This window comes from Hevea brasiliensis, chromosome 12 (assembly GCF_030052815.1).
Source record: "Hevea brasiliensis isolate MT/VB/25A 57/8 chromosome 12, ASM3005281v1, whole genome shotgun sequence".
NCBI lineage: Eukaryota > Viridiplantae > Streptophyta > Magnoliopsida > Malpighiales > Euphorbiaceae > Hevea > Hevea brasiliensis.
Genome location: NC_079504.1, coordinates 46141874 through 46213962, shown reverse-complemented (window position 1 = coordinate 46213962; position 72089 = coordinate 46141874). Strand labels below are relative to the sequence as shown.

The following is a 72089-nucleotide window of genomic DNA, read 5'->3' as shown; positions in this document are numbered from 1 at the left end:
ACAGGTGCTTTTGTGTAAATTATTGGAAACACTAACCTTGTGACTCATCTGAGCAGTTATGATACAGAGACTATTATAGGTCCTTAGACCGCTCCAGTACCTCAGCAGGTGCTCACACTGTAGGTAACCTTTGGCCCAGGGGACAATAGTCATAGAGGAACCAACATCCCCATGGTGCAGATGTTGCAATCCACCGCACCAAGACCCTAGGTGCTGGCATCCATAGTTCAAGTTCTAACAGTCCTAGTTGCACCATAGGTGAACATCGACGTAGTTAGGGATGCCGTTTAGGAACTGTATGGGCTAGGCCTTAGGCAAATTGGTTGCCCAGAATTCCATGAGCCATATCTTGACACCATTGACAAGGAAAACCCATATCCAAGAGGCTATTATATCCTTGAATTTAGTGTCTTTTTAAGGGAAGATGGGCAGTTAACTTTGGAACACGTAGCAAAGTTCACGATATAATATGGAGAATTGGCGAATTATGAAAACTTCACCAGTTACAAACTGAAACTATTCCCAAAATCACTCACTGGAACAACCTTCATTTGGTATTCAACTCTCCCGAGAAACTCTATTTTTTTCTTGGCAGGAAATGGAGAGGCTATTACATACTCTATTCTTTCGGGCCAAACCCAAAGTATGCGTAACCGAGCTTTCTAGAATGACCTAGAGGAAAGGAGAGTCAGCAAATGCTTTCATTGCACGTTTCAAGAAGATGAGTAATAGGTGCAAGGTGTTTTTACCTAAAATTAAATATGTTAAAATGGCCCAGAGGGGATTAGACATCAGGCTTCGAAAGAAGTTCCAAGGGATGGAGTTCAAAGACTTCAATGAGTTAGCTGCTAAATTTACTAAATACGAAGAGTTGTTAATGGAGGAATCGAGATTTGAAGAGGACAACTATGGGTATATATTACTAAGAGGTAAGCAATCATGAACTTATTGTGGCTAATTTGGTTACTATTGGTACCTGTGTATGTCCTGCTCTAGGTACACTAATTAAAGTGGTTAACCAAAGGAAGACTCAGATGACTTCAGTCGCATCTCCTCAGTATGCTTTCGATACTAGTAAGACTGAGGAGATATTTGATTTTTTGCTAAAAGAAAGGTTCGTTAATCTCCCTCCTAACCACAAGCTTCTAACCAAGGAGAAAATGAGAGGGAGAGACTACTGTAAGTATCATGATTCCTACAATTATAACATGAATAATTGTTGGGTCCTCAGGGGAGTCATCTAGGATTGCATTAATAAGGGGGTCCTAAAATTCCCTAGGAAGAAGGACTCTATATTGATTGACGAGGACCCATCTCCTCTGATGGCATTTATCAGCATGCCCACAGTGGATCTTCGAGGATTCATCAATGAGTTAAGAAAGTTATAGGTCCAAACTAAGGAGATTAGGAAATCTAGACGCCCGCGTTGAGGGTTTTCAACTTATAGAGCCCTCCCTAAAATCCTTAAGAGGTCACCCGGGAGGCAGGAACAATATCCCACGCCACCTGAAAGAAGCCCTAGGGAGACATACAAAAGATCCTATAGCAAACCCAACTGAGGAATTGGCCATTATCCAGGCTGTTTCCTAAGGAAGGCTAAACCTGCTGCACCTATGGAACTGGTAGTGAAGTTTTAGAGGTGCCAACCTCTTTTTGCGACACCACCCTTGGTTGAGTTGAACAAACAATGGCGACTAGTGCACCATCCTAAATTTCCACAACCATTGACTAGACACAGAAGAGAAGGCTCAAGAGACAAAGGGTTGTGGAAATAAGAAAAAAAAAAGAATAAAAAGTTCAGCCTCTACAAAAAAGCAAGTTTAATAGGAAAAAGACTGAAGACTCAGAATCAGTGGGGAGTTCAGAAGAAATACCTGCTCAAAACAAAGAAGGTAAAGTTTTACTTACTGGTTGTGATTTTGCTTGCTTAATTTTGCCCGCTGCTTTTGAGAAGCTAGTGGCAGAGGTATCTGAGGAAACATAGGGAATAGTAGACCCTTTCGATGTTGAGGTATTTAGTGGGGTTACCATCTAATGCACTAATCCAAGGGAGCCGAAGAAAGTTATGATTGATAAACCATTGGAGCAAATGACTAAACATTTGCAGCCCCTATATATCACGGCCCATCTCAATGGCCTACCTACCTCCAGGGTACTCATTGATAATAGGTCGATAGTAAACATAATGCTGCTCAGAATGTTGTTGACGCTAGAGAAGTCAGAGGAGGACCTCATTACCACTGATGTCTTGTTGTCTGCATTCAGTAGAAAGGTATCCAAGACTCTTAAAGTCCTTCCAATGCAGGTAACTATGGGTAGTTCCACCACAGCTTTCTTTGTGGTTCATTCTACTATAAATTACTGAGTACTTTTAGAAAGAGACTAGATACACGTAAATTGGTGTCTTTTGTTCACTTCACTAGTTTCTGTTGCTTTGGAAAAGGAATGATGTGGAAGTCATATAGGCAAATACTAAGCCATTTAGAGCCCACTCTGATGTAGTGGAGGCCCAATACTATGATGTTGACATAAGCCCTATCCAATTTTTGAAGAAAAAACCTCACTAGAAGGCTTAAGGGGTAGCAGCCTGCAACTCCCTTGACAGTAATCATGTCCTCTTACAAAGTTTGCCATGAAAACCAGACTTGCTGTTCTTACAAAAGGGACATAAAAAGCAAAAATGGGAGATCCAATCAAAGAAACTGACACTGCACTTGCAATTGTGCTGTGCAAATGGCAGAGGGTGGTGCCCATGATAAAGGAGCTCCATAATGAGTGATAAATATACATAAAGGGAAATAGTAGTGGCTATAGCTTCCTTAACCAAAACTCAGATGTAGCAACTCCTTAACAAGATAGAAGCAAAAGGAACTCTAGAGACAGAATGTGCTGGGGGTCATTTACAAAAAGGAACTAGAGGAGGATGACCTATAGGAGATACAATTTTAGGACTGGAACTTGCACCTGTAAAACTGGATAACGTATTAACCAGAGTTCAGGACCTTACGGAGGAGGTTAGTCTTAGCTTTCTTGAGGAGCCTCGGGTAACTTATATTAGTACTTTGTTAAGGAGTGATTTGAAATAAAAAAAAAAATCTCAATTTTGCATGAGTATAAGGATTGTTTCGTATGGAATTATGATAAGATGCCATACTTATAAAGGAGCTTGGTCGAGTAGAAATTGCCTATTAAGCTAGATTATATGCTATACTAACAGACGCCCAGAAGGATGTTAGAGGTGGTCCTGAAGGTGAAGGAAGAAATTGAAAAAATGTTAAAAGTAGGATTTATCAGACTAACTAGGTACAGTCAATGGCTTTCTAATATTGTATCAGTTGTTAAGAAAAATGGGAAGTTGTGTGTGCGTTTTGATTTCAGGGATCTGTATGTCACAACTCTAATGGACATGTACGTTATGCCAATAGCAAACATGTTAGTTGATGCTACTACTAAAAAAGAACTATTGTTCTTCCTTGATAGTTTCTCTGGCTACAATTATATCTTCATTATTCCAAAGGATGTGTCCAAAACTGCCTTTAAATGTCCCGATTCTATCCAAACATTTGAATAGCTGGTCATGCCCTTCGGGATGAAAAATGCCGTGCTACATACTAGAGAGCTACGAATGCCATTTTTCACAACATGCTTGGACACTTCATGGAGGTGTACATCGATGACATAGTGATAAAATCCAAAAAAGCATATTACCACTTGGAGCACCCGAGGAAGAGTTTTTAGAGGATAAGACAACATCAGTTAAAAATCAATCCCTTCGAATGTGCATTCAGAATGAAAGCCAGGAACTTCTTAGGATTCTTGGTACATTAGAGAGGGATTGAGATTGATCAAAACGAAGGTGATTCAAGAAGCTAAGCCACCTCAGACTAAGAAATAGTTGTAGAGGTTCTTGGGGCTGATAAATTATTTAAGGAGGTTCATCTCTAACCTTGTAAGAAAGGCAAAAGAGTTTTCCAATCTTCTGAAACTCAGGCAAGAGAATGAGTTCAAGTGGGGGGAGAAGCACCAATAGTCCTTCGATAAAATCAAAGACTATCTCACCAGGCCGCTAGTTTTGGTTCTGTCCAGGAGGTGTTCCATTGAAACTCTGTTTGTCCATTGCATTTGACTTTATCGGTTATATGCTATCACATGATAACCAAGCGGGTCATGAGCAGACAGTGTACTATCTCAGTTGGAATCTTACAGATCCAGAAACCAAGTACTCTCATATTGAGAAGCTTTACTTAGCTCTGTATGTCTCTTGTATGAAATTAAGACATTATTTAATTGGGTCTAGAGTGTATGTTGTTTCTCAAACAGACTTAATAAAATATATATTGTCTAAACTTTTAATTACTAGATGGATTGGAAAATGGTTAGTGGCACTGTCTGAATTTACTTTAATCTGTTATCCTTAAAAAGTTGTGAAAGGATAGGTGTTGGCCGACTTTTTGGTAAGCCATCCTTATTTAGATGTGGTAGAACTAGTGGGATAAAACTTGAATATTTTCAGTGCTGAGAAGGTTCCATGGACTCTGTGGTTCGATGGTTCTAGTATGGAAACTTCAATAGGTGCTGGAGTTGTAATCACTTCCACTGCAGGAACCAAGACGACAATATCTTTCAACCTAAAGTTCCAATATGCCAACAATCAAGCCGAATATAAGGCACTGATAATTGGTCTGGAGATTTTCAAAGAGTTAGGAGATGAGGAGGTACATATCATAGGATATTCACAACTGGTCAGCAAGTAGCTAATAGGGGAGAATAAGTCCGATAGCTTCTCCCTGGCTTCGCACTTCACCTCAGCAGTACAATTTCTAAATAGCTTCAAAGAAGTAGCTTTCACACACATGCCCAGAGAAGTCAACTGGGAAGCTAATGAGTTGGCCCAATTAGCCATGGGCTTGAAGATGTCTTGGGAACTAACCCATAGGATGATTTTGGTCCAAAAAAGGAAACACCCATCTATCGAGGAAAGTGGCATTCCAGTTGATTCATTTACCATTGACCTTACTATTGTAGATGACTGGAGGACCTTACTGACAAGGTGCCTGGAAAATCCTATGGCTAAAGTATCTCACCACATCAAAATGCAAGCCTTGAACTATTTGTTACTGGAAGGAGAATTGTTTCGAAAAGACTTCAACGGCTTATTACTTCAGTGCCTTGGCCCTTCTAAGGCTTAGAGGGTGATGCAACAGGTGCACAAAGTTATCTGTGAGGTACACTAGACAATGTGAAAATGAGATGGCTGATTAGGAGACACAGCTATTATTGGCTAAAAATCCTAAAAGATTGTATAACCTATGCTAAGAGATGGCAACAGTGCTAAAAGTATGGTGCAATTAGAAGAAGGCCAGCAGAGGAAATGTACCCCATCTTAAAGCCTTGGCCGTTTAGAGGCTATAAACCTTATTGGAATGATCCACCCTACATTTTCAATGGGAAATAACTTTATTATTATTGCAACAGAATATTTCACCAAGTGGGTAGAAGTGGTACCTGCAAAGAACGTTGAACAAAGGGATGTAATTGTCTTCATTAAAGAACATATCATACACAAGTTTGGAATTCCTCAGACTATCACAACTAATCAAGGGACTATATTTACTTGGTAAGACATGAGAGACTTTGTAGAAGATTATGGTATAAAACTACTCACTTCAACTCTATATTATGCTTAAGCCAATAGACAAGCAAAAGCATGCAACAAAACATTGATATGTATCCTACAAAAGATGATCAAGGAGAACCCAAAGGAGTGGCATCGGATATTGTCAGAGACACTATGGGCATACAAAACCTCCTAGAGAGATGCAATAAAACTGAGCCCTTTTGACATAACGTATGGGCATGATGTTGTCCTTCCTATTGAGGTAGTAGTTCCCTCACTTGGGGTGGCAAGACAAAATAACTTGAGTTTACGAGAATACACAAAGTCAATGGCTATGGAGTTAGAAGAATTAGATAAAATCTACATGTTGGCCTTTAACCATATGGTCGTACAAAAGAAAAAGGTGTGAAGGATTTACAACAAAAGGATCCAAAGACAGAACTTATAGGAAGGTAACTTGGTTTGGAAAACTATATTGCTAGTAGGTGCTAAGGACAGAAAATTTTGCAAATGGTCTCTGACTTAGAAAAGACCCTTCTTAGTGAACTGGGTACTTAGAGGAAATGCATATTGGTTGGCTAGCCTTGCAGGGGAGACACATAAAAAAACAATTAATAGCAAGTAGCTAAACAAATATTTTCCCACTATGTGGGAAATATAGAAGCAGCCAGAGGAGGAAAGCTAAGGCCAAACCTACAGCCCCACCTGGGCAAACCTACCACCCTACCTGGCCGACCCCACGGCTTTCTTGAAGATTCTTGCAAGCACTAAAATAGATAAAATCTAACATACAACAATGTTTTCAATGTATTTGCACATGTAAAGTTAAAATAGTTGTGTAAAAGTAGGTCTGTCAGCTACTAATATAAATGAAAGAGTCAATCCATGGCTAAATGTTCATCAAAAGCTGTCAAACAACTATCATATAATATACTATACTTCATCCCATAAAAGTACAAATATCAAATCAAATCTAAAACAGGGACAAAAGAGCTGCTCGGATTGATGACCAATAGCTGCTGCTAGAAGAAAGGAAGTTAAGGCAGTTACAACGGCTCTGAATCTGAAACTCCATCTGAGAAAGTGCCACCTTCAGAAGCTTGCCTTTAGCATCTATCTTCCTGACACTCTAGGTGTAGTCTACCCACATCTCTACAACTCGATCTAGCAATGAGGCCCTGTAGGCCTTTACCTGGGCAATTTCGGCCTCTAGCTTAAGTACCCGCTAATCCAGTGCAGTAATCTCCTCTTTTTTCTCCAGATCTAAGCTCACCTGAGAAGCAAAGACTAGTCTTCCAAGACATAAACTCTTGAATCTCCTTAGTCAGAGATTTGGCTATCCTCATCCTATCCAAGTGCTCGGGGAACAAATTAGACAGCTAAGCTCAGAAGTCACCAAACTGCCCAGTTGGCTTAGAAGATGCCAAAGTAGAAAGAAAAGATAGTATCATGCCCTATTGATCCTCTGAAAGGTCACTAATCTCTAGAGTAAGCAGAAGCTCAGTCTTTCTTTGGTTGCACTAATAGCAGATGCCAAGGGTTTAAAGGGAGAACTAGTATAATCAATGTCGAGGTCAGTGAATAATGAGAGATTTAGGGAAGAAAAGGGATTATCTGCAATTTGAAAGCTAATCAGTGGAGATGCAGTAATAGCTAATGCAGCAACAACATTAAGCTCTTTAATCGATGCTACAATGGAAGTGGTAGTAGGGTTAATAAAAGTCATTATGACCTAAGGATCTAGTACCTTCATAAAAAAAGGAGTTAATATAGAGAGAGGGAATAGAAATGTACAAAGGGTGAAGTAACAAACCTTGAGAAGAGAAGTTAACTGCACATCGTTTAGAGAATCGACCTCCTCTACTACCTCAGTGTCATCTCTTTGATCCAGGCAAGTGTAGTAGTTCTTCCACCATCACTAAAAATAGCATCCTGGGAAGAAGAGATATCTGTGGTGGAAGTACCCTTAGAGGAGTCAGCACAATCAGAGTTCAAGGTAGCAGGGATCACAACAGGACTCATGGCAGAGGTCTTAAGACCTTTAGTCCTGAGAGTTATACGGCTTGAACGCTTGGGAACAATGGAGATAGGAGGGTTTTTCTCCAGTTTAGTAGTAGAAGGTGAAGCGCTATGAACCTTAGGCCTGAAACATGGTGCGAAGAACTTTACATTTTTGGCAAGAAGAGAAAGCTAAGATTAGGCCACCTTTTATTTCTGGACATACCAAGAAATAAGCGAAGCGCTTGTAAAAACTTACAGACTCTTAGAATCTACAAGTCCACTAACTATGGAAGGTAAGAGCAGTAGAGGTAGGGGAAGACAATGAACACAACTAAGCTATCTCGTAGAGCCTGGAGTCCCTGTAAGAATGGAGAATGATATAATACTGATGAAAAGAAGCTTTAGTCCCATCAATTGGGTTATAGGAAGGTGCTAGGGATGGGATGCTTTGAATCAAACCAAACTATCGAGACTAGAGAAAAGCCATATACAGCTCCAATCTCGGGTGAGCCACTCCTAGCAAGGTACCAAAGTTAGCGCTAGTATGTAAAGGCCTCACAGCAATAAAAGAGGCCTAGGTGCAAATAGCGCTCTCACTAGAAGGTGCATCACTCTGGTTCAACCACTAGGGTAGCTAAAGTAGAGTAAGATCCTCTGAAGAGTCAAAAAGTGTAAAGTCATCATAGCCTTTGGGAGATAGGCTGAGGAAAAATTGCAACACTTGATCTGTACTCCAGTCATAAGCAAAGGATACAACCCTAAAGCCAAAGACCTTAATCAAAAGAGCTAGAGCAGAACTTGACAATTGCGGGAAATACGAGAAAAGCCATAACTGGACCACCCAAAAACTCTCATTCACCTTACTCAGGGGAGCATCGAGTTATTTGAGCCAGTGTCTAATAAATGGAGCCAAGAAGCATATTCCCCAAAGCACACTCACCTCCTATGTCTATGAAATGAGCAAAAGGAAGAAGCCCAATAGAAGGCACCAAATAAAAATGATGCAGTCAATAGTGGTGGTGCCTATCCTAGCATAGATCATAGTAGCATAAGAAGTAAACTTCCCATTGTGTTGATATTTCAGTTCAGGCTCTATAATCAAACTAGGCGGGTCATCACGGGTCATTGGTAGGTCCATCAGCATGTAGATGTCCTCCAGGGTAATGGAATGGGTCCCATAGGAAAGATGAAGGAGTTACAGTTGTAGGACCAAAGCCGAAGAGAACCCGAGATAAGTCCAAGGTAGAATGAAGGAGCAAAGCGAGTCAAGTAGATGAATTTTTCAATGCCAACCTTCTACCAAAGTCTCGAGTATTTAGGAGAAAGTCTGTCAATCCACTTGACCCACCTAGGTATATATCTTGGCCAAGATTTTATTTCCCCTAATTTCAGGATGGCCTTAAGGGTCTTTCAGGCCTATAGCTCATCCACCTTACTAAGAGGGAAAGGAGGAACTGAAAGGTCAGTAGAGGTATGCAGCAGTTAAATACTAGCATTAGCCACACCCAGGTTTTATAGAAACAAAGAAAGGGAAGTTAAAGAAACACCAGGGGAATTGGCTAGGGAAATTATAAATAAAAAGAACACTTACTGTCATGGATGAACTAGTGGAGGAAAACCCAACACTTGAAGAACTACCAAACAATGAGAATCCTGAGGCAGCACTACAGAAATAATGACAACACCTAGTCAAAAAATTTTTTGGCAAAGTTTCCCCTATATCGAAAAGGAATAAAAAATTGGCCTATTAAAATAAAGGGCAATCTTTGAGAGAAAAGCAACAAACACAACCTGCAAGGAAACATAGAAGTACAACAACAATAACAATTGACACAGAAATGAGTAGGTGCAAAAAAAAATTTTCTTAGCTCTAGCTACTATGGAAAAAGGGTTAATATTGAACAATAGGAAGCTAGGAGGAGAGAAAACCCTCAAGGTAAAAGAAGCACTAGGTCTTGGAACAGAAGAACTCAGGGGAGATACCACCAGAGGAGATACCACACCAGTACTGGTACCAAGTGAGACACTAGGTGTTGTACCAAATAGAGTACTAGGTGTTATACCAAATAGAGTGCTAGGTGCAGTGGCAGATGCAGTAGCAGGTGCTATACCAAATGTGATAGGTGTAGTGCCAGGTGCGGTAATAGGTGATATAGTAGGTGCATTGGATGACATATTGACAGTAAAAAAATCTAAAGATAAGCATAATGCAACTAAGTTATCCAACATACCCCAAGTGCACAAAAAGAGTTAAGATAGCATAAAGGTACTAATTTCATCTATGAAGAAACAAAATTCAAAGTACCTGCAGTTCTTTTCAAGTCCTTCTCAAATTTCTCAAATTTCATGTAAATCAACAATACCCAGATAACACCCTATACTCATATTACCAAGAAATGGCTATCATAGCCAATAATGGTTCAAAAGAAACCTTAAAATTGAAATAGGGGAGAAGAAGTACCATATATGCAATGGGTATAGTCCAAGCAATGTGAAATGCACCAAGGGATGCCACGAAGTGACGGTGAGGATGCTTGTCGATGATATGCCATGAAGAAGGTGACCGACGGATGATTGTAGAATCCACGAAGCTACGATGTGGATGATACACTACAAAGACGATGGCCAGTGAGTGGTTATCGAATAGTAAGGTTGAGAATGCAAGAATGAGGTAGCACACTGAAGAGAAAGAAAAAGAGAGAGAAAAGAGGAAAAGATGAGACTTGGTTTCTCTTTATAAGATTATGGTCTTGGTAAGGGAAAACTTAAAAGATTAATGGGTTTTCTTTGAAGATTTAAGAGAAAGTAAGAAGAAAAAGAAAGAGATGAAGTAATTTAAGTGGTAGTAATAATTACATTAGGAAGATAAAAAGATTGATTAGACTTTTGATAGAAGTCTATTGGGATTAGGAGATTTCATAAAGATTGAATTTTAATATAAATTCTCAACAAATGAAGTGGTGGCTCATAGGTGAATTTACGGTGATTTATCTACTTAACAGAGGAGCAAGTGGCATTTGAGGATAATTAATTTACCACATTAAAATGGCTTCATCGACCAATCAATGTGCAAGGGGCAATTGTTTGCACCAAAAATAATTTAATTAGCTCATTAAATATTTTAGGCCCATGATTAATTTAATTAATTTAATTAATTTTTTGTAAAATTAATTTAATTAATTTTTTGTAAAATTAATTTAATTATGAGGCCTGAATTAAATAATTAGATATTATTTTTTGTGGTTATCAGAAGGAAGTTATAAGGAGTTAATCAAACTATAAGAGGTTACCAGATCATGGGTAAGTTATCAGCGGTTAAGAAACTAGTGCTGGGGAGTTACAGGAACAGACTGGACGTGCAACGTGAAGCAAGTGCTAGTTTCGAAATCTTCATAGGATCAGTCAGGTGCTACTATAAATATGCTTTGCTGTGCAATATTGGAAGCCCTAACCACTCAATCAATCAACAATAATAAACTCCAGCAGTTTATTTATCTTTAATTTTATTTATCTTTTATTTTTCAAAACTTTGCATTTATTTTCCAAGCCATTTACTCAAATTTTCAGCAATCAATACAATTTTCTGTTACTTTAATTGTTCATTTGAAGTGAGATTTTGACAAAACTGCATTCAGTCTGCTTAGGTTCCCACAACCATTTGAGAGAAGTCAGAAGAGCGCATAGCTGATACACTTAGTATCTAGTACGCCCGCATTCCTAAGCTATTAGCTAGCCAAAATAGTTTTCTAAGGAAACTTATATAAATTAATTTTTAGCTTATTTTATTATTAAGAAAGAATATATGGAACAGTGTAGGCAAGGAAAGTTGGCAAAATGGATATGTAACCTAAGGAAAAGGATTGGCTCTGAGGGTTAGGCCTTGGGGGTCTCAGTCTTGAACCCGTCGATTGTCGATAGACATGTCAACCTACTCCCATTGTGAGAATGGGTCACCATGTGCTGATCAGAGGATGGACTAAGAACGGCCCCTCTAGGGGCCTTTTGAAGGCATCAAACAGTCAACTAAGAACTAGTATGAACAAGGAAAATTCAACTGTTTAATTAAAAAAACAAAAAAAGAATATATGAAGGATGACTTCATAGACAAAACAAGATTGGCAAAAGAAAACCCATCTCCTTGAACATTGCAAGAAGAAAGTTAAGGTCATTGGGGAAACAAAAAATGGGAGAATCGGCTCTAGATTGCAATATAGGTGTTATGCCTAATATCGGAGAATTCTTTGATAAGGAGGTAAATGATGAAGAAGATGAGGATGGCAAGTTTAGTGATTTTCCTATTACAAGAGTAAGAAAACAGAAAAAAGCCCATCTTAGGAGGCCTTGGAAGTAAACTTTCATAGTCAAAATTCTAATGAGGTCGATAGGGTACAACTATTACATGTGCCACGTATTAAAATAATTGTGGAGGCCTATCTCACCAATTTCAACCATTACCATGGATAATGATTTTTTTTTCTTATCAAGTTCAATTCAGAAGATGATTATGATCTTTTCCAATGAATTACCCTCAACCTCATCCCCTATCTCTACCTCACCCTCAGCTTATGGTGCTGTGATTGAAAGTTTACTGAAAGGAAGAATTTGGACAGTAGCAAATTAAGAACAAAGGTTTGGAATTTTCTAATCATTTTATTGCTCATGATATGCAAAATTTATATTTTACAGACCTAATAACTTTTTAGATAAAATAGTAATAATGACAATGAAATAGCAATTGAATATTAATCCCATTATCGCTAATAAAGCCCATTACTCTAACAATTTTGACTGACTCAAACAAACATTAATAAAGCAAAATGATGTTAAGACGTGACATTCCTTCCTTATTGGAAAGGTCCTTGTCCTCAAGGACCAATAAAATCTAGAAATTTCTCTTTGAAAGAGTACTCTTCCTCCCATGTTGCATCTATTGTAGGAAGTCCTTGCCACTGGATAAGTAGTTCATGCTTCCAATAGAAAACCTCCCTTACTCTATATAGCATTTTGTAAAATCCTTCACACCCACCACCATGGATTTCTTAAAGGATGATAGGGATTAGTTAAGAGTTTGAAAGGAGACAGATTTGTTCCTTAAAGAACATCGTACAATCACAATTCTCTTGTAATCCTATGGCCTCACCTTGCTCAAGTAACTAATAGACTTGTTATAGCTCTAGATGTGTTGGTTTTCAACTTTGATGGCTTCCAACCATTGTGACAAGGGGCTTGATGGCATGAATTCCCTTAGTGTGTCCTGCTTTTATAAAGCATCTACTACCACATTGTTATTTCCCTTCTTGTATTTGATAGAGAAGTCATAAACCATCAATGTACGTAGCCATTTTTGTTGCAATTAGGTGATTATTCATTGCTCCCAATGGAATTTGAGGCTTTTATAATCATTTTTCACCATAAAATGACACCCAATAAGTATAGCCACCATTTTTTACTACTAGAAGAAGGCCATAAGCTCCTTTTCATAGGTGGACAACAATAGCTTCTTCCCCTTTAAGGCAGTATTGAAATATGTAATTGGTCTCTTCTCTTGCATTAAGATAGCTCCCAACCCATTTCCAAATGCATCCCACTACAAATAAAAGATGGAAGTTTGGTAATGCTAAAATTGGTGTGTAACACACCTAATCTACGATGACTAGCATCGATCGTTGATGTAGATTCTAGGTAGGTCTTAGAAACCCTAACAAGGATCCAAATGGAGTTAGGGTTAGGAAAACTCCCTTTTTTTTACTGCCAAAGTTTTGAAGGTGTTTTAAGTGTAAAGTTATCTTCGCATGATGTGTTTTGGGTGAGGATAGTTTGACATAAGAAAAGGGAGTGAAGCTTGTTGTAAATAAGACTTTTGACAGTCGAAAAAATGACCTTCGGCAGCCAAAAGTCGCCTAGATAGCAAGGAGTATTAAAGGCCTTTGTAGATGAAATTTTAAAGCAATGCTCTAAACGTTTTGCTCTCAAGGTATCCCTAAACTCCCAACCTTCTTCTTGTTTCCTTTTAGTTTGAAAAAATGGAATTTTGATTAAGTTTTAATGTTTGCATGTTAGTTTTAAAGGTAAATAAGATTTTAAATCTTCTCAAGGTGCCTAGTAGTTGGGTCTTATGAGAGGAAAAGATTTTGCTTTCAAAATTTTATTTTAAAGGTAAGTATACACACTTCCTCCTTTTGAAAATTTTATCTTGATTCTCTTAATAGTTCTTGGATAGATTGCATGCAAGAAGAATTTCAATGTGTCTCTTTGAGTGGTTGATACTCTTATGGTTAGGGCAAAGCAATTGAAGTGTAGAGAGGGATAGTCAAGATGCATGTGATCTTTAGCATGAAATCTTCAATGTTGTCTTGAAATATTGTTTTGCAACTTAAAGATTTTGATTTGGAATTGGGCATGCAATAGATGTCTAAATATGTTCTCTTAGAATGAGAGATGTTTGAAAGTCATTTTTTTTTCCAAAATTAGGTATGCATGTGTAAATAGTATCCTTCTTTGGGTTAGTAACCTTATATTAATGGTTCACAAGTGTTGGATAAAATGTTCTATGCATTTGAAATGATTTTCTTTTGTTTTCGACTTTGAAGGAATAGAGAATTCTTATAGGTTTAATGAAATTGTGAATGCATATTGGGATTTTGGGTTTCTTGAAATTGTTGTTTGTAATCTATATGCATGGTTGGAATTGAGTTTTTCAGCTTAGGAGATAAAAGGATTAAGTTTTAGCTAAATTGGGTTATTGTAAAATCAAATTTGGGGTTCGGGATTTTCCCAAGTTCGGTTGCCTAAAGTCCCCACTTCAGTAGCCAAAGTCACTTCTGTTTCTCTAGGGCATTTTATATTATGGACTTTGGCAACTGAACTTTCCCACTTTGGCATCGGAAGTTGCTTCTACCTACCCTATTTCCCTTTTTGGTTTAAGGCTCCAAAACTGTATCTATGTATAAAAATGACCTAAAATTGATAGTAGGATGTACATAGACTTATAAAGGTCCGAGTAACTGATTAAGATCCATTTTTTTGTAGGATCAAACTTGAAGGATTCAGAGAGCTACAGTTAAGAGGAAAACCTACAGCACGTGTTTTAGTGTTAATAGGCTACAAGAGTTGAGTAAAACTAACCCTACTAAACCAAAATGACTTTAATTTATTTATAGATGAAATTTATGAGCATTTTCATACATCATTCCATATTATTTTAGGGTATATGTATCTAGAACATGAAGATGTTGTATTAATGCATAAATTCTTGTTATGCATAAATTCTTGTTAATGCATCAATAAATATTGAATGACTCACTGATTTCCCACACTATTTATACGAAAATGATATATTCATACATGACATGATATTATTAAGTCCATGTGAGGTTTAGTATGCCCCTAGCACACTGTTATGTAAAAAGAAAGTCCCAAGGAGCTTCTTTATGAGTCAAGCATATTGGTAACTGATATGTGATAAGAGGAAGTCCCAATGAGCTATAGGAGCAGAAGCATGAAAATTGGTGAATTAGAGCATTGAATTTAAAAATTTTCTTCTAGGGTTTCATGCATCATGCATCATGCCACATCTCTTATGTGCCTAATTAATTTCAATGCTCAATAGCATATTAAAATACTTTTAATATGTATTAGAATCTTCATTTTCCATTCAAGATTGTGAATTAACAAATTAATTCAATTAAACCCTAGTTTAAAAATAAGTTTGGGCACTAACCTCTTTGATGCACTATGGATGCAATTGGCATCTTTAGGAAGCACCTTCCTTCTAGCTTGTCCACACCAAGATCACCAATGGTAGCCCCCAATTTTGCTTCTCAAGCCTTGCCAACCAATTATAATTTGGGGTTTTGCTTCTAGAGAGGTTTTATGGGTATATAAGACACTAGAAACAATTTCTAGCAATTTTAATTCAAAGGGAATGGAGTGATTCTCTTTGAATTGTTGAGAAATTGAGAGGAGAGGAAGAGAGCAATGTGTCGCCACACTTGAGAGGCTAGAGAGAGTTATGTGTTTCTTCTTTTCTTTTCCCTTTTATAATTAGGTCAAGTAATCACTTAAACCCTTTGCCACATGTCACCACCATATTGTATCTTATTTTTAATTAACTTAATCACATTAAGCCAAGTGCCAAAGCTAGACTTAATCTTGACTTTGATTACTGATGGGTGTCAAATCCACCAGAAATTAAATTAACTGAAATTACCAATTATATGAAATATTTTCTGTAGCAAATGGTAGATCCAAGTCAAACCCTAGAGACTAAATTATTGGATTTTCATGCACTTGTGTAATGGGAAATGGAATAGACAATGATTGGGGGGTTTTGTAACACAAAATCAGAAGAAAGCAGAAATTCGAGAACTAAATATGAAAATCTCAATTTAAACAAACTTCAGTCCAAGGTAATTCTCATTCTAATGCATTGATTTGATCATAGACAAAAGAATTATGATTATCTCTTATTGAATACTTAACGTAGATTTACCAAACAGTGAGGTAAACCCCTGACTCCCCTATACTCATCAATTCGAGCCTAGCACTCTTATTGACTCTAATTATTAACTGAGTTGGTATTAAGTAATCCTCATCAAATTAATAACTGTTTTAAGAAAAGGAAGTAGTTAAGCTGAACAACAATTTATGAAGCATAAATCATTTAATCCATCCTATTGTTTCCTTAGGTTATTATCGAAAACTGGGATCATAATCAATAAAACCTAATTGCTACTTATGTTCAATCTTACACAACAATTACGGATTATGAAGATGAACTAGCAATTGATCTCATCAAACAATCAACTAATAGGCCTTTTTAGCAAATCATTCAATAGATCAAAGACAAATAAATCAGAAAATAATAGATATTCAAAAAGACATAAATTAAATTAAGAACCTGGTCTCACAAATCAAGCAAAAGAACTTGAATCCCTTGAACTGAATGAAAAACTTAGCCACTCATGGCTTACAGAAAAATAAAAGAAAAACTAAAGAAGAATTCTAAAAGATGAATGGAGAGGCTGTTGAATCCTTTTGGGGCGTCTCTGCCTCCCTTAGTCGGCTGCTAACTCTTCTATTTATAATAAATGGTCTAGGGTTAGGTTCTCTGTCAAAAACTACAACTGGAGCAAAATTAGGAATTTGACTGTCGACGGATACACGGCCCGTGTATCACTACACGGCCCAAGGCCCAGGGCCGTGTAACTTACTGGAGCTGAATGGGCATGTTTCGCATGGGCACAGAAAGTTACACGGGTCTCCAAGATTTACACGGGCCAAGTTACACGGCCCGTGTACTTTGTTTCGTCCTCGGTTCTCTGGATTCCTTCTGGCAGAATGTTACACAGGTCTCTAGTTATGCTTACACGACCCGTGTACTTTGTATCAATAATGCTTCTCAATCCTTCGACCTTTCCAAGTTTCCTTCCACACTATATTGCTTCGGAACTTCACCAAAACCCTAAAAAATACAGCAAGAGTCAAATTTCTCCATTTAACATAATTATTTCAATAACTCTCTAAACATATGCCTAATAGATAACTATACTTTAATCAACTGAATTAAACATAAAAACATATTAAAAACACTAAATGTGATGGGAGTAAAATTAATAAATTATGCACTTATTAATTAACTTGCATGATAGGAAGACAAATGGCAAACTTATATGATGCCATGTGTCACCATCTCATGGTGCCACATGTCACCATGTGAAATGACCAAATTACCCTTATGTTTTAATTTTGAGTTCTCAATCCAAAATCATTATTTCTCCTCTTCTAATCAATTTATATCAAATATAAATTAACTAATTAATCTCTATTAATTAATTTCTCACAATTAAATTCATATTTAAACACTTTAAATATAAATTTAACTTGTATTATATATCCAATAACCTAGATTTGGTTTCAAGCCATGCTAGGGACTTTGCAATCTTATTGCAAACCAAACCTATTTAATTAATCAATTAAACTCTTTAATTAATCAATTAAATCACATTTAACTTGGTGATTAACTTGTGTATGTGTGTGACTCACTAAGCTCATCACTAATTGGCAATGAGATATATATTAACTCTTACCATGAATAATTTCTCAAAATCATTTAAGGCATCTCATAGACCATAGTTGACACCTAGCATAGTGTGCCATGGCCACCCAATCAGTAATAAGGAATACCTTAAATGAACCTTTAATCATATGTTAACATTGCACTAGAATCTCTTTGTTATAAAATCCCAATTCGAGCTGGAGTCATGGTTAATGTCAAATCCTATTTGCTATGAACATTATATTCTCTTTTAATTTCAGTTCTTGATTAATTAGATTTTTTTGTCAGAAACTCTTTTCTGACTAAATCTGTCTGTCCTGACCAAGAACTTGAAACATCAAGAACAATTAAATGAACATAGGATTTTATCCCTATTTACTTAGGGTAACAGATTCCATCTTGATCAACACCAATCTCCATATATAACTAGTAGGAGCCAACACATGCTCATATACCCATACACAGTACAAGTATGAAAGCAGTATCAAACTCAAACTACCTATATACAAGATAATTGTGTTATCTCAGGTCTAAAGATTATATGCACTGATATGATATATGACAATGCATTAACAAGAGTAAACTCCATGTGCTTGTCATATGCGTCACTGGTTCGGCCTACTTATCATGTATAAGTGCCTATCATGTTTGTTATATGGCATGAGACTCACCACTCTTATCTTATTTATATCTCATTTAAATACCTTGGGAACAAACATGATTACAATCTTTCTGGATAAGTCATGTCCTGTGTGAAGTATCCTCGATTGTGAACCAATTTATGATACTTTGTGCTAGAAATACTCACTCATATTCTTAACAACTTAATAATAGAATTTCTAATAACATATCAATGGATCTTTTCTATTACACATAAATATATTATGTAAATGGAAAAGTAAAATTGCTTTTTTATTAATAAAATATGCACAAGATACATACTAAATGATATGCTCTATGACATACTACTAACAATCTCCCACTAGCACTAGAGTCATTCATTACAATATCTTAGACCCATCTTCTCAAGATATCGGTCTAACTGAGCTTGTGACATAGGCTTCGTGAATGGATCAGCTAGATTTTCAGCTGATGCTATTTTCTGCATGGCTACATCGCCTCGCCCAACTATCTCTCTGATAATATAGTAGCGCCTTTTTATGTGTTTGGATTTCTAGTGAGACCGGGGTTCTTTAGCCTGTATGACCGCTCCATTGTTGTCACAGTAGAGAGGAACTGCTAACTCAATGGAAGGAACTACTGCAAGTTCTGTCATAAACTTCTTTATCCAAATGCGACCTCTTTTGCGAGATCTCGATGCGAATGTACTCGACCTGTAGTGGAATCAGTGATGTACTGTTTGGAACTCTTCCAACTGACTGCACCTCTATTACAAATGAACATAAACCCAGAGGTAGACTTTCTATCATCGATATCTGATTGGAAATCAGAATTAGTATAACCATCCAATTGTAAGTCACCACCTCCATAAATCAAGAATAAATCCTTAGTTCTTCTCAAGTACTTAAGGATATTCTTGACAGCTATCCAGTGTTCCAAACCTGGATTGGATTGAAATCTGCTAGTCAAACTAACAGCATGTGCGATATCCAGCCTAGTACACATCATTGCATATATCAAACTTCCAATAGCTGAAGCATATGGAATCCTGGCTATTTTATCTCTTTCTTCAGGTGTCTTTGGAGACATATCTTTAGAAAGGTGGATACCATGTCTTACTGGTAACAATCCTCTCTTGGAATCAAGCATGTTAAACCTCTTTAACACCTTTTTGAAGTATAGACTTTGGGATAAATCAATTATTCTTTTCGCTCTATCTCTATAGATGCGAATTCCAAGAATATAGGTTGCCTCCCCTAAGTCTTTCATGGAGAATGTATTTGACAACCATACTTTTATAGTTGTCAACATACCTATGTCATTACCTATCAATAGAATATCATCCACATATAAGACAAGGAAAGTGATAGTACTATCACTAACCTTCTTATATACACATGGCTCATCCACATTTTTTATAAAACCAAATGACTTAATGGCTTCATCAAAATGGATGTTCCAACTCCTCGAAGCTTGTTTCAACCCATAAATAGATTGTTTTAGCTTGCACACCTTGGAACTATCTTGGGATTTAAAACCCCTAGGTTGTTCCATGAAAATGTTTTCATCAATGTATCCATTGAGAAAAGCTGTTTTGACATCCATCTGCCAAATCTTATAATCATAGTATACAGCTATTGCTAATAGAATCCTAATTGATTTAACATGGCAACAGGCAAGAAAGTCTCCTCATAGTCAATTCCTTACCTTTGGCGAAACCCTTTCACTGCTAACCTTGCCTTATAGGTCTCTACCTTTCCATCAGAACCAATTTTATTCTTGAAAAGCCATTTATTCCCTATAGTTACAATACTTTCAGGTGGGTCAACAAGGTCCCAAACTTGATTCTTATGCATGGAATCAATTTTGAATTTCATAGCTTCAATCCATTTTGAAGAGTCTATATCTGATATAGCTTCTTCATAGGTAAGAGGATCATCTCCGTGATCTACTTCTTCATGAGTAAACAACTCTTGTTCATCTTCATGAAGAAAACCATATCTCACTGGTGGTGAGATATCCTGGTCGATCTACGAGGAATTACTATAGATGTTTCATTAATAGGTGTAGGTTGACTAGATGGATATCTGTTGGTTGGTCAGAACTCTCTAATTCTAACTCTATTTGCCTTCCTTTGCCTCCTTCTTCAATGAACTGTTGTTCAAGAAATATGGCATCTCTGCTTACCACAACCTTTTGTGATGTAGGCAAATAAAAATAATATCCAAAACTTTCTTTTGGATATCCAACAAATCGACTTTTTTCTGATCTAGTTTCCAATTTATCAGTGTTCAGCTTTTTGATATAAGCTGGACAACCCCAAATCTTAACATGCTTAAGACTCGATTTTCTTACATGCCATATCTCATAAGGTGTGGAAGAAACTGATTTTGATGGAATCCTATTCAGAATATGCAAAGCTGATTCTAATGCAAATCCCCAAAAGGAGACTGGCATATCAGTATAGCTCATCATACTACGTACAATATCTAATAGGGTACGATTTCTCCTTTCAGATATACTATTCAGCTGTGGCATTCCTAGAGGAGTCAGCTAGGAAACAATGCCATGCTCTTTCAAGTATTTATCAAATTCAGTACTTAAGTATTCACCTCCACGAACTGATCGAAGAGTTTTAATACTTTTTCCTGTTTGATTTTCTACTTCAGATTTAAATTCTTTGAACTTTTCAAAGGATTCATGTTTGTATTTCATCAAAAACAAAAACCTAAACCTTGATTTATCATTAGTAATTGTAATAAAGTAATGAAAACCGCCTGTAGCCATTTCCTTAAATGGACCACATACATCACTATGTATCAATTCCAAAATATTTTCAGCTCTTAGCCCTTGTCCAACAAAAGGTGATCTAGTCATTTTGCCTTGACGGCAGGATTCACAAGTTAGAGTAGGTTCAGAATCCAATGAGGAAAAAATCCCCATTTTCTCCAGCTTTGCAATCCTATCTTCTATAACATGACCTAATCTTAAGTGCCAAATATATTTTGAACTTGAGTTGATTTTCATCATGGCATTACATTCATTTAGATTGCTATACTCTGGGCAATTCCTTTTCCAGTTCTCATCCTTCTGGCAGTGGAAACACTTTCCCTTGCCTTTGTCAGCTTCGGTCTTGCCTTTTTATTTGGCTATCTTCTTCGAAGGTCCAGGAATTTGAGGTTTCTTATTCTTATTGCCCTTCTTCTTTTTGGACTTTCTAGCAGAAGAAAATGCAATCAAAGCTACCTCTTTTTCTTTATTGCCCGACATATTCTTTTGGGCAATAACCAGCATGTTAAGTAAACTAGCCAAGGTGTATTCCTACTTAGTCATATGGAAATTTGTCACAAAATTCCCAAATGACTCAGGTAGGGACTGAAGGATCAAATCCATCTGCAGTTGGAAATTCATGTTAAAATCAAGATGTTCCAATTGCTCTATAAGTCGAATCATCTTGTGGACATGATCCCCAACATTCTGTCCCTCAGACATCCTCATTCCAAATAGCTGCCTAGATATCTCATACCTAGCATTCCTGCTGTGCTTACTGTACAACTCTTGCAGGTGAAGGAGGATCTCACATGCACTTTGCATATTTTCATGCTGCTTCTGTAACTCATTACTCATAAAAGCAAGCATGTAGCACTTGGCTCTCATATCATACTCCTTCCATTTGTCCAAAGTCTCATGTTCCTCTTGAGTGGCCTCTGGAGGTAAGGGATCAGGAACCTTTGAGTCTGGAACATATCCAATACGTTCTAGGTTCAGAACAAGTTTTAAATTTCTTAGCCAATCAGAAAGATTAGGTCCCATCAACCTATTGTGATCAAGTATGCTCGCAAGGATATTGGATGGTGGTGGTTGTTATGTGCTCATTATTATCAGAAAATTAACTGTAGAAAATAACTAGATTAATTAGTAAATATATCAAGTAATTAACCAAAATGATTATGGTCTTTTAATCAAATTGGTCCTCCCACTAACTTGGCGAATCCTACACTTCCAAAGTAGGAAACGGAAATCCTAGTTGGATGGATTTTTAGTGGGTGATTGAATTCTTATAGTCTTATTGATCATCCTCAGGCACATCCATTATTGGAATTATAATAAACTATAAGTGAGCAACTCCTTGCCCATCACATCTCATGTGAGGTTCAATCATTTATCTAACCCTTAATGCTCAAAATCTCGGGCACATCCATTATTGATTCATCTTGCATTAGTTAAGTTGATCCCATTAAGCTAGTAAATATGCAAATAATTTTAATGTCCTCAGGCATATCCATTATTGGCCATCAACTATTTACATATTTACAACATCTCATGCTTAATAATTATTCTTAAAAAAATCTCTTAAATTAAATGCATTACATGCAACTATTTAAAATTTCTTAAAATAATTGCCTCAATGGAGGGCCCATGATATAATTACTTTAATTATACTATTTCCAACTTAATCATTTGTTTGGAAGATTTAGTGGTCGGCTTAATTACTATTATGGTCTCACTTTGCACATTATCCAATTTGCATGCATATATCATATACTTGCATACATTCCCATACATCTCATGCATACATGGATAAACAAATAATATGGTATGATCATGGACTTTCTAAGGGATTCAATTCTGAGCCACCAAGAATTGAATCAGGGTATTCCTAGGTGTATTTCATTTATTCATTTTACAAGAGTTGCTAAAGGAGTACATAATCAATACTTGATCTTGATTTCCTCCCACTGGTCCCACCAATGCTCTTGACCTCCTTGATCTTCTTCCAATCCAATTACATTGTAATCCTTGGCATACCAAGGCGAATTTACAAGAATATGGACTTTAAAGTCCTCAAATAAATGAAATTACAACCCAAATTATTACAATACTTATAATACATGCCACTAAAATAAAATTAATTATTTTACAGCCCAAAGAAAAATAAAAGAAATAAATCCAATCACATTGGTCTTTTATTGTCCATGATCATCCATCATGCATATTAAAATTTAACAATTAAATAAAATATACATACTAAAAAATTAAATTGAATATCACATATTCAACCAAAAAATTCATATTTGAATCTCATTCAAACAAATTAAATTTAGAAACCCTTTTCCAAATTTAACTCTATGAAAACAATTTTCATAAATTAATTGTGTGATTAAAATTCCTAATTAAACAATTTAATTAGGTATGGGCCTAATTATGGGCCTTAAGATATACAACAATTGTATATAGAAGCCCAAAAGCCCAAAACCATGTGCACCCTTGGTGCACTCAACCATGCCGCCACCTTTGAAGCATAATCAACATACATGCCGCCACACATATGGCACCCAAACAGCTTTAGATCAATCCAAATTTGATCCAATCATACAATTAAATCTCATATTCAATCCTAATGGCAAATAGAGTGGCTCTGATACCAATTGTAGGAGCGAAAGCATGAAAATTGATGAATTGGAGCATTGAATTTAAAAATTTTCTTCTAGGGTTTCATGCATCATGCCACATCTCTTATGTGCCTAATTAATTTCAACCTAATTAATTTCAATGCTCAATAGCATATTAAAACACTTTTAATATGCATTAGAATCTTCATTTGCCATTCAAGATTGTGAATTAACAAATTAATTCAATTAAACCCTAGTTTAAAAAGAAGTTTGGGTACTAACCTCTTTTGATGCACTATGAATGCAATTGGCACTTTTAGGACAAGTGTTGTCCCTCTAGCTTGTCCACACTAAGATCACCAATGGGCAGCTACCAATTTTGCTTCTCAAGCCTTGCCAACCAATTATAATTTGGGGTTTTGCTTCTAGATAGGTTGTATGGGTGTACAAGACACTAGAAACAATTTCTAGCAATTTTAATTCAAAGGGAATGGAGTGATTCTCTTTAAATTGTTGAGAAATTGAGAGGAGAGGAAGAGAGCAATGTTCCGACACACTTGAGAGGCTAGAGAGAGTTATGTGTTTCTTCTTTTCTTTTCCCTTTTATAATTAGGTCAAGTAATCACTTAAACCCTTTGCCACATGTCACCACCACATTGCATCTTATTTTTAATTGACTTAATCATATTAAGCCAACTGTCAAAGCTAGACTTAATCTTGACTTTGATTACCTAGCATGATAGGAAGACAAATGGCAAACTTATATGATTGCATGTGTCACCATCTCATGGTGCCATATGTCATCATGTGAAATAACCAAATTACCCTTATGTTTTAATTTTGAGTTCTCAACCCAAAATCATTATTTCTCTTCTTCTAATCAATTTATATCAAATATAAATTAACTAATTAATCTCTATTAATTAATTTCTCATAATTATATTTATATTTAAACACTTTAAATATAAATTTAACTTGTATTATATATCCAATAACCTAGATTTGGTTTCAAGCCATGCTAGGGACTTTACAATCTTATTGCAAACCAAATCTATTTAATTAATCAATTAAACTCTTTAATTAATCAATTAAATCACATTTAACTTTGTGATTAACTTGTGTATGTGTGTGACTCACTAGGCTCATCACTAATTGGCAATGAGATATAATATTAACTCTTAATATCATCAGAACTCTTTCTTACCATGAATAATTTCTCAAAATCATTTTAGGCATCTCATAGACCATGGTTGACACCTAGCATAAAGTGTCATAGCCACCCAATCAGTAATAAGGAATACCTTAAATGAATCTTTAATTATATATTACCATGCATTAGAATCTCTCTGTTACAAAACTCCAATTCGAGCTGGAGTCATAGTTAATGTCAAACCCCATTTGCTATGAATATTATGTTGTCTTTTAATTCCAGTTCTTGATTAATTAGATTTTCTTGTCAAAAACTCTTTTCTGACTAAATCTGTCTGTCCTAGCCAGGAACTTGAAACATCAAGAATAATTAAATGAACATAGGATTTTATCCCTATTTACTTAGGGTAACAGATTCTATCTTGATCAACACCAATCTCCATATATAACTAGTAGGAGCCAACACATGCCCATATACCCATACACAATACAAGTATGAAAGCAGTATCAAACTCAAACCACCTAAATACAAGATAACTGTGTTATCTCAGGTCTAAAGATTATATGCACTGATATGATATGTGATAATGCATTGACAAGAGTAAACTCCATGTGCTTGTCATATGCGTCACTGGTTCGGCCTACTTATCATGTATAAGTGCCTATCATATTTGTTATGTGGCACGAGACTCACCACTCTTATCTTATTTATATCTCATATAAATACCTTGGGAATAAACATGATTACAATCTTTCTGGATAAGTCATGTTCTGTGTGAAGTATCCTCGATTGTGAACCAATTTATGATACTTTGTGCTAGAAATACTGTCACTCATATTCTTAACAACTTAAGAATAAAATTTCTAATAAAATATCAATGGACCTTTTCTATTACACATAAATACATTATGTAAATGGAAAAGTGAAATTGGCTTTTTTATTAATAAAATATGCATAATATACATACTAAATGATATGCTCTAGGGCATACTACTAACATGAGCATCTTTATGAGCCAGGCAATTGGTTTGGGGAAATCACTAATGAAAAGTCTATCTTATGTGAACTGTTTATGTATTAGAAATCCATGTGCCCTCTTGCTTTTTATGTGTATGAATTTAATAAATATAATGATTTTGCAACCATTGTTTTTTACTCACTAAGCTTTCCCAATCTTATCCTTTTTACCTTACTTCCAGGTGAAGACCAACAATACTAGAGACATCAATAAAGTGGTTAACAAGCTGCAAAGTTTTGGCAGACTAAGTTAAGTTTTAGCAGACTAAGTTATGTGTAGTCGAGGTTTAGTTGTTGTGCTTGGCTTTAGTTTTACAGTAAGTTATGTAATGTGTGAACTCTAAAGCATTCTTTTATGTTTTATCCTATGAATGATGGCACTAGAATTTAGAATTCATGTCTGAGATGTTAATGCTCAAATTTAGAGCTACTTTCAAAATGATAAGTTTAATGCTATAGATGGAAATGCTAAAGTATAATTGTTCTAAGTTGTTTTAAGTTATGCATCAATGTGGATAAAGTGATGTTTTTAACAAGTTTTAGGCTTACTACAGGTACAAACTAAGCTAACCCATTCCCTAACGCCGGTAATGGTCTCCAAGCTAGATTATTACATAGTGCTTGGGTCATGGATTGTTTCAATGATTCAAATGCTTTCTCCACCTCAAGAGTCCAAGAAAATACATTTTTTTGCAACATGCCTATCAAAGAAGTTAATCCCATAACTTGTAATAACTTTCGATAAAAACTAACTCATCCTAAAAACCCTATAAAACCTTTGATAATCGTAGGTTTTGGCTAATCTACCATTACTTTTATTCTGTTTAGATCCACCTGCATTCCTGACACTGCTTTGTCTATGTGGTCCATAATTCCTATTGACAACCCTATTTCCAACACATTAATTGGGAGTTCATAGCCATTATTAGTTCCTCCATCTACTTAAGGAGTCTTTCTTGACCAGAACTCAGGTTCTTTACCTGATCTTCAAGTTATTGGAGATGTAAATTGTTAGCTATCATTGGCTTTGATACCAAACTATTATGATCTTCTTTGATGAACCATCCTTAACCTTGTCCCTTGCCTCTGCCTCACCCTTGGGCTATGATGCTGAGATTGAAAGTTAGTTGGAAGGAAGAATTTGGATAGTAGCAAATTAAGAACAAAGTTTTGGAATTTTCTAATCATTTTATTGCTCATGATAAGTAAAATTTATATGCTACAGACCCTCCAACTTTTGAGATAAAATAGCAATAATAACAAGGAAATAACAATTGAATAGTTAAACTTAAGCCTACTATAGCTAACAATGCCCATAACAACTAATAAAACCCACTATTACTAACAACTTTGATTGACTCAAAAAACATTAACAAACTAAAACTTTGGCCTCTTTGACTATTCTAGAGGTGCGGTCTTGACTTTCCATCTTCTAAGTGCCATTTTCTCATGAGTTGTCAAGGTTTGTCCTTCTTCATTAGTTATTTCCCACTCCTATTTCACTTAGTTTTCTTAGTGGTCTTTATTTCCCTCCCTTTACATTTTCTTTGTGGCAATTGGTTTTTCCTTTTGTTGATCTTTTCAAATTTATCATTGGAAATTGTTTTGACGCATCTTGTAGCATGGAAAAAGATCAACAAACAATTAAACCCTTGAAATAAACAAGATCTAATCGAAGACCTTAAGATAAACAAAATTCAATCAGAATCCAAGGATAAAATGAAGCAAAACATAACTTTATTAAGAGAAAATATGATAAAGTTTAACAAAAATTTATAAAATATGTGAATACATAGATATTTTTATAGAGTTTTATGTCCTAAACTAAGTAGGAAGAAAAAGTCATAAACTAGATAGGAAAAAATAATTAAAAATGTAAACTAAATAAAAGTAATGTTTTAGAGTCATAAACCCAATAGGAAATAAGCTATAACTAATTAGAAATACAAATACATTAGACATTTCAAAAAATAAAAATACATAAGAAAATACGATTTCTAGTTGAAATAGGATTAAAATCATCTCTCTGTCAAAGTTCACACTACCCTCAGTGTGGAATGAAGCTTTTACATGCCCCCTAGAATGAGACATAGATTGATGAAAAATTAGAAAATAAGCTATAACTAATTAGAAATACAAATACATTAGACATTTCAAAAAATAAAAATACATAAGAAAATACGATTTCTAGTTGAAATAGGATTAAAATCATCTCTCTGTCAAAGTTCACACTACCCTCAGTGTGGAATGAAGCTTTTACATGCCCCCTAGAATGAGACATAGATTGATGAAAAATTAGAATCCTAATTACTACATGGGTTACTAGTGTGCAATAGAACCTCTATATGGAAATTAATATGGATCTCGAGAATCAGATTAAATACTTAAATTCTCCCCTAAACTTTACTCGAAATGCTTCTGGTACCTCGATCTTTCAAAACATCCCATATCACACGTCAATTTTAAAAAGTAGAATTAAGAGAACCCTATAATCCTAGTCAACATTGTGCATGAGTATATGCGAAGAAAAGAGAGTAAGGTGATATACTTGTATTATATAGATGTTTTTAAGTACATTTGTACAGCAATTCGTAGCATTTAGATAGGTAATTTCATGTATAATCATCAAATTCATTAACTTTTGTAAATTTCATTACTCTGCACTAAATTATATGTTTTCTGCATATTTTCAGGTGTTTTGAGGGAGTTTCAAAGCATAGGAGTAGAGAAGGAAGCTTGGAAAAACTCAAGAAGAAGAGCATTATTGCTGATACACTTTACACATGTCATGTAAACATACCACAGACCCGTGTAACTTACTGCTAGGAGAAAACCAATGAAGTGAAAGAGGAAACACAGTACACAGGCAGTGTAACATGACTCGTGTAACCTGCGAAGACCCGTGTAAGATTCTGCCTGGTAAAGCTTAAAGAAATTTCAAAAGAACAATAGAACAAAGGCCATGTAATTGGACCCGTGAAACTAGCTAAGACCCGTGTAACCTTCTGCCCAAGTACGAGATGTAACCTTCAAGTTCCAATAAGTTACACGGCGGCCGTGTAATGACACATGGGCCGTGTATCAGCCGACAACCAGTTTCCTTATTTGATTCCAGCTCCAGTTTTTACACTCAAAACAGACTTTTGATGCCTTTGGGACTCTAACAAACTTAACTCTAGGACATTGAATATAAATAGAACCAGTAAAAAATAGAGAAAAAGAGATCCCCATCTTCATACACACATCCTTATATACATACATATTCATCATTCTCTCCAAGCCATCTTGAAGAACAGTGTATTAGCATCAAGGGGGAGTCCTCAGCCGAAGTTCCACAAGTTTAAAGCTACAGAGAATTCTCTTCGATCCTTTTGTTTTATTTTTTTAGGCTGATTTTATTTTCTTTTGTTTTACTTTTGTTATGTTTGTTAAACTCACCATGAGTGAGTAGTTTCTTTATTCTTGAGGAAAGTAACGTTTGTAATCATTATTATCGATAAATATTGAGTTTTATCTATTGGATTTGTTCTTTGATTTAATGTTCTATGTTCTTAATGCATGCTATGTGCCAGTACCCACTTAGACATGATATAAGATACTAATTGAAGAACTGAAAGGTGAAGGTTAGTATTGAAAAATTGGAGTATTAAACTTAGGAAATCTGACTTAGAGATAGGCTGAAATCCTTTGTGGAATTCTATAATTAATCATAGATCTTAAAGAGTTTTTATTAGGACTAATCACCAACGAAAGTAGGGTTTAACTCTAATTGAAATATACCTTAGGTGCCTTGAGAGAGGACCTTTGATACCTTAGGATTAATTTCCATCAAAGCAACAATCCTCATTCCAATGAATAGACAAGATTGAATCCATAATAAGGTTAAAGTGTGAAATCTTAATTCTGGAATTGTTTTAACAGATTGTTTCATTTTAAGTTCATTGTTCTCTTAGTTTTTAGCACTCAAAATAAATTAGATTCACTCTCCCATTATATTCGGTAGCCTAGACAGTTATAATTGCTGTGTAGTTTAGTATTTGTTAATTAAATTCCTCGTGGGACGATACTCTACTCACTACTTTATTACTTGTTAGTGATTCTGCACTTGCGGGGTTGTAAAACCAGCAAACAACTTTTTGGCGCCGTTGTTGGGGAATTTATTTCTAGTAATATTAGGCGATAGGCAATTTAGCTGATTTAGGCATTTACTATCACTATTTAAATTTATTTAATTTGTTTTTATTCTTTTATTTTCTCTCAGGTATTTGGTTTGGTGCATGACTAGAGCAAAACCGAAGGAAGAAGTTTTGGACTTGGGTCCCGAGATAGATAAGACTCTAAGAACCATCAGGAGAGAAAGGAGAAACCAAGAATAAGATCAAGGAATTTTAGAAACTCTAGTCATGGCCAACAACAACAGGCTAAGACCCTTGAGGACTATAGAGCTCCATCTATCCAAGGATTCCAGCCCAGCGTTACAAGACCCACAGTGGAGGCCAATAATTTTGAACTCAAATCGGCATGGCTCTAGATGATTCAATAAACTCAATTTGGAGGTTCATCTACAGAAGATCCACACTACCACCTCCAGTGCTTTCTTGCCCTATGTGATACATTCAAGATGAATGGAGTCTTTGATCAAGCTATAAGACTCAAGGCATTCCCATTCTCCCTTAGAGATAAAGCAAGGAAGTGGTTACTCTCTCAAACAGCTGGAACATTCACCACTTGGGAAGACCTCTCGTAAGTTTTTCTAACAACGTATTTTTCACCTGTGAAGACTACAAAATTGAGGGTTGAACTCAACACCTTTAGGCAAAAGGAAAGTGAATCACTCTATGACGTATGGGAGAGATATAAAGACTTACAGAGGGAATGTCCACACCATGGCATAGAAGATTGGCTCCTAGTTCAGAATTTCTATAATGGGTTATTGCCCTCTATAAGGAGCACAGTAGATTCAGCTACAGAAGGAGACCTGATGGAGAAAACAGTAGGAGAAGCCCTTGAACTTCTGGAGAGGATCACTTATCACAACTATGAGTGGTCGAATGAAAGGGGAGATACAAGAAAAACAGCAAGGATCCTGGAATTTGATGCCCTAAGCATGATAAATTCTCAGTTTAACCAGCTCACTAAAAGGCTTGATAGAATGCAAGCCAATGTTATAAGGATGAGTAACTAACACTATGATAGCTGTGGAGGAGGCTGTATGACTTTAGAATGCAACAACTTGAATAAACCCTCTATAGAACAGCTAAACTATGTGAATAATGGAGGAAACTTTAACCAAACCAGCTTAACAATCCATATTCAAACACTTACAACCTTGGATGGAGAAACCACCCTAACTTCTCATGGTGCAACTCGCAGAATCAACCCATGAACAAGCAGCAAGGGTACAGACCACTAGTACCCCAAGGTTTTCAGAACAAAGGACAAACCCTGACACAGCCACCACCACCTCCTCAACTTCAACAGCCTGAACCAAAGTTGACTATGGAATCCATGATGGAAGGCTTCTTAGCAGCCCAACAACAGTATAATGAAATGATAAAGCAATTAGCTTCCAGAATGGACTAACTAGCCACCCACAATAAGATGCTTGAAAATCAAACTGCTCAATGGGCAAGTTCTTCAAGTAAGGCTATTGGTAAACTGCTAAGTCAATTAGAGATGAACCCCAAAAAGCACTGTAAGGCAGTTACCTTGAGGAGTGGCAGAACATTAGAAAAACAACAATCAAAGGAAAGATCAACTAAGAAAACCTCTGATGAATCTGATAATCAAACAGAGGAGAAGGAGGAAGAAGCTAAAAAGGAACAGGAAAAGAAAACGAAGAAGAAGAAGAAGTTACCAGAGCCATATCAACCTCTTCTACCTTTTCCCCAGAGATTCCAGAAGGCTAAATTGGATAAGCAGTTTGGAAAGTTTTTAGAAGTTTTACAGAAACTCTATATTAACATTCCATTCACAGAAGCACTTTCTCAGATGCCATCCTATGCTAAGTTCCTTAAAGAAATTCTTTCAAAGAAAAAAAGGTTGGAAGACTATGAGACTATTACTCTTACAGAGGAATGCAATGCCATATTGCAAAACAAGCTGCCACCAAAGCTCGAGGATCCAGGAAGCTTCTCCATACCTTGTCTTATTAGCAACATGAATATAAACAAGGCACTCTATGATCTAGGTGCAAGTATGAGTCTGATGCCTTTATCAATATGTCAAAAGCTGGATGTAGGAGAGCTTAAACCCACAACAATTTCACTACAATTGGCTAATCGGTTTGTCAAGTACCTAATTAGCATCCTAGAAAACATCCCCATCAAGGTAGGAAAATTCTTCATTCTTGTTGATTTTATTGTCTTGGAGATGGAAGATGATGTCCAAATTCCTATCATCCTGGGAAGACCTTTCTTAGCATCCGCTAGAGCTATCATAGATGTGAAGAATGGGCGGTTAACTTTCAAGGTAGGATATGAAGAAGTGGAATTCAACCTATTCAGAGCAATGAAGCATAAACTTGAACCTAATAAATGCTTAAGGGTTGACATAATTGATAAGCTAGTTAAAGAGGAATTTCACAAAAGACATCTTGAAGATCCTCTTGAAGCATGTCTAGTGCACAACCACATAGTAGATAATGAAAACACAGAAATTACAGTTTGTGCATAATCTTTAGATGCTAGCCCAAAAGCAAGTCACAGGAAGACACCAAATAGGTAGAACTGAAACTTTTCCCCTCCACACTAAGGTATGTATTCTTGGACTAAAATTTTAAATATCCTATTATTATCAATGCTGGCCTATCTAATGTAGAAGAGGAAAAATTATTAAGGGTACTTAAGACCCATAGCAAGGCTATAGGGTGTAAAATAGAAGACCTAAAAGGGATTAGTCCTTCAATTTGCATGCATAAGATATCTATGGAGGAAAACAATAAACCCACTATTGAACATCAAAGGAGACTTAACCCAAACATGAAAGAAGTAGTTAAGAATGAAATTCTGAAACTATTAGATGCAGGTATTATATACCCAATGTCTGATAGTAAATGGGTTAGTCCAGTGCATGTAGTTCCTAAGAAGGGTGGGACAACTGTCATTCAAAGTGAAAATAATGAATTAATCCCTACTAGGGTAGTCACTGGTTGGCGCATGTGCATAGATTATAGGAAATTGAATAGTGCCACCAGAAAAGATCATTTTTCTCTCGCTTTCATAGATCAAATATTAGAAAGGCTAGTGAAACATTCTTACTTTTGCTATCTAGATGGGTATTCAGGATTTTTCCAAATTCCTATTCACCCAGAAGACCAGGAAAAAACCACATTCACATGCCCTTATGGAACCTTTGCATATAGAAGAATGCCTTTTGGTCATTGTAATGCCTCTGCTACTTTTCAAAGATACATGATGGCCATTTTTTCTGATTATATTGAAAATATTATGGAAGTTTTTATGGATGATTTTTCTTTCTATGGAACTACTTTTGATGAATGCCTAGCTAATTTATCCAAAGTGTTGTAAAGATGTGAAGAATCAAACTTGGTTCTAAATTGGGAAAAATGTCACTTCATGGTAAGGGAAGGTACATTTCTTGGGCACCTGGTATCAAAAAGAGGAATTGAAGTTGATAGGGCAAAAATTGAAATTATTGAAAAGATGTCACCACTAACATCAGTCAAGAGAGTGCGAAGATTTTTGGGACATGCAAGCTTCTACAGAAGATTTATTAAAGATTTTTCCAAAATAGCTAAGCCACTGACTAATTTGTTAAGTCAAGATGTTCCCTTTGATTTTGATGAAAATTGCCTTATTTCTTTCAACAGGATCAAAGAAGCTTTAATTTCAGTACCAATTATGCAACCACCTGACTGGGAGCAGCCATTTAAGGTGATGTGCGATACAAGTGACTATGCAGTTGGAGCAGTACTCGAACAAAGGAAGGATAAGAAGCTCCATGCCATTTACTATGCCAGCAAAACACTTGACGATGCACAAATCAACTATGCTACCATGGAAAAGGAATTCCTACCAGTGGTATTTACAATTGACAAATTTAGATCCTACCTACTCGGATCAAAAGTCATTTTATACACAGACCATGCTGCCATCTGGTACCTTTTAAACAAGAAGGAAGCAAAGCCAAGGTTGATTCGATGGATCTTACTCCTATAAGAACTTGATCTTAAAATCAAGGACAAAAAGGGATCCGAGAATATGGTAGCTGACCACCTCTCAAGACTGAAACAGGAAGATGTAGGGGACATTGAGGATTTGGCAATCGATGACTCATTCCCTAATGAGCAATTATTAGCATTCTCCCAAGGCCTATGGTATCATGTCTTTGTTAATTATCTTGTATGCAGGGTATTACCACCCAATATGTCTTACCAGCAAAGGAAGCAATTCCTGTATTATGTGCAATTCTACACATGGGAAGAACCTCTGCTATACAAGAGATGCAATGATGGGTTGATAAGAAGATGCATACCGGAGGAGGAAGTAGAGAGCATTTTGTAGCATTGCCATTCATCATCATATGGAGGACATTTTAGCACCATAAAAATAGCAGTCAAGATTTTGTAAGTAAGGTTTTACTGGCCAAATATATTTAAGGATGTGGGATCCTTTGTGCTAACTTGTGATCAATGCCAAAAAATAGGGAACATCTCAAGAAGGAATGAAATACCATTACACGGTATACTTGAAATAGAACTATTTGATGTGTGGGGAATAGACTTCATAGGTCAATTCTCATCTTTGTTTGAAAATAAGTATATTCTGGTTGGTGTTGAATATGTGTCAAAATGGGTAGAAGCAATAGTCACACCAACAAATGATGCCAGAGTGGTCACAAAATTCCTTAAGAATAACATCTTCACAAGATTTGGCACACCACGGGCAATAATTAGCGATGGAGGAAGTCACTTCTGCAATCAACAATTTGAAACACTATTGAAGAAATATGGAGTGACTCACAAAGTGGCAACACCTTATTATCCTTAAACCAGTGGTCAAGTAGAAGTTTCAAATAGGGAACTGAAGCATATCCTTGAGAAAATAGTCAATTGCTCAAGGAAGGACTGATCTATGATCTTAAATAATGCACTGTGGGCATACCACACTGCATGCAAAACTCCCATTGGAACAACACCCTTTCGCTTGGTTTATGGAAAATCATGCCACCTCCCTGTCGAACTTGAACATAAAGCCTATTGGGCAATTCAAACCCTAAATTTTGACCTAAAAGCTGGTGGAGAAAAAAGGCTTCTACAGCTCAACAAGCTGGAAGAAATCAGGCAGGATGCATATGAGAATGCTAAGATCTTCAAGGACAAGACCAAAAGATGGCACGACTGACGCATAACAAGGAAAGAAATCAAGGAAGGAGACTTGTCCTGCTATTCAATTCAAGATGGTACGGACCCAGGAAAGTTGAGGTCAAGATGGTCCGGACCCTTCAAGGAAACTTAAGTATTCCCACATGGAGTAGTAGAAATATGGAGCGAAACCTCAAGTACCTTCAAGGTTAATGGGTAGAGATTAAAGCCATACTTCTCGAGCGATACAATTGAGAATGGATTCACCCAATCCTACAGCACCCCTCTAGCTCAACCATAAAGCTGAAGAATAGTCTAACTAATGACTATAAACAAGCGCTCCTTGGGAGGCAACCCAAAACTTTTATAACCTTTCTTTTAATTTGCATTATTTTACTTTCTATTTTTAATTTTTTATATTTTATCTTGAAGGTACCCTAAATCACAATTCTGCAAAAGCAAGAAACTGAAAGCAAGGGAGGAGTGGAAACGTCAAGTTAAAACAATGCAAGAGAAGATTTCACAAAACCGAGGAAGTAACTCTATTTCTAATCTTTGTATTCATTTCATTCATATAGATAGGGACATTTTAGCATGAATAAAATATATAAAAAAAAGAGCCAGAAAGTTACACAGACCATGTATATAGTTTTACACGTACCGTGTAAAAACTTAGAATCCCAAAAACACACTTGCATAAGCTCCAGAAACTTACACGGGTTTGATCCCATGTAATGTTACACGCCCCGTGCATCATATAGGGAGAGAAAAATTCTAAAGTTTAAGGGAGATAAAAAGTTACACAGGTCCCCAAATAACTTTTACACAGGCCATGTAACCTGTCTGACAAAGCAACTTTTGGACAAAAAGTTACATGGGTCCTAAGAACACGACCCATGTAATGATACATGACCCGCGTATTAGTCATAGACTCGATACCTAGGGGCGCAAAAATGCGCGAAACGAAGAGACAAAGGGCCTCTTTAAATGCTCCTCCCACCATTAAACTCCTATCCATTTAAGAACTCTTCCTCTCCACAACTCTTCCTCTTTAAATACCTCTCAAATCTCAACTCCATTCACAAACCCTAGCTTTTCTTCCTCTCCAAACATCCATGGCACCTGCTAAACATCCAATAAGAAGAATTGGATCTTCCTCAAAACAAGGAAGAGATTCTTCATCCTCACCACCCCAGCTATCACCATAACGCCCAAGAGCAAGGCAACCACAGCAAGCCCCACTTCAAGCACCTCAAACACAACCCCCATAGCCAGCACAACTGGAATTCTCCATTGCTTGGCCATTCTGCAATTCCACCCATAGAGATTTATGTGTAAGGCTTCAAAACAGGAGAATTATCTCAACAAAATACATGGACTTCGGGTTGCTGGAATGACTCGAACTGTAAGAGAAGATAGATGGGCTGCTTGAAAGCATTGGATAGACTCAATTTGCCCAACTCCAGTTCCCAGCCTATAGAGACACCACACTTGAGTTCCTCATGAGCATTAAGGCCACCTTATGGCCTACAGACAAAGAGGACAGGGCAAGATCAAGTTTAGACTGCTTGGTGTCGATCAGTAATGAACATTAATGAATTTAATGCAATGTTCAGTTTTGACAACACCAGGCACCAGGAGATTCCGCAAAACAAGATGATCTACAATAGTATTGACTTCTAGTGCTCCATTGCATCGAACACCAATGTCTACAACTCTAGTAAGTCTAAATCTTTAGGTTTCACTAGCCCCGTTCTGAGATATATGCACAGGCTAGCCGCTCACACCATCACAAGATGTGGTGACAACTTGGGCATTGTAAATGCTAATGAGCTTTTCTTCTTATGGTGCATGGTCACTGGCCAATGTTGCAGCACCGGCTTCTTCCTGTGCAACCATCTGCACCACATATCCCACTAGCCTACGGGGCACATAGTGCTTGGCAGCCTCATCACAGCCATAGCACTCCACTTTGGATTCATCCCTGGACATCACAGGTTGTGTTCCATCACCAGAATCACCAGGATCGATCAAACCATCTGCATATCCATAAGGATATGTAAGAAGGTTGGAAACACATGCTTCCTCATCGATACAGAAGGGAACATCATCCCTAGGCAAAAAGAAGCAAGGGAAGTGTGACACCCTTTACCCGTCTACAGTATAGCTGAGTAAGATATGTCACAGAGTGTACCGGAATACCCTATTTTATTTCAATCATTTTTATTCTTCCTAATTTATTTCTTTCATAGTTATGAAGTAAAGTATAATTCATTTAAGTCATTTATTGAAATCATAAATTTATTTGAGGTTTCGCAAATTTTATAGAAAATCCGGCAGAGTACCGGCTAAAAGTGGAGAAAATAGTTCTTTGGAACCTGTGAAAAATACTTCCAATATGTTTTCAATCATTCCCAAACTCCATTTCATCAACAAAGTCTCAATATTTTTCAACAATATTTCCATTTCTCATTCATTCATTTGTCATGATATTCATATACAAGTCATAAATAAATATTTAATTTTCCATTCATAAACACAATTTCCACTATTTACATTAATACCAAAATACATTACATAAGTCTCAATTACACATGAGAAAATAAAAGTTAATTACAAAATACCAAAATGAAACCTAGTGTACTACCAATGCACTGAAGACGGTGAGGTGACACGGATACTATGCAAAGCTGCAGATGGTCTCACCCAGTCTGTGGTCTACTGGGCTTTCTGTCAGTCTCTCCAGAACCTACACGTGGTAAAAAGCAACGCGCTAAGCAATAATGCTTAGTGGTGCCAATAATAGAAATAAAAGAAATAACAGAAAATTAATATGCAGTAAATGTCCTGATGTCTTATACAGACCATTTTTCGATAACTAGTTGTAATCTTATTTGCTTTGTACTTGTTATATTCATTATTTCATTAAATTTATCTACTTTCATTTTTTGTTGCCCAAGTAACCTATACTGGATGACTGGACTGGATAAACGGGTAAACTGGCACTGGGTATCAAGTACCTCGGGCCGTCACACCATCGGTCACATATGTATCTCCCGGTGTGCAACAGAACAGCTAATAAGCTGTAATAAACATTAGGCACAAGGCCAAGTATCATCACAATGTCAGAATGGCTAAAAGCCATAAAATCACAAAATGGCATAATGCCATGTGCAGTACTGCTAACTGAACCCTATTGGCATGCTAACCTATCCAAACCAATCTTGCTAGGTGTACTATGGCATGTTACACTTTTAAATTTTACAATTCTTGAAATTGAAGTTTTAGTGCTACTATTCATTTCATTAGTCAACTAAAATGTTGACTTTTGCTTAGACAATAGGTACATTGGTTCTAATATCCCCAACATACCACATTTTGCATTCTAAAGTTGTTGGTATTAGTTGCCAATTACCATTTCAAAGCTTAGTGTTGGTTATTCACAATTTTCAGATTTCAAGCACTAAGTTTACTATTCCATTAGTTATTTGTACAGCAGGAATTTGGCAAAATTGTCGCCATGAAAGTTGTTCCTTGTTGTGTCTAGTTACATTTCTTTTTTTGAATCACTCCATTTGGAGTTTTGTAGCTCAAGTTATAGCCTAAACACCATAACTGGCCGGATTGGACAGAATCCAAAATTCTGGGCAAAACTGGTTCTGATAGATTTGGTAACCTAAGTTTGGTTGGCAATTTGACTAGGTTATGATCAGAATTTAGATTTGTGTTCTTCATGAAAGTTGTAGGTCTATGTCTCAGCTTTTTGGTGGTAAAATTTCAGGTCAATTGGACCTTTCTACACTGAGTTATGACTAAATGAATAAACACTGTTCAATTAGTCATTTTGCCCAGGCAGAATGCAAGTCACCCGAATTAGGCCATTTTTTAGGTCAACTTGGTTTAGTTTTCTAGGCAGGGTTTCCTCCCCAAAGTTGTGCCATTATGTGTCTAGTTTCATGTCCAATTAGCCTTGCACTAATTGAACCTCTACAACTCCATTTATAGCTGCTTAAACCTGCTGGACTCACACTCAGTTCTACAGGTCAGCCAAGGCAGCTCACCCAAACTCAAATACCAAGCCACAACTCACTTCATTTCCTCCTCACACACATTCAAATGCTCACTAATTGACCATTACAAGGTTAATAAACCATACATGATCAAACCCTAGAGTTGTTCAAGTGTCCAATTTTTCATGTTCATGCATGCACAATTCTTGCATTTCACTTACTTAACTATGTTCAATCACTCATCCACTACCAAAGGCTACTCATAATCATTTTGCTATCAAGCAAAATCACCAAACCCTAACCAACCCTAGCTGCCAAAATTTTTAGAGTGCACACACACATGTGTTTATTTTATTTTCTTACATTTCCTACACATTTCATGCCCTTAAACATGAACTAAACCAAAAGGAGTAAGAGTTGGACACTAACCTTGTTGGAGCAGAATTTCTTCCTTCACAAACTTCAGTTTCTTGGCTTTTCTTGGCATCCAAACACCTTGCCAAGTTTTATAGATAAATTTTGTTGAAGTGGACTTAAGGTTTAGGGGAGTAGAATCAAGGTTTGGAAGAGGTGAGGAAACTTCTTCAATGGAGGAAAGAAAATTGCAGCAGGCTAGTTTTGGGGAAGACAATCTGAAATGTTTTCTTTTTTTTTTTTTCAATTTAATGAGTCTTTATCCTTTTAATTAGCTTGGCAATTCCCCGATGGTTTGGATTTTATTTGTTGTAATTCTTAATTCATGCATTATGACATCGTTGCTTAGGTAATAATTCCACTTAAATTTTCATTTTCTTTTCTTTTCTTCTCTACTCACTTTTAATTTAATTTTTAGCAATATTTATTCACATTTTGTGTCATGATAATTATTTACTTAACTGGAAAAGTCGGCCAAAAATCACCTCTGAAGGCGAAATGACCAAAATACCCTCCGTTTGGCTTAACAGACTAAAATTGTCTGTACCGATTGAAAATTTTTTCTAAGCATTTTCTTGGCATTCTAATGCCATAGAACCCTCAATGACTCTTCTCTGAAGTCCCAAAAATTATTTTATAAATTTTCTCTCGGGTCTAGGGCTCCTTGCGAGGACCGCAACTTCCCACTAGGTTACCCATCGCTAGGGCACCGGCTCATTTAACTTGGCTGTATTTTATTTCTAAAATTTTTCCTAAATTTTTGTTATTAATATTTGAGTTAATTATGGTTCCTCACTTTAGTTTAAATATTTTTCCAAACGTTCTAGTTGTCCGGACCAACACCGGTCACCGGAACAGTGGAATGTACAGAATTGCTATAGCGAGGGTGTTACAACTCTTCCCCTCTAATTCAAATTTCGTCCTTGAAATTTACCTGATGCAAACAATTGAGGGAACTGTTGCCTCATCGTCTCTTTACTTTCCCAAGTTGCCTCCTCGGTGTTGTGGTGCCTCCAAAATACTTTCACTAGTGGAATCTGTTTATTCCTCAACCCTTTCACTTCCCGAGCCAGGATCTATATGGGTTCTTCTTCATATGTCAAATCCGGTTGTACTTCAATTTCTTCCACGGAGATGACATGTGAAGGATCTGAGCGATATCTTCTTAGCATAGACACGTGGAACACATTGTGGATCTTGTCCAGCTCTGGTGGTAAAGCTAGCCTGTAGGCCACTGGACCCACACGTTCAATGACTTCATATGGGCCAATGAACCTAGGGCTTAACTTACCTTTTCTTCCAAACCTCAATGCCTTCTTCCACGATGACACCTTGAGGAACACTTTGTCGCCAACCGTGTATTCTATTTCTTTTCTCTTCAGGTCGACATAAGATTTTTGTCTATCTGAGGCAACCTTCAGATTGGCTTTGATTAGTTTTACTTTCTCCTCAGTCTGTTTCACCAGGTCTGGCCCTACCAGTTTATCTTCACCCAATTCAATCCAACACACTGGAGTTCTACATTTCCTCCCATACAGTGCTTCATACGGGGCCATTTGGATGCTAGCTTGGTAGCTATTGTTGTATACAAATTCTGCCAGTGGGAGGTATCTATCCCAACTTCCCTCAAACTCAATGACACAACTCCTCAGCATATCCTCAAGAACCTGACATATATTTCATGTTATTATTATCATTTCAGTTCAATATTTGTATTAGTTCAATTGGTTTCAATTGTTTACCTGGATTCCTCTTTCTGATTACCCATCCATCTGAGGATGGAAAGCTGTGCTGAAGTGGAGTTGTGTACCCAAGGATTCATGCAATTTCTTCCCAAATCTCGATGTAAACCTTGGGTTTTGATCAGATATGATGGAAAGTGCAATTCCATGCAGTCTAACTATCTCAGTGATATACAATTCTGCTAACTTCTCCAGTAAGTAGTCAGTTCTAACTGGCAGAAAGTGTGCTGACTTCGTTAATCTATCTACTATCACCCATACTGCATCATACTTCTTCTGGGTGAGAGGTAGACCACTTACAAAATCCATGGTGACCCGATCCCATTTCCATTTAGGTATGCGTATAGGCTGTAGCAAACCCAATGGAACTTGATGTTCTGCCTTGACTTGCTGGCATGTCAAGCATTTAGTCACATAGTCAGCTATGTCCTTCTTCATACTAGGCCACCAATACTGAAGCTTCAGATCATGATACATTTTTGTACTTCCTGGGTGCATAGCATAAACACTGGTGTGTGCCTCTTTCAAAATATTGGCTTTCAATTCCCCATTATCTGGTACACATACTCTTCCTTTGTAATATAGACACCTATCTACTTTCACTTCATAATCAGTTCTTTTCCCTTTTGAGATTTTACTCACAGTAATCATTAATTTCTCATCTACCTTTTGCCTATCTAAAATCTGATGTAGTAGGTTTGGCCTCACTTGCAACTCAGCCAAAATAGCTCCATCTCGAGCCAAGGATAGACGGGCATTCAATGATCTCAAAGCTGTGATGGATTTTCTGCTTAAAGCATCAACAACTACATTTGCCTTCCCAGAATGGCAATCAATCACACAATCATAGTCCTTCAAGAACTCAATCCATCGCCTCTGTTTGAGGTTGAGCTCCTTCTGGGTTGGCAAGTATTTCATACTCTTGTGGTCTGTGTAAATGTAGCACTTTTCACCATACAAGTAGTGCCTCCATATCTTCAGTGCGAAGATAATTGCTGCAAGTTCTAGATCATGGGTAGGGTAATTCTGTTTATGTGGCCTTAGCTGCCTAGAAGCATAGGCGACCACCTTCCCCTCTTGCATCAATACCCACCCTAACCCATTATGAGAAGCATCATTGTAGACCACAAAGTCCTTTCCCGACACTGGCTGTGTTAAGACTGGTACCTCTGTCAACATAGCCTTTAACTTCTCAAAACTGGCTTGACACTTGTCATTCCAGTTAAATCTGACATTCTTGTGTAACAACTTGGTCATTGGAGCAGCTATTAAAGAAAATCCCTTCACAAATCTTCTGTAATACCCAGCTAGCCCCAAGAAACTTCTGACCTCAGTTGTATTTCTGGGAGGCTTCCATTCCATCACTGCTTCTATTTTCTTAGGATCCACTCTAATCCCATCAGCTGACACTATGTGTCCAAGGAATGCAATCTCATTTAACCAGAAGTCACACTTGGACAATTTAGCATACAGCTTCTTTTCTCTCAATGTTTGCAGAACAATCCTCACATGCTCATCATGTTCTTCCCTGGTCTTGGAATACACCAAAATATCATCAATAAAGACCACTATGAACCGATCTAGGTATGGATGAAAGATACGGTTCATAAGGTCCATGAATGCTGCTGGTGCATTTGTTAGGCCAAAGGGCATCACCAGGAACTCATAATGCCCATACCGAGTCCTGAATGCAGTCTTTGGCACATCTGCATCCTTCACCCTCAACTGATGATACCCTGATCTAAGATCAATTTTGGAAAATACTTCTGCTCCCTTCAACTGATCAAACAGATCGTAAATTCTAGGCAACGGCTATTTGTTCTTCACTGTCACTTTATTCAATAGCCGGTAATCAATGCATAACCTCAAATTCCCATCCTTCTTCTTCACAAACAGCACTGGAGCTCCCCATGGTGACACACTGGGGCGTATGAACCCCTTATCCAGCAACTCCTGCAACTGGATTTTCAGTTCTTTCAATTCTGTGGGTGCCATCCTATAAGGAGCAATAGAGATTGGTGCTGTACCCGGTAGTATCTCAATAGCAAATTCGACTTCCCTTTCTGGTAGTAAGCCAGGCAATTCTTCAGGGAACATATCTGGGAAGTCTCTTACTGTGGGTATGTCACACAGATTTAGCTTAGCCTGCCTAGTATCCACCACATGTGCTAGGTAGGCTTCACAACCTTTTCTCATCAGTTTTCTTGCAACTGTGGCTGAGATGACATTGGACAAGAAATCTGTCCTTTCCCCTACAACTGTGATCTCATTACCCTCAGAAGTTTTCAAGGAAATCCTCTTCAATTTACAATTAACCATTGCTTGATGATGTGACAACCAGTCCATTCCCAAAATCACGTCAAACTCATGGAAAGGCAACTCAATCAGGTCTGCCAAGAACTCATTCTCCTGAATCCTTAACGGGCAACCTTTGTACACCTTGTTCACCACTATACTGTGGCCCAATGGATTAGTGACCAGGATGTCTTGGTCACTCTCCCCTACTAGTATCCCCCTTTCTACGGGTAGGTTTACGTAGATGTATGAATGAGTGGATCCTGGATCCACCAATGCATGCACAGATGTATTGTAGAGGGAGAACGTACCCCTGATGACGTCCAGAGCATCTTGCTCCTCCTGAGCTCTTATGGCATAGGCTCTGGCAAGTGCTCTGACCTCTGGCCTTTCTACTAGCTCAGATGCAGGTCTCTATGATGGTCCCACTGCCTCAGATTTACCAGATTTTCTAACCCTTTGTGGTGCAGGAGCAGGTCTATCTGCTTGTGTTGGAGCAGCTGTAGCAGTTCTGCGTGGACAGTTCCTTAACTGATACTCTGTTGACCCACACCTTAAGCAGGCACCCATCACTCTCCAACACTCCCCCTTATGCCACTTCAGGCAATACGGACATGCAGAAGATGCTGGGACTGGTCCCCTGAACCCCTTCCCTGGAGAGCTGCCCACTGATGGTGTGGATTGACCCCTCCTAGAGGTGAACTATGGCCTGGGCCCCTGGGACTAACCCTAACCTTGTGGTTAACCTAAACTCTGTGTAGGTGGACCTTTGAACTTCTTTCCTGGTGCAGGAGATGAGCTAGACTGATCTGGGGCCCTCTTCTGCTGTCTCTCCCTTCTAGTCTGCTCACTTATTCTAACCTTTTCAACTTTTATTGCAGCTTCCACTAACTTGGTGAAATCTGTGATTCCCACGGTAGTAATCATGATCTTTATGTTATCATTTAATCCCTCTTCAAATCTTTTACACCTCTCTGCTTCATTAGGGACTATCTCCCTTCTATAACGACTTAGTCTGACAAATTTCTTTTCATATTCTGCCACTGTCAGCCATCTCTGCCTCAGGTTAATGAACTCTCTTCGTCTCTTTTCCAGGTATACACTACCCACATTCTTCTTCTTGAATTCTGAGAGGAAGAAGTCCCAAGTTATTAGTTCTGGCTGCACTTCACTAGACACTGTATCCCACCATTGGTAGGCATCATCTTGCAACAGAGATACAGCAGCTTCTAGATTTTCTGCTGGAGTGCAGTGGAGTTGTTTTAAAACTCTCCCTGTTCTGTTCAACCAATTTTCGGCTGCAACAGAATCATTTTCTCTCTTACCAAAGAAATCCATTGCTCTAAATTTTCTTAATCTTTCCAGATGTGATTTCTGCTGTGGAGGTGGTGGTGGTGGTGGCATTACCCCAGCCATTTGTCTGAAGAACTCGGCCATTTGCTAGAACATGGCCTGTGGAGGCTGAGCAGGCTCTGCTGGAGCTGGTGGAGCAGGTTCTCCCCTACCCCCAGTCTCAGCTGCTGCAGGTGGAGCATGACTCTCCACTTCCTCCTCAACTGCCCTCTGAGATGTGGGGTCCATATCCTATTCAAAATAACAAAGACAAACAGATCTGCATTAGTGTCACCTCGACTCTTACAAATGCAATGCATGGTATGGACTCAATCTAGACCTAGAAATGCCTAAACCGTGCTCTGATACCACTAAATGTGACACCCCTTACCCGTCTACAGTATAGCCGAGTAAGATATATCACACAGTGTACCGGAACACCCTATTTTATTTCAATCATTTTTATTCTTTCTAATTTATTTCTTTCATAGTTATGAAGTAAAGTATAATTCATTTAAGTCATTTATTGATATCATAAATTTATTTGAGGTTCCGCAAATTTTATAGAAAATCCGGCAGAGTACCGGCTAAAAATGAAGAAAACAGTTCTTCAGAACCTGTGAAGAACACTTCCAATATGTTTTCAATCATTCCCAAACTCCATTTCATCAACAAAGTCTCAATATTTTTCAATAATATTTCCAGTTCTCATGATATTCATATACAAGTCATAAATAAATATTCAATTTTTCATTCATAAACACAATTTTCACTATTTACATTAATACCAAAATACATTACATAAGTCTCAATTACACATGAGAAAATAAAAGTTAATTACAAAATACCAAAATGAAACCTAGTGTCCTACCAATGCACTTAAGACGATGAGGTGACACGGACACTATGCAAAGCTGCAAATGGTCTCACCCAGTCTATGGTCTACTGGGCTCTCTATCGGTCTCTTCAGAACCTACGTGTGGCAAAAAGTAACGCGCTAAGCAATAATGCTTAGTGGTGCTAATAATAGAAATAAAAGAAATAACAGAAAATAAATATGCAGTGAATGTCCTGATGTCTTATACAGACCATTTTTCGATAATTAGTTGTAGTCTTATTTGCTTTGTACTTGTTATATTCATTATTTCATTAAATTTATCCACTTTCATTTTTTGTTGCCCAAGTAACCTATACTGGATGACTGGACTGGATAAATGGGCAAACTGGCACTGGGTATCAAGTACCTCGGGCCGTCACACCATTGGTCACATATGTATCTCCCGGTGTGCAACAGAACAGCTAATAAGCTGTAATAAACATTAGGCACAAGACCAAGTATCATCACAATGTCAGAATGGCTAAAAGCCATAAAATCACAAAATGGCATAATGCCATGTGCAGTACTGCTAACTGAACCCTATTGGCATGCCAACCTATCCAAACCAATCTTGCTAAGTGTACTAGGGCATGTTACACTTTTAAATTCTACAATTCTTGAAATTGAAGTTTTAGTGTTACTATTCATTTCATTAGTCAACTAAAATGTTGACTTTTGCTTAGACAATAGGTACATTGGTTCTAATATCCCCAACATACCATATTTTACATTCTAAAGTTGTTGGTATTGGTTGCCAATACCATTTCAAAGCTTAGTGTTGGTTATTCACAATTTTCAGATTTCAAGTACTAAGTTTACTATTCCATTAGTCATTTGTACAGTAGGAATTTGGCAAAATTTTCTCCATGAAAGTTGTTTCTTATTGTGTCTAGTTATATTTCTTTTTTTGAATCACTCTATTTGGAGTTTTGTAGCTCAAGTTATAGCCTAAACACCATAACTGGCCGGATTGGACAGAATCCAAAATTCTGGGCAAAACTGGTTCTACTAGATTTGGTAACCTAAGTTTGGTTGGCAATTTGACTAGGTTATGATCAGAATTTGGATTTGTGTTCTTCATGAAAGTTGTAGGTATATGTCTCAGATTTCTGCTGGTAAAATTTCAGGTCAATTGGACCTTTCTACACTGAGTTATGACTAAATGAATAAACATTGTTCATTTGGTCATTTTGCCCAGGCAGAATACAAGTCACTCTGATTAAGGCAATTTTTAGGTCAACTTGGTTTGGTTTTCTGGGCAGGGTTTCTTCCCAAAGTTGTGACATCATGTGTCTAGTTTCATATCCAATTGGCTTTGCACCAATTGAAACTCTACAACTCCATTTATAGCTGCCTAAACCTGCTGGACTCACACTCAGTCCTGCAGGTCAGCCAAGACAGCTCACCCAAACTCAAATATCAAGCCACAACTCACTTCATTTCCTCCTCACACACATTCAAATGGTCACTAATTGACCATTACAAGGTTAATAAACCATCACATGAGCAAACCCTAGAGTTGTTCAAGTGTTCAATTTTTCATGTTCATGTATGCACAATTCTTGCATTTCACTTACTTAACTATGTTCAATCACTCATCCACTACCAAAGGCTACTCATAATCATTTTGCTATCAAGCAAAATCACCAAACCCTAACCAACCCTAGCTGCCAAAATTTTTAGAGTGCACACATACATGTGTTTATTTTATTTTCTTACATTTCCTACACATTTCATGCCCTTAAACATGAACTAAACCAAAAGGAGTAAGAGTTGGACACTAACCTTGTTGGAGTAGAATTTCTTCCTTTACAAACTTCAATTTCTTAGCTTTTCATGGCAGCCAAACACCTTGCCAAGTTTTATAGATAAATTTTGTTGAGGTGGACTGAAGGTTTAGGGGAGTAGAATCAAGGTTTGGAAGAGGTGAGGAAACTTCTTCAATGGAGGAAAGAAAATGGCAGTCGGCTGGTTTTGGGGAAGACAATCTGAAATGTTTTCTTTTTTTTTTTTCAATTTAATGAGTCTTTATCCTTTTAATTAGCTTGGCAATTCCCCATTGGTTTGGATTTTATTTGTTGTAATTTTTAATTCATGCATTATGACATCATTGCTTAGGTAATAATTCCACTTAAATTTTCATTTTCTTTTCTTTTCTTCTCTACTCATTTTTAATTTAATTTTTAGCAATATTTATTCACATTTTGTGTCATGATAATTATTTACTTAACTGGCAAGTCGGCCAAAAATCACCTCTGAAGGCGAAATGACCAAAATGCCCTCCGTTTGGCTTAACAGACTAAAATTGTCTGTACCGATTGAAAAATTTTTCTAAGCATTTTCTTGGCATTCTAATGCCATAGAACCCTCAATGACTCTTCTCTGGAGTCCCAAAAATTATTTTATGAATTTTCCCTCGGGTCTAGGGCTCCTAGTTGCGAGGACCGCAACTTCCCACTGGGTTACCCATCGCTAGGGCACCGGCTCATTTAACTTGGCTGTATTTTATTTCTAAAATTTTTCCTAAATTTTTCTTATTAACATTTGAGTTAATTATGGTTCCTCACTTTAGTTTAAATATTTTTCCAAATGTTCTAGCTGTCCGGACCGACACCGGTCACCGGAACAGTAGAATGTACGGAATTGCTACAGGGAGGGTGTTACAGGAAGAGCCAGGTGAACCCTCACAGGCCCAGGAGGAAGCACAAGAGCCACTCCACCATGAGTCCCCCGCTAGAGTACCTCCATACACATTACCACCTACAGACCCCGTCCTCGCATGCCTTCAGCACATGGAGACCACCTTCAGCAATAGGATGCAGGTACTTGAAAACAGCCTCCAAGAAGCCCATAACAAGCTCAATATGATAATTAAGAGGCTCGATGCAGAGGGACCATCATCACCATCAGAGGCTTTCTAGAGTTAGGACTTTAGGATAGGTTCTTTCATGTAAAACTTCTATACCTTAGTCCTAAATTGTGTTTATAGGTCTCTACTCCTTGTTATTTTGTCCAAACTTTAAACTCTTAATACATAATATGCCTTTTCATGAATTTTTGTGCTATCTCTTAATTTTGCATATTGTGTTGCCATTGAGGACAATGTCAAATTTGAGTTTGGGGGTACAGATGCATTTCATGCATTGCATTCACCTTACATTTCATTACATCGCTTAACTATATCCATATTATACTTGTGTATCAAAAATCTTGATTTTTTTTTTTGTGACAAATTTTGAGAATTTCAAATAGTTTTTAACTTAGAATTATAAGCAAAAATATTAATAAGCTAATAATTGGACTCTATGGAATTGAGGAATGAATGTATCTGGATAAGCAAAAAGGCTTTAATATGTTGTTTGCAAAAAACTTAATCACCTTAGTGGAGCTAGACTAGTTAAGCCCCTTTATAGCTATTAATCTGTCATATTAAAATTGTAAAATTGGGAGAAGATTTTTGAAATACAAACAAACCTAAAAATGCCTCACCAGCTCTAGAACATGTCTCATAGACCTATCGAGGTGAAATCCTAGCGTATGCTTAACAAAGAGATGATTAAGGCATTCTTTGATATAGCCTCTGTAATGGCCCGGCCCACTAGTGATATTGTCCGCTCTGGGCCGAAGCCCTCATGGTTTTAAAACGCGTCACTAGGGGTTACGAACCACCAACTTATAAACCCAGCATCTCTCCCATGTTTTGCCGATGTGGGATTTGCCTAGGGTGTTACAATCCACCCCCCTTATGGGACTCAACGTCCTCGCTGAGGTTTACCCCACCATCGTTCAAGGTTGCACGCGGAGCGGCTCTGATACCACAAATGTAATGGCCCGGCCCACTAGTGATATTGTCCGCTCTGGGCCGAAGCCCTCACGGTTTTAAAAGGCGTCACTAGGGGTTACGAACCACTAACTTATAAACCCAGCATCTTCCCGTGTTTTACCGATGTGGGACTTGCCTAGGGTGTTACAGCCTCATTAAGCTTTAGCCACCCCTAGTTACAATATATCCCTTGTACCCAACTTGAGCTGATATTTTTACCTATATGATTTTTCTTGTTTACCTATAATTATTACCTAGCCCCTAGCCTAAACACTAACTATTACCCTTTTTGAGGAAAGGATAAGTATTTTAAGTACAAAAAGAGAGAGATGGGGAGAAGGTGTGGAAATCAAAAAGAGTGCAAGTATGTAATTGAAATTTTAAAAAAATTATATATAAATATAATAATAATAATAATATTATTATTATTATTATATATATATATATATATAATAATAATAATAATAATAATAATAATAATAATAATAATAATAATAATAATAATAATAATAATATATTTTTGTCTTTCCAACCCAATAAAAGCAATGAGTTTGGGAGAGAGGACAAAAAGGAACATATAGAGAAAGAAAGAGAGAAAGAAAAAGGTCCCAAACTAAGTATCATGAAAGTATGCTTAGCACTATAAAGAACCCTTCTTCCCCACACAAAATCAGCAGAATAAACTTTGTATACTTAGAACATTGTGCATGAAAGCTATCCTCATATTTGCATTCCTTAAAACCCTTCATTGGTAACCAAATCATTATCCCTTAATCCCATTACAACCTTTCTAAAGACCTTTTGATCTTTTGAAAGTGTGTGCTACATTAGTGGAGATAGGGAATTGAGATGTGCCTATGGAGTTAGAATTAAATCAAACTCACCAATAATCTTCAATAGAGGTAAATTTGGGAGGAGTAAGTGTTTCTTAAGTCTATTCTGATAAAACAAGTTATTTGTGACTTACTAATAGCCTTGCATAGAGGAATAATGAAGGGGGTGAAGCTTTAAACAAGCAGCTATTGAAACCCTTATACCTTGAAAGAGGGTAGTTGGTATAAAGGATTGAAGGAGTTCATTGGTATGCATATTGAATTTATGGTTATGTTTCTGAGTTTTCCCCTAAAATGTGTTCTAAAAAGGTTTTGATTTGCTTGAGGACAAGCAAAAGTTTGAGTTTGGGGGTATTTGATACACTTGTATTATATAGATGTTTTTAAGCACATTTGTACAGCAATTCATAGCATTTAGATAGGTAATTTCATGCATAATCATCAAATTCATTAACTTTTATAAATTTCATTACTCTGCACTAAATTCTATGTTTTCTGCATATTTTCATGTGTTTTGAGGGAGTTCCAAAACATAGGAGTGAAGAAGGAAGCTTGGAAAAACTCAAGAAGAAGAGCATTATTGCTGATACACTTTATACGAGTCTTGTAAACATACCACAGACCCATGTAACTTACTGCCAAGAGAAAACCAATGAAGTCAAAGAGGAGACACAGTACACGGGCCGTGTAACACGACTCGTGTAACTTGCGAAGACCCGTGTAAGATTCTACCTGGAAAAGCTTGAAGAATTTCTAGAAGAACAACAGAACACAGGCCGTGTAATTGGACCCGTGTAACTAGCCAAGACCCATGTAACCTTCTGTTAGTAGTATGCCCTAGAGCAAATCATTTAGTATGTATTTTGTACATATTTTATTAATAAAAGGCATTTTCACTTTTCCGTTTACATAATATATTTATGTGTAATAGAAAAGGTCCATTGATATTTTGTTAGAAATTTTATTCTTAAGTTGTTAAGAATATGAGTGACAATATTTCTAGCACAAAGTATTATAAATTGGTTCACAATCGAGGATACTTCACACAGGACATGACTTATCCAGAAAGATTGTATTCATGTTTGTTCCCAATGTATTTATATGAGATATAAATAAGATGGAATGGTGAGTCTCATGCCATATAACAAACATGATAGGCACTTATACATGATAAGTAGGTCGAACCAGTGACACTTATGACAAGCACATGAAGTTTACTCTTGTCAATGCATTATCATAAATCATATCAATGCATATAATCTTTAGACCTGAGATAACACAGTTATCTTGTATATAAGTGGTTTGAGTTTGATACTGCTTTCATACTTGTACTGTGTATGGGTATATGGGCATGTGTTGGCTCTTACTAGTTATATATGGAGGTAGGTGTTGATCAAGATGGAATCTATTACCCTAAGTAAATAGGGATAAAATTCTATGTTCATTTAATTATTCTTGATGTTTCAAGTTCCTGGCCAGGACAGATAGATTTAATCAGAAAAGAGTTTCTGATGAGAAAATCTTTTTAATTAAGAACTGGAATAAAAAAAAGAACATAATATTCATAGCAAATGGAGTTTCACATAATCCATGACTCCAGCTCGAATTGGGATTGTATAACAGAGAGATTCTAGTGCATGGTAACATATGATTATAGGTTCATTTAAGGTAAACCCTATTACTGATTGGGTGGCCATGGCATGCTATGCTAGGTGTTAACCATGGTCTATAAGGTGCATAAAATGATTTAGAGAAATCATTTATGGTAAGAAAGAGTTCTGATGATATTAAGAGTTGATATCATATCTCATTGCCAATTAGTGATGAGCCTAGTGAGTCACACACATACACAAGTAATCACTAAGTTAAATGTGATTTAATTAATTAGTTAAAGAGTTTAATTGATTAATTAAATAGGTTTGGTTTGCAATTAGATTACAAAGTCCCTAACATGGCTTGAAACCAAATCTAGGTTATTGGATGTATAGTATAAGTTAAATTTATATTTAAAGTGTTTAAATATGAATTTAATTATGAAAAATTAATTAATAGAGATTAATTAATTAATTTATATTTGATATAAATTGATTAGAAGAAGTGAAATAATTATTTTGGGTTGGGAACTCAAAATTAAGACATAATGGTATTTTGGTCATTTCACAGGGTGACATGTGGCACCATGAGATGTTGGCACATGACACTACACATAAGCTTGCTATTTGTCTTTTAATCATGTAAGATGATCAAAGCCAAGATTAAATCTAAGTTTGACACTTGGCACAATGTGATTGGATCAATTAAACTAAGATCCAATCAGAATGTGACATGTGGCAAGGGTTTTAAGTGGTGACCTAGCTATATAAGGGAAAGGATGAAAGAGCAAAAGAATAATCTGTCATTCTTTCTTTTGTGCCGCCACCCAAAGAACCTCTCCCCTCTCTTCTTCTTCATATCTCATCAATTCAAAGAGAATTGCCAACATTATCTTGAATTAAAATTGCTAGAAAACGTTTCTAGTGTCCTATATACATCTATAATCTCTCTAAAGGCAAAACCTGAATTTCTAATTGATTGGAAAGGCTTGAGAAGCTGTTCAAGGGGCTGCCATTGGTGATCTTGGTGTGGACAAGCTAGAGGGACAATATCTAGTGTCCTAGGTGCATTCCAAAGGTGCCAAACACAACTACAGTGCATCAAAAGGTTAGTGCACATGTTCTTGATTTAATCTAGGGTTCTATTGAATTAATCTGTTAATTCTAAAATCTTAAATGGCAAATGTAGATCTAAAAACATATTAAAAGTGTTTTAATATGTTGTTTAACATTAAAATCAAGTAGGTAAATAATAAATCTTGCATGATGCATGAGACCCTAGAAGAAAATTTTTGAATTCAATGTTCTAAACTAATATTTTTCATGCTTTCGCTCCTTCAATTGGTATCAGAGCCATCATATTTGCCATTTAGATTATTGATTATATGATTTAATTGTGTGATTTGATCATGAGATGATTGATTCATTGCTGGTTGCAAAGAATAGGTGGCGGCATGATGATGAACACCATTAGTGCGCATGGTTTGTTGCATTCAACCATGCGCATGACTTTTGGGCTTGAATGTGGGCTTGGTTTCAAGGCCCATAATTAGGCCCATGACTAATTAAAGTGTTTAATTAGGAGTTTTATTCACACAATTAAATTTTGATTCAAATCTGAATTTTTAAATTTATTTGAATGTGATTCAAATCTGAATTTTTAAATTTATTTGAATGTGATTCAAATATGAATTTTTAAATTTGTTTGAATGTGATTTAAATCTGGATTTTTAAGTTGAATATGAGATATTCAATTTAATTTAAGTATGTATGCTTTATTTAATTGGTAAATATTGATATGCATGATGGATGATCATGGACAATAAAAGACCAATGTGATTGGATTTATTTCTTTTATGTTTCTTTGGGTTGTAAATTAATTTAATTTATTTTAATTTATTTTGGTGGCATGTATTATAAAGGTTGTAATATTTTTTGGGTTGTAATTTCGTTTATTTGGTTCTTGTAAATTCACCTTGGTATGCCAAGGATTACTATGTAATTGGATTACAAGAAAATCAAAGAGGTCAAGAGCAAATGCACCTACGAATGCCCTGATTCAATTCTTGGTGGCTCAGAATTGAATTCCTTAGAAAGTCCATGATCATATCATATTTATTGTTTATCCATGAATGCATGAGATGTATGGGAATGTATGCAAGTATATGATATATGCATGCTAATTGGATAATATGCAAAGTGAGACCATAATAGTAATTAGGCTAACCACAAAATCTTCCAAACAAATGATTAAGTTGGAAATGGTATAATTAAAAGGTAATTATATCATAGGCCCTCCATTAAGGCAATTATTTTAAGAAATTTTAAATACTTGCATATGATGCAATTAATTTAAGAGATTTTCTTAAGAATAATTGTCAAGCATGAGATGTTGTAAATATGTAAATGGTTTGGTGGCCAATAATGGATGTGCCTGAGGATGATTAATAAGACTATAAGAATTCAATCACCCACTAGAAATCCATCCAACTAGGATTTTCGTTTCCTACTTTGGAAGTGTAGGATTCGCTAAGTTAGTGGGAGGACCAATTTGATTAAAAGACCATAATCATTTTTGTTAAATACATGATACATTTACTAATTAATCTGGTTATTTTCTATAATTAATTTTTTAATAATAATGAGCACACCATAACCACCACCATCATCCAATATCCTTGCAAGCATACTTGATCGTAATAGGTTAACAGGACCTAATCTCTCTGATTGGCTAAGAAATTTGAAACTTGTCCTGAACCTTGAACATATAGGATATGTTCTAGACTCAAATGTTCCTGGTCCCTTACCTCCAGAGGCCACTCAAGAGGAACATGAAACTTTGGACAAGTGAAAGGAGCATGATATGAGAGCCAAGTGTTACACGCTTGCTTCTATAAGTAATGAGTTACAGAAGCAGCATGAGAACATGTAGAGTGCGAGTGAGATCCTCCTTCACCTACAAGAGTTGTATGGTGAGCACAGCAGGAATGCCAGGTATGAGATATCTAGATACCTATTTCGCATGAGGATGTTTGAGGGACAGAATATTGGGGATCATGTCCACAAGATGATTCGGCTGATTGAGCAGCTGGAACATCTTGACTTTAACATGGATTTCCAACTGCAAATGGATTTGATCCTTCAGTCCCTTCCTGAGTCATTTGGGAATTTTTTGACAAATTTCCATATGACTAAACAGGAATGCACCTTGGCTGGTTTACTCAACATGCTGGTTATTGCCCAAAAGAATATGCCGGGCAATAAAGAAAAAGAGGTAGCTTTGATTGTATCTTCTTCTGCTGGAAAGTCTAACAAGAAGAAGGGCAATAAGAAAAAGAAACCTCAAATTCCTGGTCCTTCCAAGAAAATAGTTGAACAGAAAGGGAAGACTAAAGCTGATGGAGGCAAAGGAAAGTGTTTCCACTCAAGCAGGATGGGCACTAGAAAAGGAACTGCCCAGAGTATCTTACTTGTCTGAAGGACAAGAAGGATACACCTTCGGAAGGTATGTCCATATCTTATTATTTAGATTCTGATGATACTCATAGTTCATTTACAGCTTGGGTTTTAGATACTGGTGCCAGTTCTCACATTTCTTATGATATGTAGGAACTAATAAACAGTAGCAGCTTGCATTCTTGAGATGTTAGACTCCGGATTGGCGATGGCTCAACTGTTGAAGCTTTAGCCATAGGATCTAAATCTTTTTACATGTCTGGACATGTTTTGTGTTTGGATAATATTTTATATGTACCTGATGCTTTTAAGAACATCATTTCTATATCTAGTTTGACTAGAAATGGCTATGAATTTCAGTTCACAGATGATGTTTGAAATATAAATATTTTAGAAATAAATATGTTGGTTCGGGTTATATGAATGATGGTCTTTATTATTTAGATAATAATGATAAACACAAATTGAATGCAAGTGATCTAAATGAATGCAATGCCATGGAAAAAATCAACTCAAGTTCAAAATATATTTGGCAATTAAGATTAGGTCATGTTGAAGAAGATAGAATTACAAAACTGGAGAAAATGGGGATTCTATCCTCATTGGGTTCTGAACCTACTCCAACCTGTGAATCCTGCTTTCAAGGCAAAATGACTAGATCACCCTCTGTTGGACAAGGGCTAAGAGCTGAAAATATTTTGGAGCTAATACATAGTGATGTATGTGGTCCATTTAAAGAAATGGCTAGAGGCGGTTTTCATTATTTTATTACCTTTACTGATGATAAATCAAGGTTTGGGTATTTGTATTTGATGAAATACAAACATAAATCCTTTGAAAAGTTCAAAGAATTTAAATCTGAAGTAGAAAATCAAACAGAAAAAAGTATTAAAGCTCTTCGATCAGATCGTGGAGGTGAATACTTAAGTACTGAATTTGATGAATACTTGAAAGAGTGTGGCATTGTTTCCCAGCTGACTCCTCCAGGAACACCACAGCTGAATGGTGTATCTGAAAGGAGAAATCGTACCCTATTAGATATGGTACGTTGTATGATGAGCTATACTGATATGCCAATCTCCTTTTGGGGATTTGCATTAAAATCAGCTTTGCATATTCTAAATAGGATTCCATCTAAATCAGTATCTTCCACACCTTATGAGATATGGCATGGAAGAAAACCAAGTCTTAACCATGTTAAGATTTGGGGTTGTCCAGCTTATATCAAAAGGCTGAACACTGATAAATTGGAAACCAGATCAGAAAAAGGTCGATTTATTGGATATCCAAAAGAGAGTTTTGGATATTATTTTTATTTGCCTACATTACAAAAGGTTGTGGTAAGTAGAGATGCCTCATTTCTTGAACAATAGTTTGTTCAAGAAGGAGGCAAAGGAAGGCAAATAGAGTTAGAATTGGAGAATTCTGACCAACCAACAGATCAGATGGATATAGATCTATCTAGTCAACCTATACCTATTGATGAAACATCTACAGCAATTCTTGTAGATCAACCAGGATATCTCACCCACCAGTGAGATATGGTTTTCTTCATGAAGAAGAACAAGAGTTATCTACTCATGAAGAAGTAGATCATGGAGATGATCCACTTACCTATGAAGGAGCTATATCAGATATAGACTCTTCAAAATGGATTGATGCTATGAAATCCGAGATTGATTCCTTGTATAAGAATCAAGTTTGGGATCTTGTTGACCCACCTGAAGGTATTGTACCTATAGGGAACAAATGGGTTTTCAAGAAGAAAATTGGTTCTAATGGAAAGGTAGAGACCTATAAAGCACGGCTAGTAGCGAAAAAGTTTCACCAAAGGTAAGGAATCAACTATGAGGAGACTTTCTCGCCTGTTGCCATGCTTAAATCAATTAGGATTTTATTAGCTATAGCTGTATACTATGCTTATGAGATTTGGCAGATGGATGTCAAAACAGCTTTTCTCAATAGATACATTGAAGAAAACATTTTCATGGAACAACTTAAGGGTTTTGAATCCCAAGATGGTTCTAAGGTATGCAAGCTAAAGCGATCCATTTATGGGTTGAAACAAGCTTCGAGGAGTTGGAACATCCGTTTTGATGAAACCATTAAGTTATTTGGTTTTATAAAAAATGAGAATGAGCCATGTGTATATAAGAAGGTTAGTGATAGGGCTGTCACTTTCCTTGTCTTATATGTGGATGATATTCTATTGATAGGTAATGACACAGGTATGTTGACAACTGTAAAGGTATGGTTGTCAAATACATTCTCCATGAAAGACTTAGGGGAGGCAACCTATATTCTTGGAATTCGCATCTATAGAGATAGAGCGAAAAGAATAATGGGTTTATCCCAAAGTCTATACTTGGAAAAGGTGTTAAAGAGGTTTAACATGCTTGATTCCAAGAGAGGATTGTTACCAGTGAGACATGGTATCCACCTTTCTAAAGAGATGTCTCCAAAGACACCTGAAGAAAGAGATAAAATGGCCAGGATTCCATATGCTTCGACTATTGGAAGTTTGATGTATGTAATATTGTGTACTAGGCGGATATCGCATATGCTGTTAGTTTGACTAGTAGGTATCAATCCAATCCAGGTTTGGAACACTGGATAGCTGTCAAGAATATCCTTAAGTACTTGAGAAGAACTAAGGATTTATTCTTGATATATGGAGGTGGTGACTTACAATTGGATGGTTATACTGATTCTGATTTCCAATCAGATATCGATTATAGAAAGTCTACCTTTGGATATGTGTTCATTTGTAATGGACGTGCAATCAGTTGGAAGAGTTCCAAACAGAGTACGACTGTAGATTCTACTACTGAGGCTGAGTATATTGCTGCATCAGATGCTGCAAAGGAAGCTGTTTGGATAAAGAAGTTCATGACAGAACTTGCAGTAGTTCCTTCCATTGAGTCAGCAGTTCCACTCCACTGTGACAACAATGGAGCAGTCATACAGGCTAAGGAACCCTGGTCTCACTAGAAATCCAAACACATAGAAAGGCGCTACCATATTATCAGAGAAATAGTTGGGCGAGGCGATGTAGCCATGCAGAAAATAGCATCAGCTGAAAATCTGGCTGATCTATTCACTAAGCCTATGTCACAAACTCAGCTAGACCGACATCTTAAGAAGATGGGTTTAAGATATTGTAATGAATGGCTTTAGTGCTAGTGGGAGATTGTTAGTAGTATGCCCTAGAGTATATCATTTAGTATGTATTTTGTACATATTTTATTAATAAAAGGCATTTTCACTTTTTCATTTACATAATATATTTATGTGTAATAGAAAAGGTCCATTGATATTTTGTTAGAAATTTTATTCTTAAGTTGTTACGAATATGAGTGACAGTATTTCTAGCACAAAGTATCATAAATTGGTTTACAATCGAGGATACTTCACACAGGACATGACTTATCCAGAAAGATTGTATTCATGTTTGTTCCCAATGTATTTATATGAGATATAAATATGATGGAATGGTGAGTCTCATGCCATACAACAAACATGATAGGCACTTATACATGATAAGTAGGTCGAACCAGTGACACCTATGACAAGCACATGGAGTTTACTCTTGTTAATGTATTGTCATAAATCATATCAGTACATATAATCTTTAGACCTGAGATAACATAGTTATCTTGTAAATAGGTGGTTTGAGTTTGATACTGTTTTCATACTTGTACTGTGTATGGGTATATGGGCATGTGTTGGCTCTTACTAGTTATATATGGAGGTAGGTGTTGATCAAGATGGAATCTGTTATCCTAAGTAAATAGGGATAAAATCCTATGTTCATTTAATTGTTCTTGATGTTTCAAGTTCCTGGCCAGGACAGATAGATTTAATCAGAAAAGAGTTTCTAATAAGAAAATATTTTTAATCAAGAACTAGAATTAAAAGAGAACATAATATTCATAGCAAATGGAGTTTGACATAAACCATGACTCCAACTCAAATTGGGATTTTGTAACAGAGAGATTCTAGTGCATGGCAACATATGATTATAGGTTCATTCAAGGTAAACCTTATTACTGATTGGATGGCCATGCCATGCTATGCTAGGTGTTAACCATAGTCTATGAGGTGCATAAAATGATTCAGAGAAATCATTTATGGTAGGAAAGAGTTCTAATGATATTAAGAGTTGATATCATATCTCATTGCCAATTAGTGATGAGCCTAGTGAGTCACACACATACACAAGTAATCACCAAGTTAAATGTGATTTAATTAATTAGTTAAAGAGTTTAATTGATTAATTAAATAGGTTTGGTTCTTGATTAGATTGCAAAGTCCCTAGCATGGCTTGAAACCAAATCTAGGTTATTGGATGTATAGTATAAGTTAAATTTATATTTAAAGTGTTTAAATATGAATTTAATTATGAGAAATTAATTACTAGAGATTAATTAATTAATTTATATTTGATATAAATTGATTAGAAGAAGAGAAATAATTATTTTGGGTTGAGAACTCAAAATTAAGACACAAGGGTATTTTGGTCATTTCACAGGGTGACATGTGGCACCATGAGATGTTGACATATGGCACTACACACAAGCTTGCCATTTGTCTTTTAATCATGTAAGATAATCAAAGTCAAGATTAAATATAAGTTTGACACTTGGCACAATGTGATTGGGTCAATTAAACTAAAAGCTAATCAGAAGATGACATGTGGCAAGGGTTTTAAGTAGTGACCTAGCTATATAAGGGAAAGGATGAAAGAACAAAAGAATAATCTGCCTTTCTTTCTTTTGTGCCGCCACCCAAAGAACCTCTCCTCTCTCTTCTTCTTCATGTCTCATCAATTCAAAGAGAATTGCCAACATTCTCTTGAATTAAAATTGCTAGAAAACATTTCTAATGTCCTATATACATCTGTAATCTCTCTAAAGGCAAAACCTGAATTTTTAATTGATTGAAAAGGCTTAAGAAGCTGTTCAAGGGGCTGCCATTGGTGATCTTGGTGTGGACAAGCTATAGGGACAACATCTGGTGTCATAGGTGCATTCCAAAGGTGCCAAACACAACTACAGTGCATCAAAAGGTTAGTGCACATGTTCTTGATTTAATCTAGGATTCTAATGAATTAATCTGTTAATTCTAAAATCTTAAATGGTAAATGTAGATCCAAAAACATATTAAAAGTGTTTTAATATGATGTACATTGAAATCAAATTGGTAAATAATAAATCTTACATGATGCATGAGACCCTAGAAGAAAATTTTTAAATTCAATATTCTAAACTAATATTTTTCATGCTTCCGCTCCTTCACCTTCTGCCCAAATACGAGATGCAACCTTCAAGTTCTAGTATGTTACACGGCCCTGGGCCACGTAGTGACACACAAGCCTTGTATCAACCAATAACCAATTTCCTGATTTGATTCTAGCTCCAGTTCTTACACTCAGAACAGACTTCTAATGCCTTTGGGACTCTAAAAAACTTAACTCTAGGATATTGAATATAAATAGAAGCCGCAACAAATAGAGAAAAAGAGATCACCATCTTCATACGCACATCTTCATATACATACATATTCATCATTCTCTCCAAGCCATCTTGAAGAACAGTGCATTAACATCAAGGGGGAGTCCTCAGTCGAAGTTCCACAAGTTCGAAGTTGCAGAGAATTCTCTTCGATTCTTTTGTTCTATTTCTTTAGGCTGCTTTTTATGTTCTTTTGTTTTACTTTTCTTATGCTTGTTAAACTCACTATGAGTGAGCAGTTTCTTTATTCTGAAATTAGGAGAGTAACGCTTGTAATCATTATTATCGATAAATATTGAGTTTTATCTATTAGATTTGAGTTTTGTTCTTTGATTTAATGTTCTATGTTCTTAATGCATGCTATGTACCAGTACCCACTTAGACATAATATAAGATACTAATTAAAGAACTGAAAGGTTAAGGTTAGTATTGAAAAAACGAAGTATTAAACTTAGGAAATCGGATCTAGAGATAGGCTAAAATCCTTCATGGAATTTCATAATTAATCATAGATCTTAAAGGATTTTTATTAGGACTAATCACCAACGAAAGTAAGGTTTAGCTCTAATTGAAATATACCTGAGGTGCCTTGAGAGAGGACCTAGGATACCTTAGGATTAATTTCCATTAAAACAACGATCCTCAATCCAATGAATAGACAAGATTGAATCTATAATAAGGTTAACGTGTGAAATCATAATTCTGGAATTGTTTGAAGAGATTGTTTCATTTTAAGTTCATTGTTCTCTTAGGTTTTAGCACTCAAAATAAATTAGATTCACTCTCCCATTATATTTGGTAGCCTAGACAGTCATAATTACTGTGTAGTTTAGTACTTGCTAATTAAATTTCTCGTAGGACGATACTCTATTTACTATTTTATTACTTGTTAGCGATTCGTTAACTTGCGGGGTTGTAAAACCAGCAAACATAAGGTAAAAAAAAAATTATTGACATAGAAAACCCAATAATAAAAAATTCCTTTACCAACGTATTCTCTCCCCAAGAGATTTATAAACTGAAAATGCTTAGAGAGAAGGGGAATTTTTTCTCTTTTATCTCATCGATTCACATCATTGTATCTTCAGTGAAAGCCCTTTCAAAAGGGAATCATCAATCCACAATAGTTTTGCAATAATAGCTTTCAAAAATGCAATTAAGCTATATAAAATGATTTTTTTTTTCAAATAAATGAACATAAGTTCAAAAAACACAAAATTGCAACCTCAAAAACCTTAGAAATTTAACCAATACATTCATACCCACTGCTCTCAATTAATTATGTTGAGAAACCCAAGTAGAAAAGTTTAAAACCCACAAATCTTGAATTACTATTAGTAAGTCAAATCTCTTATTACCATCTGAAGAGCAACCCAAAGAAACTATTAATAATATTAAGTTACTATCCATATAGTAAATGAAAAAAGATAAAGTAAATGCCTTATAGTAAAAGATCAAGGTTTGTACTGGCAAAAGATTAGTTATAAAACCTAAGAAGATGCTGGAACCAATTTCTTATATTCATAAAGCCTTCATAGACAATAGTTCAAAATTCAATAAAGCTATAAATCTTAATGAAGACAAAGAGTGATTAACACACACAAACATTTGGTTGATCCATAGATTTGTGCAATGGGTCAAAATTTTAATTTTCCATTGCCATGGAGATTGTTTGGCTAGTTATTTATAATCAAAAAGTAATCGATCCCATTGAAGGTGAACTTCCCCTCCTTGATTATGTTTGCAACTCAACCCATAATGCAACCAAATTGAGATTTTTGTTAGAATTTTTATTATTTATAGCCAAAGAGTAATCAATCCATAGATTTTTGTTGAGACTTTTGGAGAGGAAAGAAAGGAGCTAGGAGAGAAGGAATAAAGGAAATGGTGAAGTGACATAAGTGCTTGCCGTCCTATTCTTCTTCTTCTTCTTCTATTATTATTATTATTATTATTATTATTATTATTATTATTATTATTATTATTATTATTATTATTATTATTAAACTTTTACTTATCCATATCAGCTTACTTATCCATTTCAACGTGATTGTATATCACAGTCTTTAGTAAGAGGATTACAAGGTTTGCTTAATTTCACTTTTTAAAAGTAGAGGTACGAGATAATGTCTTGAAAGATCAATGGTGAATTTATGTATTCGGCCTGAGAATCAAGATTTTCAACTTTTTATACTCCCTTCATGCTAATGGCTTAGCATGCTTTGATAAAATTATCATAGTTTTATCAAAGGGTGTGTTCCTTCTTTGTCTCGTGTGTGTTCTTAATCAATTTAAATAAAAAATAAAACTTTTTATACTCCCATCAAGTTCAAACATTAAATGCAACAGTATTGGAAACGTGTGCATCATGCAACCACTTGGGTCAATTTAAACCGTTGATTGGCTTTGATCTTAAGACATTACTTGCTTATATATTCTCTTCATCGTCGAATACTTGGTTTTTCCTTATGATAATTTCCCAGGGTTCTTCACTTTCTTCAAGCTTTCTTATTTTCTTTATGATATTTTTACATATATTTATAATGATAAATCTAGAAAGTCTAGATAAGAATTATTTTTACATTTCGACTTAAAGTGAAGTGAATTGGTTCAATTTTTTTTTATTTTCTAAAAGATAATTAAATGTATAAAATGAAAACATGTTTGACAAGTATTTTTTTATATGAGTAAAACAAAAATATATATATTATTTCATATAAAGTTTTTTAATTATATTAAATTAATAATTAATAATTAAATGTTTATTTCATATTTCAAAATTTGAAGTATTCCAATTTTGACAAATTCTTCTTTAAAAAATTTTTAATGTAAATTTATTTCTGTTGGTTGAATACTATTACTTTTTGCATTAGAGTCATGTCCAAGCTTGAGGTTTCAAATTTGAGTACCAATCGGAGCTTATATATATATATATATATATATATATTTGAGTTCTAGTCAAAGTCAATTATACTAAAAAATTACATTTTAAAATAACAAACAAATATTTTAATTTAAAAAAATAAATATTTTTATAAAATTACCAAATTATTCATCTAAATCCCAAACAATATTGAAACAAAGATGATACCATCTTCCACCTCTTAATTACAGACTTGTCAATTTTAAGTTGCTTCATAAATTATCCTAAGAATACACTAAAAAATGATCATATTCCCCTAGTTCTAAGTGTTATGTGTTGGGATTTGCCCATCAAATTAATTAATCTTTGTCAGAAAATTATTTTAAATAATATTTTCCAGATCTTTGTCACTTTCAAAGGCATTTTCTTTTTATCATCGAGGACATGGAAAATTACAATGTGAGGTTGTTGTGGTTATCTTTGGAGGTTTTACTTTTCCTCCTTTCTACTAAAGTTGAAAGCAATTTTGATTTATTTCCCTTCATAATGTTCTTTTGATTTTCTATTGATGACAATAATGTTGTAAAAATATCTATGGAAAATAAAATTAAAATAGTAAACCTGAGACGTGTTGTAGGAACATTATCCTTAAGGAATTAATTCACCAACCACAAGAAAATTAAATGTGAAAATTCGCCCAGGATATAATAGGTTCTTCTAGTTAATTTCCAAGAAGCAGAATAGTAGAGAAGCAAGAAAAATATTTAATCCAACAAATTAAAAGAAATGCAGTAGCTCTCTCAAAAGAAAAATTTTTTAGATTGATATATGTATATTAATTCAAAAATAATTGCAACTGCTATTTTTTCTCTTGGCACTATAATGTTATAGTCAGCAAAAATAATAGAGCAAATAATGGACAGCAAAAGGTGGAACAAATGATAATAACGTTGATATTATCTTTAAGATTTGGATCAAATTGCAATAAATTATTAACGTTATAATATCTCCAACAACTTTAAAGACAGTGATAAGGAGAAAGAATAGGACAAAAAAATGGCCACACGGAGGTGAGCTTACAACTATAATTAAAAATTAATTTTATAGTAGAATAAATTCTTTTAAAATATAAAGAACACACAACAATCCCTCCACATGTTTCAAAAGCTCATTTTTATTTTGAAATTTTTATTTTAAAATATTTGCTTGGTTAAAAACATGAGCGTAAATGCTATGAATCTGGTGTCTTTTGGACTGTGAACTAGTCCTAGACTGACAAGACTTAACATACAAAGTTGTTGGTGAAGCTTTTAGCTCCTATGAACCAAAAACACTTTTAAGCAAGTTAGAATCCTATCAATCATATTATACTCACACAATTCTCACTATTGATGTTATTTTGCGCTAATAGGCCATCCGCAAGCCTAATATTTCATAAGTGCTCTAGAGATTATGCCACAATCTCATAGGAGTGGCTCCACTCCACACTCATATAGGTGATTTCATCAAGTGTATACTGCAATTTATACACCACCCATAAGGATGTAAATATCATTAGGAGCTTTTAACTCATCCGCTCATTAGTCCAGCTCTTCTCACACCATAGAAGGGACAATAACTAATAATGCTAGTAAAACTAACAAGTGACTTTTTATTACCCATATGAACCTAATTCATGGGATCTCCAATCACAAAGGTTAGATTTCTATCACTTTTAATTTCTTAAACTGGCTGAAGTTTCATTGCCCTCGATGTTTCATTTATTGATTTCCTTCCCAATTTAGTCAGAGGATCAGCCAAATTCACTTTTGACTTCACATAATCAATGGATATAGTTCCATCTTTTAGCGGCTACTTATCCACATCATGTCTTAAATGAATATATCTATTCTTACTATTGAAAGTCTTATTCTTTGCAATGGTTATTGCTGCTTGGAGATCACAAAGCATGGACACAAAAGATGTTGGTTTTATGGCCAATGAAATATTTGCTAAGAAGTTTCTTAACTAAACAACCTCATCACCAGTTAATTCTAGAGCAATAAACTCTAACTCCATGGTGGATTTGATAATAATAGTTCGTTTGGTTGATCTCTAAGTTACTGTGCCACCACTAAGGGTGAACACATAACCACTAGTGAATTTTATTTCATCTGAATCTAGAATCCAATTAACTATCCTTCTAATAAAGTGGGAAATCGACTATATAAAATACAATAATTCATGGTACCTCTCAAATATTTCATTAGTCTGATCAATGCAACCCAATAATGATGGTTGGGATTATATATATACCTGCTTAATCTATGAACAACATATGCCATATCAGGTCAAGAAAAATTCAACAAATGCAATAGACTCCCAATAATCTGTGCATATTCAGATTGAGCAGTAGGACAACCTCTATTTTTCTTTAATTAAGTGTTAGCATCATAAGGGGTACTCACTGGTTTGACAACAAAATGTCTAAACTTCTTTAGAAGAACATAATGTTCCTATAGTAGCATTACATCATCACCTTTCCTTATAATTTTAACACCCAAAATCACACTTACATTGCCCATATCTTTCATATCAAATTTAAAAGCAAGAAAACATTTTGTTTTAAGTACCATATGATAACTAGTACCAAAAATGAGCATGTTATCTATATATAAACAAATAATTACACATTCACCATTTACAAGTTTTGTATAAACACATTTATCAACTTCAATAAAGGAAAAACCATCACTAATCAAAACTTGATCAAATTTCTTATGCCATTGTTTTGGTGCTTGTTTCAAATCATATGAAGAGTTAAGAAGTTTGCAAAACTTCATTTTCTTGACCAGAAACAACACAACACTTAGGTTGTACCATATAAATTTCTTTTTCCAAATCACTTTTTAAAAAGGTTGTTTTGATACCAAAGCAACTTAAAACTCGAACAGAAGAAATTCTAGCCATAGGAGCAAAAGTGTCAAAATAATCAACATCTTGTTTTTTACTAAAACCTTTTGCAACTTTATCAGTTGATCCATCAGGGTTATACTTCCTTTTTAAAATCCACTTGCAACCAATATGTTTGACTCCTAGAGTTAAGTCTACCAAAATCCAGTACTATTTTGGGTAATAGAATCAATTTTAGTATTAATTGCTTCTTTCCAAAAAGGAGCATCAGAACAAGAAATAGCATCAGAATAAGTTAAAGGGTCATTTTCAACAAGATAATATATAAAAAACATTTCCAAAGGAAGACTCTTTCCTTTGTCTTTTGTTTTTTCTTAAATTATCACAAAGATTTTCAAAATCATTTTGTATAGGTGCATGAGAAATATTTTCAGATTTTAAAAGAAAAATTTGTTCAAAAAATTCAGCATTTTTTTTGTCTCAATTATAGTATTAAAATCAAACACATCACTTCTCAAAACAAGAAATCTATAAGCAGCACTTTGTTCAACATAGCCAATAAACATGCAATCAAATGTTTCAGAACCTATTTTTCTTTCCTTAAGGACAGGAAGCATTATTTTAGCAAGACACCCCCAACACTTTCAAATATTTTAGGTTAGATGCATAGCGTTTCCATGGTGCATAGCCTTTCCATAGTTTATATGGTGTTTTCTCAGTTTTTTTTATAGGAATTCTATTTTGTAAATGACAAGCAGATAATAATGCTTCTCCCCCAAGATTATCAGGTGTAGAAGAACTAACTAATAAGGCATTCATCATTTATTTTAAACTCTTATTTTTTCTTTTTGCTACTCCATTTGATTTAAGTGAATAAGGAGGAGTGATTTCATGAATTATTCATTCTTTTTCACAAAAGTCAATAAACAAAATATATTCATCACCTCTATCTGATCTAGCTCCTTTAATTTTCCTATTTAGTTGATTTTTTACTTCAGCTTTATATAAAAGAAACATGTCAAAAGTCTTATCTTTATTTCTAAGCAAATATATCTTAGTATATCTAGAAAAATCATCAATAAAGGTCACATAATATTTTTTTACCACCTCTATTCATTGTTTGTTTCAAATCTCCTAGAACAGACAGAATTAAACTAAGCAATTCAAATTCTCTTTGTATAGAAAGGCAAGGTTTCTTAGTTAATTTAGATTCTACACATATTTCACATTTATTTAAGCATATAATACTAATACCAGAAATTAAACCAAGATATTACATCTTTTTAACATAACAAACACTGACATGTCTTAATCTAGCATGCTTTATATCAATAGAGTCGACTAAGTAAGCAAAAGAAGATGCATTTTCATTCATTATTTCAAAAACATTGAGTACAAAAGAGTCCCTAATTACAATAGCCTTTGTCCACAAAAACACTATTTTTTGTCAATACAATCATGTCAGATTCAAATGACATTATTTTTTTAGTCCTGAGATCCTCTAAGAGTTTGTGGTACTCATTAATTTGCATTTTGTTGTCCTTCTCTTTTGTCATCTCCCATCTGTGAAATTGCCAATGACAATCTACTTCCAAGCATCCTTAGCATTATACTTCAAGTTCATTGAGTCCCATATTTGCTTGGCTTCTTTATAGGTGTAGACATCAAATATGTTATTAGAGAAAGTACTAATGATTGTATGGGTCTGTACTTAACATCGGTTTCGGATCTATGAGGGCAGCAGCTGCTTCGTGCATGTCAAGAATAGAATAAATTTGCTCTTGCCACCTCTTGAAATTATGGCCTGCAAAAAGCTCAAATTTAGAGATGTCAAAGAAGGGTTTGGCTTATGGAACAATGGGCATGATGGAAACAGAATAGGATGGAATAGCATGAATTGAAGATGCAATGGACGAATTGTTTGCATCATCAAAAAGAAACAACATTGTTGGCGGCAGTAGAATCCACACTAATTCCTTAAGATTGTTGTAAAAATATCTATAGAAAATAAAATAAAAATAATAAACCTGAGATGTTGGTAGGAACACTATCCTTAAGAAATTATTTCATCAATCATAAGAAAATAAATGCGAAAATTTGCCCAAGATATAACAGGTTCTTCTAGTTAATTTTAGGAAGAAGAATAATAAAAAAACAAAAAAAAAATTAATCCAGCATATTAAAAGAAATATAGTAAACTCCGCCTAAGTAGTTTGCGCTTAGTCAGTCCCAAGCCCGGATAAAGGAGGAGGGTTGCGGTAGGTGACAACCAGCATAAAAATTTCATCACACCTTATGATATGGATTCAAATGATATAAACGTTGGAGCGTCCTCTACTTATGACGCGCTACATCGAAGCCCGGGTATAGTGAGAAATATGTAAGGGTGTAGAGCGTTCACCGAAAGCGATACACCATGTCGGCGCTCGAGTGTGGTGTTAAGTGAGCAATGGTTCCCACATCATGGACGGGTGTGGGTAAAGAAGTTAGTCCATAGGACAGATAGTAGAACAAATAGTGGAACAGAACACAAGATAGACATAGAAAATAATAGAAGATATCATAGAAGGAGATCAATTAGGAAGGAACAGGATAGGAGGAGGATCAGGGTTGGTACTTAGAATGTTGGATCACTTACAGGAAAATTAATGGAGCTTGTGGATACCTTGGAAAGGAGAAGAGTGAATATTGCTTGCATTCAGGAGACTAAATGGGTGGGAGAGAAAAGCAAGGAAGTGGGTAATTCAAGGTACAAACTATAGTTTACTGGAAAGGAGAGAAACAAGAACGGAGTGAGTATAATCATAAACAGGACATTGAAAGACGCTGTAATAGCTGTGAAAAGAGTAGGAGATAGAATTATACTAGTAAAACTAGTACTAGAAGGAGAAACAATAAATATAGTTAGTACTTATGCCCCACAAATAGGACTAGATAGTGAGAGTAAACAAAGGTTTTTGAAAGATATAGATGATTTAATGCAAAGCATACCGAATGAAGAGAATATTTTCATTGGTGGAGATTTGAATGGACATGTAGGAAGTGATAGGCAAGGTTATGAGAATGTTTATGGAGGTTTTGGTTTTGGCAGTCGAAATGAGGAGGGAAAAAGAATTCTGGATTTTGCTATGGCATACGACCTAATACTAGCAAATACCTACTTTATAAAAAGAGAGTCACATTTAGTGACTTTCAAAAGTGGGCAACATAGAAGCCAAATCGACTTTCTCTTAACTAGGAAGACAAATAGAGCTCTATGCAAGGATTGCAAGGTCATTCCTAGAGAGGCTTTAACAAGTCAACATCGGGTAATGGTCTTGGATGTCAAGTTTAGGAACAATTCAAGTAAGGTCAAAAGAAATAGTGTAGCTCGAACAAAGTGGTGGGAGTTCAAAGGAGTAAAGCAAGTGAAGTTCAAAAATGAGCTTCTCGAGTCCGAAGCATGGAAGCTGGATATGGAGGCCAATGATATGTAGATACAGATGGCATCAAAGATTAGAGAAGTAGCTAGAAAAGTACTTGGAGAGTCTAAAGGACATGGACCACCCTCAAAAGAGAGATGGTGGTAGAATAAGGAAGTACAAAAGGCAATGAAGAGAAAAAGGGAATGGCATAAGAAATTACCTAAATGTGATAATAATGAGGCATATGAAACAAGATAGCAAAGAAAGAGGCAAAAAAGGCAATTAGTCAAGCAAGAGCACAAGCCTTTGAAAAGTTATATGAAAAACTTAGAACTAAAGAAGGGGAAAAAGATATTTATTAATTAGCAAGGAGGAGAGAAAGGAAATGTCAAGATCTCAATCAAGTTAGGTGCATTAAGGATAAAGAAGGAAAAGTATTATTGAAAGACGAGGACATTAAAGAAAGATGGAGAAATTATTTTAATGAACTCTTTAATAATAGTCAAAATGGTAATAGTGTGAATATAAACTATAGAACAATAGAAAAGAATATAAATTATACTAGAAGGATTAGATCTTTAAAAGTAAAGGAAGCACTTAAGAGAATGAAAGTGGGTAAAGCCTATGGACTCGATGGAATACCAATTGAAGTGTGGAAGTGTTTGGGAGATATGGGATTGGCATGGTTAACTAAATTATTTAATAAGATTCTAAACTCAAAGAGAATGCCTGATGAATGGAGGAGGAGTATTTTAGTACCTATTTTTAAAAATAAAAGAGACATACAGAGTTGCTCAAACTATAGGGGAATTAAACTTATGAGCTATACTATGAAGTTGTGGGAGAGAGTCGTGGAGCATCGACTACATCATGATACTTCTATTTCTCTCAATCAATTTGGCTTCATGCCCGGTCATTTAACTATGGAAGCGATCTTTCTCATTAGAATCTTGATGGACAAATAAAGAGATGTGAAGAAAGATCTACACATAGTTTTTATTGATTTGGAGAAGGCTTATGATAGTGTTCTAAAAGATGTCTTATGGAGGAGTGTGTTAGAACAAAAGAGGGTATCTATTAGGTACATACAAGTGTTGAAAGATATGTACGAAGGAGCAACTACTATTGTGCGCACAGTGGGAGGGGACATAAGAGATTTTCCGATCTCAATTAGATTACACCAAGGATCAGCTATAAGCCCCTACCTTTTTACATTAGTTTAAGATGAATTAACGAAACATATACAAGAGAGTATTCCTTGGTGCATGATGTTTGCGGATGATATTGTTCTGATAGATGAGATGCGAGAATGAGTCAATAGAAAGCTAGAATTTTGGAGAAGTACTCTAGAGTTAAAGGGCTTTAAGTTAAGTAGAACAAAGACAGAATACATGCATTGCAAGTTCAGTGAAGGCCAAACTAGTGATAGGGAAGGAGTTAGTTTGGATGGAGTGGTACTATCCCAAAGTAATCACTTTAAATATCTCGGCTCAATCCTTCAAGTAGATAGGGGATGTGAGAAGGATGTTAGTTATAAGATTAAAGCCAGATAGTTGAAGTGTAGACGTGCTATGGGAGTTTTATGTGATCGCAAGATTCCCAATAAGTTGAAAGGAAAATTTTACCGTACAACTATATGACCGACTATATTATATGGTAGTGAGTGTTGGGCAATGAAGGAGTCGTATGCGTCTAAGATAAGAGTTGCAGAGATGAGAATGTTAAGGTGGATGAGTGGCCATACTAGACTAGATAAAGTCTGTAATGAGAGTATTAGAGAAAAGGTAGGAGTGGTGCCAATTGAGGATAAGTTGAGAGAAGGAAGATTGAGGTAGTTTGGTCATGTGTAGATAAGTAGAGCA

At 35.8% G+C, this 72089-nt stretch overlaps 1 protein-coding gene across 1 annotated transcript; it reads left to right on the top strand.

The window, feature by feature from the left end:
- Positions 1 to 31847: 31847 nt before the first annotated feature.
- On the top strand, positions 31848 to 32531 carry LOC110668204 (uncharacterized). The gene has a single exon (XM_021829357.2). It carries the CDS (start codon positions 31848 to 31850, stop codon positions 32529 to 32531), a length of 684 nt encoding a protein of 227 aa, XP_021685049.2.
- The last annotated feature ends 39558 nt before the right edge of the window (positions 32532 to 72089 follow it).

What these genes read in the sequence shown, in the direction of transcription:
- LOC110668204 (XM_021829357.2), top strand. Translation starts at nt 31,848, where the DNA reads ATGCCATCCTATGCTAAGTTCCTTAAAGAAATTCTTTCAAAGAAAAAA.